This window comes from Pseudophryne corroboree, chromosome 11, assembly GCF_028390025.1.
Source record: "Pseudophryne corroboree isolate aPseCor3 chromosome 11, aPseCor3.hap2, whole genome shotgun sequence".
Lineage (NCBI taxonomy): Eukaryota > Metazoa > Chordata > Amphibia > Anura > Myobatrachidae > Pseudophryne > Pseudophryne corroboree.
Genome location: NC_086454.1, coordinates 6937426 through 7009514, shown reverse-complemented (window position 1 = coordinate 7009514; position 72089 = coordinate 6937426). Strand labels below are relative to the sequence as shown.

Genomic DNA, 72089 nt, shown 5'->3' with positions numbered 1-72089 from the left:
TAGACAGTTTTGCAGTTTGCTGACAGTGTCCACCAGTATACTATATATATACTTATAGCAGTACGGTAGGCCACTGCTGTACCTACCTCTGTGTCGTCACTCGTCATCCATTAAGTATACTATCCATCTACATTCTATACCTGTGGTGCATATTAGTTTTGCGCAGTAAATATAGTAGTAGGCCATTGATACTTTCATATAATTCCACACATGAAAAAATGGAGAACAAAAATGTGGAGGTTAAAGGGAAAGATCAAGATCCACTTCCACCTCGTGCTGAAGCTGCTGCCACTATTCATGGCCGAGACGATAAAATGCCATCAACGTCGTCTGCCAAGGCCGATGCCCAATGTCATAGTAGAGAGCATGTAAAATCCAAAACACAAAAGTTCAGTAAAATGACCCAAAAATCAAAATTAAAAGCGTCTGAGGAGAAGCGTAAACTTGCCAATATGCCATTTACGACACGGAGTGGCAACTGCGGCTGAGGCCCTGGCCTATGTTCATGGCTAGTGGTTCAGCTTCACATGAGGATGGAAGCACTTATCCTCTCGCTAGAAAAAAGAAAAGACTTAAGCTGGCAAAAGCACAGCAAAGAACTGTGCGTTCTTCAAAATCACAAATCCCCAAGGAGAGTCCAATTGTGTCGGTTGCGATGCCTGACCTTCCCAACACTGGACGGGAAGAGCTTGTGCCTTCCACCATTTGTACGCCCCCTGCAAGTGCTGGAAGGAGCACCCGCAGTCCAGTTCCTGATAGTCAAATTGAAGATGTCACTGTTGAAGTACACCAGGATGAGGATATGGGTGTTGCTGGCGCTGGGGAGGAAATTGACAAGGAGGATTCTGATGGTGAGGTGGTTTGTTTAAGTCAGGCACCCGGGGTGACACCTGTTGTCCGTGGGAGGAATATGGCCATTGACATGCCTGGTCAAAATACAAAAAAAATCAGCTCTTCGGTGTGGAATTATTTCAACACAAATGCGGACAACAGGTGTCAAGCCGTGTGTTGCCTTTGTCAAGCTGTAATAAGTAGGGGTAAGGACGTTAACCACCTCGGAACATCCTCCCTTATATGTCACCTGCAGCGCATTCATAATAAGTCAGTGACAAGTTCAAAAACTTTGGATGACAGCAGAAGCAGTCCACTGACCACTAAATCCCTTCCTCTTGTAACCAATCTCCTGCAAACCACACCACCAACTCCCTCAGTGTCAATTTCCTCCTTACCCATGAAAGCTAATAGTCCTGCAGGCCATGTCACTGTCAAGTCTGACGAGTCCTCTCCTGCCTGGGATTCCTCCGATGCATCCTTGAGTGTAATGTTTACTGCTGCTGGCGCTGCTGTTGTTGCTGCTGGGAGTCGATCGTCATCCAAGAGGGGAAGTCGGAAGACCACTTGTACTACTTCCAGTAAGCAACTGACTGTCCAACAGTCCTTTGCGAGGAAGATGAAATATCACAGCAGTCATCCTGCTGCAAAGCAGATAACTCAGGCCTTGACAGCCTGGGCCGTGAGAAACGTGGTTCCGGTATCCATCATTAATTCAGAGGCAACTATAGACTTGATTGAGGTACTGTGTCCCCGGTACCAAATACCATCTAGGTTCCATTTTTCTAGGCAGGCGATACCGAAAATGTACACAGACCTCAGAAAAAGACTCACCAGTGTCCTAAAAAATGCAGTTGTACCCAATGTCCACTTAACCACGGACATGTGGACAAGTGGAGCAGGGCAGACTCAGGACTATATGACTGTGACAGCCCACTGGGTAGATGTATTGCCTCCCGCAGCAAGAACAGCAGCGGCGGCACCAGTAGCAGCATCTCGCAAACGCCAACTCGTTCCTAGGCAGGCTACGCTTTGTATCACCGCTTTCCAGAATAGGCACACAGCTGACAACCTCTTACGGCAACTGAGGAAGATCATCGCAGAATGGCTTACCCCAATTGGACTCTCCTGGGGATTTGTGACGTCGGACAACGCCAGCAATATTGTGCGTGCATTACATCTGGGCAAATTCCAGCACGTCCCATGTTTTGCACATACATTGAATTTGGTGGTGCAGAATTATTAAAAAAACGACAGGGGCGTGCAAGAGATGCTGTCGGTGGCCCGAAGAATTGCGGGCCACTTTCGGCATTCAGGCACCGCGTACAGAAGACTGGAGCACCACCAAACATTCCTGAACCTGCCCTGCCATCATCTGAAGCAAGAGGTGGTAACGAGGTGGAATTCAACCCTCTATATGCTTCAGAGGATGGAGGAGCAGCAAAAGGCCATTCCAGCCTATACATCTGCCCACGATATAGGCAAAGTAGGGGGAATGCACCTGACTCAAGCGCAGTGGAGAATGATTTCAACGTTGTGCAAGGTTCTGCAACCCTTTGAACTTGCCACACGTGAAGTCAGTTCAGACACTGCCAGCCTGAGTCAGGTCATTCCCCTCATCAGGCTTTTGCAGAAGAAGCTGGAGACATTGAAGGAGGAGCTAAAACAGAGCGATTCCGCTAGGCATGTGGGACTTGTGGATGGAGCCCTTAATTCGCTTAACCAGGATTCACGGGTGGTCAATCTGTTGAAATCAGAGCACTACATTTTGGCCACCGTGCTCGATCCTAGATTTAAAACCTACGTTGTATCTCTCTTTCCGACAGACACAAGTCTGCAGAGGTTCAAAGTAGAGATGAGCGCCGGAAATTTTTCGGGTTTTGTGTTTTGGTTTTGGGTTCGGTTCCGCGGCCGTGTTTTGGGTTCGACCGCGTTTTGGCAAAACCTCACCGAATTTTTTTTGTCGGATTCGGGTGTGTTTTGGATTCGGGTGTTTTTTTCCAAAAAACCTAAAAAACAGCTTAAATCATAGAATTTGGCGGTCATTTTGATCCCAAAGTATTATTAACCTCAAAAACCATAATTTCCACTCATTTTCAGTCTATTCTGAATACCTCACACCTCACAATATTATTTTTAGTCCTAAAATTTGCACCGAGGTCGCTGTGTGAGTAAGATAAGCGACCCTAGTGGCCGACACAAACACCGGGCCCATCTAGGAGTGGCACTGCAGTGTCACGCAGGATGGCCCTTCCAAAAAACCCTCCCCAAACAGCACATGACGCAAAGAAAAAAAGAGGCGCAATGAGGTAGCTGTGTGAGTAAGATAAGCGACCCTAGTGGCCGACACAAACACCGGGCCCATCTAGGAGTGTCACTGCAGTGTCACGCAGGATGTCCCTTCCAAAAAACCCTCCCCAAACAGCACATGACGCAAAGAAAAAAAGAGGCGCAATGAGGTAGCTGTGTGAGTAAGATAAGCGACCCTAGTGGCCGACACAAACACCGGGCCCATCTAGGAGTGGCACTGCAGTGTCACGCAGGATGTCCCTTCCAAAAAACCCTCCCCAAACAGCACATGACGCAAAGAAAAAGAAAAGAAAAAAGAGGTGCAAGATGGAATTGTCCTTGGGCCCTCCCACCCACCCTTATGTTGTATAAACAAAACAGGACATGCACACTTTAACCAACCCATCATTTCAGTGACAGGGTCTGCCACACGACTGTGACTGATATGACGGGTTGGTTTGGACCCCCCCCAAAAAAGAAGCAATTAATCTCTCCTTGCACAAACTGGCTCTACAGAGGCAAGATGTCCACCTCATCATCACCCTCCGATATATCACCGTGTACATCCCCCTCCTCACAGATTATCAATTCGTCCCCACTGGAATCCACCATCTCAGCTCCCTGTGTACTTTGTGGAGGCAATTGCTGCTGGTCAATGTCTCCGCGGAGGAATTGATTATAATTCATTTTAATGAACATCATCTTCTCCACATTTTCTGGATGTAACCTCGTACGCCGATTGCTGACAAGGTGAGCGGCGGCACTAAACACTCTTTCGGAGTACACACTTGTGGGAGGGCAACTTAGGTAGAATAAAGCCAGTTTGTGCAAGGGCCTCCAAATTGCCTCTTTTTCCTGCCAGTATAAGTACGGACTGTGTGACGTGCCTACTTGGATGCGGTCACTCATATAATCCTCCACCATTCTATCAATGTTGAGAGAATCATATGCAGTGACAGTAGACGACATGTCCGTAATCGTTGTCAGGTCCTTCAGTCCGGACCAGATGTCAGCATCAGCAGTCGCTCCAGACTGCCCTGCATCACCGCCAGCGGGTGGGCTCGGAATTCTGAGCCTTTTCCTCGCACCCCCAGTTGCGGGAGAATGTGAAGGAGGAGATGTTGACAGGTCGCGTTCCGCTTGACTTGACAATTTTGTCACCAGCAGGTCTTTCAACCCCAGCAGACTTGTGTCTGCCGGAAAGAGAGATCCAAGGTAGGCTTTAAATCTAGGATCGAGCACGGTGGCCAAAATGTAGTGCTCTGATTTCAACAGATTGACCACCCGTGAATCCTTGTTAAGCGAATTAAGGGCTCCATCCACAAGTCCTACATGCCTAGCGGAATCGCTCCGTGTTAGCTCCTCCTTCAATGTCTCCAGCTTCTTCTGCAAAAGCCTGATGAGGGGAATGACCTGACTCAGGCTGGCAGTGTCTGAACTGACTTCACGTGTGGCAAGTTCAAAGGGCATCAGAACCTTGCACAACGTTGAAATCATTCTCCACTGCGCTTGAGACAGGTGCATTCCACCTACTATATCGTGCTCAATTGTATAGGCTTGAATGGCCTTTTGCTGCTCCTCCAACCTCTGAAGCATATAGAGGGTTGAATTCCACCTCGTTACCACTTCTTGCTTCAGATGATGGCAGGGCAGGTTCAGTAGTTTTTGGTGGTGCTCCAGTCTTCTGTACGTGGTGCCTGTACGCCGAAAGTGTCCCGCAATTCTTCTGGCCACCGACAGCATCTCTTGCACGCCCCTGTCGTTTTTTAAAAAATTCTGCACCACCAAATTCAAGGTATGTGCAAAACATGGGACGTGCTGGAATTTGCCCATATTTAATGCACACACAATATTGCTGGCGTTGTCCGATGCCACAAATCCACAGGAGAGTCCAATTGGGGTAAGCCATTCCGCGATGATCTTCCTCAGTTGCCGTAAGAGGTTTTCAGCTGTGTGCGTATTCTGGAAAGCGGTGATACAAAGCGTAGCCTGCCTAGGAAAGAGTTGGCGTTTGCGAGATGCTGCTACTGGTGCCGCCGCTGCTGTTCTTGCGGCGGGAGTCCATACATCTACCCAGTGGGCTGTCACAGTCATATAGTCCTGACCCTGCCCTGCTCCACTTGTCCACATGTCCGTGGTTAAGTGGACATTGGGTACAACTGCATTTTTTAGGACACTGGTGAGTCTTTTTCTGACGTCCGTGTACATTCTCGGTATCGCCTGCCTAGAGAAGTGGAACCTAGATGGTATTTGGTAACAGGGGCACACTGCCTCAATAAATTGTCTAGTTCCCTGTGAACTAACGGCGGATACCGGACGCACGTCTAACACCAACATAGTTGTCAAGGCCTCAGTTATCCGCTTTGCAGCAGGATGACTGCTGTGATATTTCATCTTCCTCGCAAAGGACTGTTGAACAGTCAATTGCTTACTGGAAGTAGTACAAGTGGTCTTCCGACTTCCCCTCTGGGATGACCATCGACTCCCAGCAGCAACAACAGCAGCGCCAGCAGCAGTAGGCGTTACACGCAAGGATGCATCGGAGGAATCCCAGGCAGGAGAGGACTCGTCAGAATTGCCAGTGACATTGCCTGCAGGACTATTGGCATTCCTGGGGAAGGAGGAAATTGACACTGAGGGAGTTGGTGGGGTGGTTTGCGTGAGCTTGGTTACAAGAGGAAGGGATTTACTGGTCAGTGGACTGCTTCCGCTGTCACCCAAAGTTTTTGAACTTGTCACTGACTTATTATGAATGCGCTGCAGGTGACGTATAAGGGAGGATGTTCCGAGGTGGTTAACGTCCTTACCCCTACTTATTACAGCTTGACAAAGGGAACACACGGCTTGACACCTGTTGTCCGCATTTCTGGTGAAATACTTCCACACCGAAGAGCTGATTTTTTTTGGTATTTTCACCAGGCATGTCAACGGCCATATTCCTACCACGGACAACAGGTGTCTCCCCGGGTGCCTGACTTAAACAAACCACCTCACCATCAGAATCCTCCTGGTCAATTTCCTCCCCAGCGCCAGCAACACCCATATCCTCCTCATCCTGGTGTACTTCAACACTGACATCTTCAATCTGACTATCAGGAACTGGACTGCGGGTGCTCCTTCCATCACTTGCAGGGGGCGTGCAAATGGTGGAAGGCGCATGCTCTTCACGTCCAGTGTTGGGAAGGTCAGGCATCGCAACCGACACAATTGGAGTCGGACTCTCCTTGTGGATTTGGGATTTCGAAGAACGCACAGTTCTTTGCGGTGCTACTGCTTTTGCCAGCTTTAGTCTTTTCATTTTTCTAGCGAGAGGCTGAGTGCTTCCATCCTCATGTGAAGCTGAACCACTAGCCATGAACATAGGCCAGGGCCTCGGCCGTTCCTTGCCACTCCGTGTGGTAAATGGCATATTGGCAAGTTTACGCTTCTCCTCCGACAATTTTATTTTAGGTTTTGGAGTCCTTTTTTTACTGATATTTGGTGTTTTGGATTTGACATGCTCTGTACTATGACATTGGGCATCGGCCTTGGCAGACGACGTTGCTGGCATTTCATCGTCTCGGCCATGACTAGTGGCAGCAGCTTCAGCACGAGGTGGAAGTGGATCTTGATCTTTCCCTAATTTTGGAACCTCAACATTTTTGTTCTCCATATTTTAATAGGCACAACTAAAAGGCACCTCAGGTAAACAATGGAGATGGATGGATTGGATACTAGTATACAATTATGGACGGGCTGCCGAGTGCCGACACAGAGGTAGCCACAGCCGTGAACTACCGCACTGTACTGTGTCTGCTGCTAATATATAGACTGGTTGATAAAGAGATAGTATACTCGTAACTAGTATGTATGTATAAAGAAAGAAAAAAAAACCACGGTTAGGTGGTATATACAATTATGGACGGGCTGCCGAGTGCCGACACAGAGGTAGCCACAGCCGTGAACTACCGCACTGTACTGTGTCTGCTGCTAATATAGACTGGTTGATAAAGAGATAGTATACTCGTAACTAGTATGACTATAAAGAAAGAAAAAAAAACCACGGTTAGGTGGTATATACAATTATGGACGGGCTGCCGAGTGCCGACACAGAGGTAGCCACAGCCGTGAACTACCGCACTGTACTGTGTCTGCTGCTAATATATAGACTGGTTGATAAAGAGATAGTATACTCGTAACTAGTATGTATGTATAAAGAAAGAAGAAAAAACCACGGTTAGGTGGTATATACAATTATGGACGGGCTGCCGAGTGCCGACACAGAGGTAGCCACAGCCGTGAACTACCGCACTGTACTGTGTCTGCTGCTAATATAGACTGGTTGATAAAGAGATAGTATACTCGTAACTAGTATGACTATAAAGAAAGAAAAAAAAACCACGGTTAGGTGGTATATACAATTATGGACGGGCTGCCGAGTGCCGACACAGAGGTAGCCACAGCCGTGAACTACCGCACTGTACTGTGTCTGCTGCTAATATATAGACTGGTTGATAAAGAGATAGTATACTCGTAACTAGTATGTATGTATAAAGAAAGAAAAAAAAACCACGGTTAGGTGGTATATACAATTATGGACGGGCTGCCGAGTGCCGACACAGAGGTAGCCACAGCCGTGAACTACCGCACTGTACTGTGTCTGCTGCTAATATAGACTGGTTGATAAAGAGATAGTATACTCGTAACTAGTATGTATGTATAAAGAAAGAAAAAAAAACCACGGTTAGGTGGTATATACAATTATGGACGGGCTGCCGAGTGCCGACACAGAGGTAGCCACAGCCGTGAACTACCGCACTGTACTGTGTCTGCTGCTAATATATAGACTGGTTGATAAAGAGATAGTATACTCGTAACTAGTATGTATGTATAAAGAAAGAAAAAAAAAACACGGTTAGGTGGTATATACAATTATGGACGGGCTGCCGAGTGCCGACACAGAGGTAGCCACAGCCGTGAACTACCGCACTGTACTGTGTCTGCTGCTAATATATAGACTGGTTGATAAAGAGATAGTATACTCGTAACTAGTATGTATGTATAAAGAAAGAAAAAAAAACCACGGTTAGGTGGTATATACAATTATGGACGGGCTGCCGAGTGCCGACACAGAGGTAGCCACAGCCGTGAACTACCGCACTGTACTGTGTCTGCTGCTAATATAGACTGGTTGATAAAGAGATAGTATACTCGTAACTAGTATGTATGTATAAAGAAAGAAAAAAAAACCACGGTTAGGTCACTGGTATATACAATTATGGACGGGCTGCCGAGTGCCGACACAGAGGTAGCCACAGCCGTGAACTACCGCACTGTACTGTGTCTGCTGCTAATATAGACTGGTTGATAAAGAGATAGTATACTCGTAACTAGTATGACTATAAAGAAAGAAAAAAAAACCACGGTTAGGTGGTATATACAATTATGGACGGGCTGCCGAGTGCCGACACAGAGGTAGCCACAGCCGTGAACTACCGCACTGTACTGTGTCTGCTGCTAATATAGACTGGTTGATAAAGAGATAGTATACTACTAATATTATATATACTGGTGGTCAGGTCACTGGTCACTAGTCACACTGGCAGTGGCACTCCTGCAGCAAAAGTGTGCACTGTTTAATTTTAATATAATATTATGTACTCCTGGCTCCTGCTATAACCTATAACTGGCACTGCAGTGCTCCCCAGTCTCCCCCACAATTATAAGCTGTGTGAGCTGAGCACAGTCAGATATATATATACATTGATGCAGCACACTGGGCTGAGCAGTGCACACAGATATGGTATGTGACTGAGTCACTGTGTGTATCGTTTTTTTCAGGCAGAGAACGGATATATTAAATAAAACAAACAACTGCACTGTCTGGTGGTCACTGTGGTCGTCAGTCACTAAACTCTGCACTCTCTTCTACAGTATCACAGCCTCAGGTCAATCTCTCTCTCTCTCTCTCAACCCTAATCTAAATGGAGAGGACGCCAGCCACGTCCTCTCCCTATCAATCTCAATGCACGTGTGAAAATGGCGGCGACGCGCGGCTCCTTATATAGAATCCGAGTCTCGCGAGAATCCGACAGCGTCATGATGACGTTCGGGCGCGCTCGGGTTAACCGAGCAAGGCGGGAGGATCCGAGTCTGCTCGGACCCGTGAAAAAAACATGAAGTTCGTGCGGGTTCGGATTCAGAGAAACCGAACCCGCTCATCTCTAGTTCAAAGACCTGCTGGTGAGAAAATTGTCAAGTCAAGCGGAACGTGACCCGTCAACATCTCCTCCTTCACATTCTCCCGCAACTGGGGGTGCGAGGAAAAGGCTAAGAAATCCTAGTCCACCCGCTGGCGGTGATGCAGGGCAGTCTGAAGCGAGTGCTGACATCTGGTCCGGACTGAAGGACCTGCCAATGATTACTGACATGTCGTCTACTGTCACTGCATATGATTCTCTCACCATGGAAAGAATGGTGGAGGATTATATGAGTGACCGCATCCAAGTAGGCACGTCAGACAGTCCGTATGTATACTGGCAGGAAAAAGAGGCAATTTGGAGGCCCTTGCACAAACTGGCTTTATTCTACCTAAGTTACCCTCCCTCCAGTGTGTACTCCGAAAGAGTGTTTAGTGCAGCCGCTCACCTTGTCAGCAATCGGCGTACGAGGTTACTTCCAGAAAATGTGGAGAAGATGATGTTCATCAAAATGAATTATAATCAATTCCTCCGTGGAGACATTCACCAGCAGCAATTGCCTCCAGAAAGTACACGGGGACCTGAGATGGTGGATTCCAGTGGGGACGAATTAATAATCTGTGAGGAGGGGGATGTACACAGTGAAAGGGGTGAGGAATCGGAGGATGATGATGAGGTGGACATCTTGCCTCTGTAGAGCCAGTTTGTGCAAGGAGAGATTGATTGCTTCTTTTTTGGTGGGGGCCCAAACCAACCAGTCATTTCAGTCACAGTCGTGTGGCAGACCCTGTCGCTGAAATGATGGGTTCGTTAAAGTGTGCATGTCCTGTTTATACAACATATGGGTGGGTGGGAGGGCCCAAGGACAATTCCATCTTGCACCTCTTTTTTCTTTCATTTTTCTTTGCATCATGTGCTGTTTGGGGACAATTTTTTGGAAGGGCCATCCTGCCTGACACTGCAGTGCCACTCCTAGATGGGCCAGGTGTTTGTGTCGGCCACTTGTGTCGCTTAGCTTAGTCACACAGCGACCTTGGTGCGCCTCTTTTTTTCTTTGCATCATGTGCTGTTTGGGGACTATTTTTTGGAAGTGCCATCCTGTCTTGATTGACACTGCAGTGCCACTCCTCGATGGGCCAGGTGTTTGTGTCGGCCACTTGTGTCGCTTAGCTTAGTCACACAGCCACCTTGGTGCGCCTCTTTTTTTCTTTGCATCATGTGCTGTTTGGGGACAATTTTTTGGAAGGGCCATCCTGTCTTGATTGACACTGCAGTGCCACTCCTAGATGGGCCAGGTGCTTGTGTCGGCCACTTGTGTCGCTTAGCTTAGTCACACAGCCACCTTGGTGTGCCTCTTTTTTTCTTTGCATCATGTGCTGTTTGGGGACAATTTTTTGGAAGGGCCATCCTGCCTGACACTGCAGTGCCACTCCTAGATGGGCCAGGTGTTTGTGTCGGCCACTTGTGTCGCTTAGCTTAGTTACACAGCCACCTTGGTGCGCCTCTTTTTTTCTTTGAATCATGTGCTGTTTGGGGACAATTTTTTGGAAGGGCCATCCTGTCTTGATTGACACTGCAGTGCCACTCCTAGATGGGCCAGGTGTTTGTGTCGGCCACTTGTGTCGCTTAGCTTAGTCACACAGCCACCTTGGTGCGCCTCTTTTTTTCTTTGCATCATGTGCTGTTTGGGGACAATTTTTTGAAAGTGCCATCCTGTCTTGATTGACACTGCAGTGCCACTCCTAGATGGGCCAGGTGTTTGTGTCGGCCACTTGTGTCGCTTAGCTTAGTCACACAGCCACCTTGGTGCGCCTCTTTTTTTCTTTGCATCATGTGCTGTTTGGGGACTATTTTTTGGAAGTGCCATCCTGTCTTGATTGACACTGCAGTGCCACTCCTAGATGGGCCAGGTGTTTGTGTCGGCCACTTGTGTCGCTTAGCTTAGTCACACAGCCACCTTGGTGCGCCTCTTTTTTTCTTTGCATCATGTGCTGTTTGGGGACAATTTTTTGGAAGGGCCATCCTGCCTGACACTGCAGTGCCACTCCTAGATGGGCCAGGTGTTTGTGTCGGCCACTTGTGTCGCTTAGCTTAGTCACACAGCGACCTTGGTGCGCCTCTTTTTTTCTTTGCATCATGTGCTGTTTGGGGACTATTTTTTGGAAGTGCCATCCTGTCTTGATTGACACTGCAGTGCCACTCCTCGATGGGCCAGGTGTTTGTGTCGGCCACTTGTGTCGCTTAGCTTAGTCACACAGCCACCTTGGTGCGCCTCTTTTTTTCTTTGCATCATGTGCTGTTTGGGGACAATTTTTTGGAAGGGCCATCCTGTCTTGATTGACACTGCAGTGCCACTCCTAGATGGGCCAGGTGTTTGTGTCGGCCACTTGTGTCGCTTAGCTTAGTCACACAGCCACCTTGGTGTGCCTCTTTTTTTCTTTGCATCATGTGCTGTTTGGGGACAATTTTTTGGAAGGGCCATCCTGCCTGACACTGCAGTGCCACTCCTAGATGGGCCAGGTGTTTGTGTCCGCCACTTGTGTCGCTTAGCTTAGTCACACAGCCACCTTGGTGCGCCTCTTTTTTTCTTTGCATCATGTGCTGTTTGGGGACTATTTTTTGGAAGTGCCATCCTGTCTTGATTGACACTGCAGTGCCACTCCTAGATGGGCCAGGTGTTTGTGTCGGCCACTTGTGTCGCTTAGCTTAGTCACACAGCCACCTTGGTGCGCCTCTTTTTTTCTTTGCATCATGTGCTGTTTGGGGACAATTTTTTGGAAGGGCCATCCTGCCTGACACTGCAGTGCCACTCCTAGATGGGCCAGGTGTTTGTGTCGGCCACTTGTGTCACTTAGCTTAGTCACACAGCGACCTTGGTGCGCCTCTTTTTTTCTTTGCATCGTGTGCTGTTTGGGGACTATTTTTTGGAAGTACCATCCTGTCTTGATTGCCACTGCAGTGCCACTCCTAGATGGGCCAGGTGTTTGTGTCGGCCACTTGTGTTGCTTAGCTTAGTCACACAGCCACCTTGGTGCGCCTCTTTTTTTCTTTGCATCATGTGCTGTTTGGGGACAATTTTTTGGAAGTGCCATCCTGCCTGACACTGCAGTGCCACTCCTAGATGGGCCAGGTGTTTGTGTCGGCCACTTGTGTCGCTTAGCTTAGTCACACAGCCACCTTGGTGCGCCTCTTTTTTTCTTTGCATCATGTGCTTTTTGAGGACTATTTTTTTGAAGGGCCATCCTGCCTGACACTGCAGTGCCACTCCTAGATGGGCCAGGTGTTTGTGTCGGCCACTTGTGTCGCTTAGCTTAGCCATTCAGCGACCTCGGTGCAAATTTTAGGACTAAAAATAATATTGTGAGGTGTGAGGTGTTCAGAATAGACTGGAAATGAGTGGAAATTATGGTTATTGAGGTTAATAATACTATGGGATCAAAATGACCCCCAAATTCTATGATGTAAGCTGTTTTTTAGGGTTTTTTGAAAAAAACACCCGAATCCAAAACACACCCGAATCCGACAAAAAATTTTCGGCGAGGCTTTGCCAAAACGCGTCCGAATCCAAAACATGGCCGCGGAACCGAACCCAAAACCAAAACACAAAACGCGAAAAATTTCCGGTGCACATCACTACTTAGAAGCAGGATCCCTAATCTTGTTGGAAGCATACAGGACAAACAGCGCCTCATTTTTCCTGATACGAGCTGTTCTGGCTACATAAATTTTCAAAGCTCTGACCACATCGAGAGACTTTGAATCACCCAAGGCTTCAGAAGCCACAGGAACCACAATAGGTTGGTTCACGTGAAACGAAGAAAGCACCTTTGGGAGGAATTGTTGACGAGTCCTCAATTCCGCTCTATCCACATGGAAAACCAAATATGGGCTCTTGTGAGACAAAGACGCCAATTCCGACACCCGCCTCGCGGACGCCATGGCCAATAGCATGACCACTTTCCAAGTTAGAAATTTCAACTCAAACTTTTGTAAAGGTTCAAACCAATGTGATGTAAGGAACTGTAACACCACGTTAAGGTCCCATGGTGCCACTGGGGGCACAAATGGAGGCTGGATGTGCAGCACGCCCTTCACAAAAGTCTGTACTTCTGGAAGCGAGGCCAATTCCCTTTGAAAGAAAATTGATAAGGCCGAAATCTGCACTTTAATAGATCCTAACTTTTGGCCCACCTCCACACCAGCTTGCAAACATTGGAGAAAACGACCCAGCTGAAATTCTTCCGTAGGAGCCTTCTTGGATTCGCACCAAGACACATATTTTCTCCAAATACAGTGGTAATGCTTCGCCATTACCTCCTTTCTAGCTTTCAGTAGAGTGGGGATGACCTCTCCGGGAATACCCTTTCGAGCTAAGATTTGGCGTTCAACCGCCATGCCGTCAAACACAACCGCAGTAAGTCCTGGAAGACGCACGGCCCCTGCTGTAATAGATCCTCTCTTAGAGGAAGAGGCCAGGGATCTCCTATGAGTGATTCCTGAAGATCCGGATACCAGGCCCTCCGTGGACAATCTGGAACGAGTATCGCCTGAACCCTTGTTCTTCTTATGATCCTTATCACCTTTGGGATGAGTGGAAGTGGAGGGAACACACAGACCGACTGAAACACCCACGGTGTCACTAGTGCATCCACTGCTATTGCTTGAGGGTCCCTCAACCTGGAACAATACGTCTGAAGCTTCTTGTTGGGACAAGACGCCATCATGTCTATTTGAGAAAGTCCCCAATGACTTGTCACTTCTGCAAAGACCTCTTGATGAAGACCCCACTCTCCTGGATGGAGATCGTGTCTGCTGAGGAAGTCTCAGTCCCAGTTGTCCACGCCTGGAATGAAGATCGCTGACAGAGCGCTTGCATGTTTTTCCTCCCAGCGAAGAATCCTTGTGGCCTCCGCCATCGCCGCTCTGCTTCTTGTTCCACCCTGGCGGTTTATGTGCGCCACCGCTGTTATGTTGTCCGACTGAATCAGGATGGGTAGGCCGCAAAGCAGATGTTCCACTTGTACAAGGCCATTGTAAATGGCCCTTAATTCCAGAATGTTTATGTGCAGACAAGCTTCTTGGCTCAACCATTTTCCCTGGAAATTTTCCCCCTGTGTGACTGCTCCCCAACCTCGGAGACTCGCATCCGTGGTCACCAGGATCCAATCTTGGATCCCGAACCTGCAACCCTCTAGGAGGTGAGAACTTTGGAGCCACCACAGGAGAGAAATCCTGGCCCTGGGAGACAGGCATATATTCCGGTGCATGTGTAGATGGGACCCGGACCACTTGTCCAACAGGTCCCACTGAAAAACTCTGGCATGAAACCTGCCAAACGGGATGGCTTCGTAAGCCGCCACCATCTTCCCCAGCACTCGAGTGCATTGATGAATTGACACTCTTGCCGGTTTCAGAATTCCCTTGACCATGTTCTGGATTTCCAGAGCTTTTTCCAACGGGAGAAAAATTCTCTGTAGTTCCGTGTCCAGAATCATGCCCAAGAACGACAGCCGTGTTGTCGGAATCAACTGTGACTTTGGCAAATTTAGGAGCCAGCCATGTTGTTGCAGAACTGTCAGGGAGAGCGCAACGTTTTTTAGTAACTGCTCCTTTGATCTTGCCTTTATCAGGAGATCGTCCAAGTACGGGATAATTGTGACCCCTTGCTTGCGCAGGAGCACCATCATTTCCGCCATTACTTTGGTAAAAATCCTCGGGGCCGTGGAAAGACCAAACGGCAACGTCTGAAACTGGTAATGACAATCCTGAACAGCGAACCTCAGGTACGCCTGATGAGGAGGATATATGGGGACATGTAGGTAAGTATCCTTTGTGTCGACTGACACCATAAAATCCCCCCCTTCCAGACTGGAGATCACTGCTCGGAGAGATTCCATCTTGAATTTGAATCTTTTTAAATACAGATTGAGTGATTTTAAGTTCAGAATCGGTCTGGCCGAGCCATCCGGCTTCGGGACCACGAACAGGCTTGAATAAAACCCTTCCCCTCGTTGTGACGGGGGTACCGCGACAACGACTTGCTGCTGACACAGCTTGCGTATTGCAGCACACACTACCTCCCTTTCCGGAAGAGAAGCTGGCAAGGCCGATTTGAAAAATCGGTGTGGAGGCACGTCTTGAAACTCCAGTTTGTATCCTTGGGTCACAATTTTCAGCACCCAAGGATCCAGGCCCGAGTGAACCCAGACCTGACTGAAGAGCTAAAGACGCGCCCCCACCGGTGCGGACTCCCGCAGGGGAGCCCCAGCGTCATGCGGTGGACTTAGCAGAAGCCGGGGAGGACTTCTGCTCCTGGGAGCTTGCCACTGCTGGCGATCTTTTTCCCCTTCCCTTGTCTCTAGCAGCAAGGAAGGAGGACCCTCGTCCTTTTTTGAATATATTAGACCAAAAGGACTGCATCTGCTAGTGAGGCGTTTTCTTTTGCTGTGGAGGGACAAAAGGCTGAAAAGAAGACTTACCCACAGTAGCTGTAGAAACCAGGTCCGCTAGGCCCTCACCAAACAAAACTCCACCTGTATAGGGCAGAGCCTCCATAGCCTTTTTAGAATCAGCATCACCATTCCATTGATGAGTCCACAACGCCCTCCTAGCCGAGATTGCCATGGCATTGGCCCTTGATACCAAGAGGCCAATATCTCTCGCAGCCTCCCTTAGATAGACTGCAGTGTCCTTGATATGACCCAGCGTCAAAAGCACGCTATCCCTATCCAGGGTGTCTATGTCAGATGACAAGTTATCTGTCCATTTTTCAGTCGCGCTACTCACCCATTCCGATGCTATGGCCGGCCTGAGCAGCGTACCCGTAGTGACATAATTAGATTTCAAGGTAGTTTCCTGTTTACGATCTGCAAGATCTTTAAGGGCTGCTGTGTCAGGGGACGGTAGCGCCACCTTCTTGGACAATCGCGCTAGAGCTTTGTCCACCGTGGGAGTTGACTCCCACCTTAACCTATCCTCAGAGGGAAACGGATATGCCATAGAAATTCTCCTGGGAATCAGCCACTTTTTGTCAGGAGCTTCCCAAGCCTTTTCAAAAAGAGCGTTAAGTTCATGAGAGGGAGGAAACGTTACCCCAGGTAACAGCGGGGTCCTCAGTGATATGTAACACGTCCTTTATCGCCACAATCATGTACTGAATGCTCTTAGTCAGTTTCTTGATTCAACTTGGCATCATTATAGTCGACACTGGAGTCCGAATCCATGTCGGTTACTGTATCTGCTCTCTGAGTAAATGAACGTTTCTGTGACCCTGAAGTCTGAGTTTGTGACAAAACATCTCCCATGGATTGTCTCCACGCTTGGTTCTGAGACTCAGATTTGTCTAATCTCTTATGCAACAAAGCCACACTTGCATTTAAGACACTCCACATATCTACCCAATCAGCAGTCGGCGGTGCCGACGGAGTCACTCCCACATTCTGTTCTGCCCCCGCACCAGCCTCCTCCTGGGAAGAGCATCCAGCCTCAGACTTCTCGACACACGCGTACCGACAACCACTATCACACTGTGCTATAGGGGACAGACCCAAAGTAAGGCCCTTCAGAGAGACAGAAAGGGAGTTTGCCAGCTCACACCCAGCGCCTCACCCGGTCTGAAGGAAAATACAAAACCCCAGACCTAGCAGCGCTTTTATATGTAAATAAATACAACACCAAATTTGCTGTGCCCCCCCCCCCCCTGCTTTTGCACCCTGTTACTTGAGACAGAAGTGAAGGGCCAGGACCAGCGTCTCTGCAGCTTGCTGTGAAGAGAAAATGGCGCTGATTAGAGCTGGAGGACGAAGCCCCGCCCCCTACATGGCGCGCTTGTGTCCCGCATTTATTTATACTGGCGGGGGTCTGTATACCGTGCCTATGCACTGTATACTGTAGTGCCAGTCCCCAAAAGAGGTTTAATTGCTGCCCAGGGCACCCCCCCTGCGCCCTGCACCCATATAGTGCCGTTAGTGTGTGGGAGCAATGGTGCGCAGCGCGACCGCTGCGCGGTACCTTCGAAGATCAGAAGTCTTCTGTCGCCTCTGAAGTCTTCTTTGCTTCTGCTACTCACCCGGCTTCTCTCTTCAGGCTCTGTGAGGGGGACGGCGGCGCGGCTCTGGGAACGAGCAGCTAGGCGCACCAAGTGATCAGACACTCTGGAGCTAATGCATACTTACCGACATTGTATTTCTCCTCTCCGGGAGAAGCCCAGAGAGGAGACGCTGCAGGTGTCTTCGGGGGGCGGGGCATGCCTGTGACATCACTAAACCCCACCCCCCGCACCGGGAAGGGGGCGACGCTAAAATGGCGTGATTTGCGACATTATAACCCCTTCTCCACCCGACACACCCACGAATGCGGGAGGTTATCTCTCCTTCCTGCTCGCATCACTAGGGTGCGAGCAGGATGCGGGAGACCTGCCCACTCTTCCGGGGGTGCGGGGGGCTACCCCAAAAAACGGGAGCCTCCTGCAGCTTCCGGGAGAGTAGGAAAGTATGAGCTAATGGTGTCCAGCAGCCTAAGAAGCAGAGCCTTTGAACTCACAGAAGTAGGTCTGCTTCAGTCCCCTCAGTCCCACGAAGCAGGGAGCTTGTAGCCAGCAGTGCTCCCTGAAAATAATAAACCTAACAAAAGTCTTTTCCAGAGAAACTCAGTAGAGCTCCCCTAGTGTGTGTCCAGTCTCTCTGGGCACAGAATCTAACTGAGGTCTGGAGGAGGGGCATAGAGGGAGGAGCCAGTTCACACCCATTCAAAGTCTTAAAGTGCCCATGTCTCCTGCGGATCCCGTCTATACCTCATGGTCCTTTTGGAGTCCCCAGCATCCTCTAGGACGAAGGAGATATAGATATAACTAAAAATATATAATACATTACTGAAAATCTACTAATACATTTAGTAAAGATAAAAGTGTGTTAGGAAATAGAACCAAGGGCCTGACTGCTTCCTGCAGTGCACACAATTACATAAGTGGGCAGCACGGATGGTATAGTGGTCAGCATTACTGCCTCACAGCACTGAGGTTTGATTCCCACCGTGGCTCTACCTGTGTGGAGTTTGTATATTCTCCCCGTACTTGCGTGGGTTTCCTCCGGGTACTCCGGTTTCCTCCCACAATCCAAAAATATACTAGTAGGATAATTTGCTCCACTGGGGCAGGGACTGATGTGCATGGGAAAATATTCTCTGTAAAGCGCTGCGCAATATGTGTGCGCTATATAAATAACTGGTAGTAATAATAATAATAAGTGACCCCCATTCACTTCAGCGGGTGAATATGTGACTCTTGAATCGTCAGTTTCCTGCATACCTGGAGATTGTTGTGAGTGCAGCTCTTACTGTACCCGTCACCCAGCTGCAATGCTTCCTACTGCAGTAGTCACGGTGCACACACTGATGTAAGAGTAAGGGGCTTTCATATAGACCATTTCATGCTCCACTTAGCACTCGGGCTTGACATGTTGACTTGAATGAATGCAGTATTTATCAGTCAATGACAGTGCATCGCCTTCAATTTAATTCACATCCACTGAACAAAGTACTATATATTTATATGTGAAGAGACATGAACATCTCCCAGCTCAGCTATGGGCCCCAGCACTGAAATCCAGGTTCCTTCCTCTCCCCGCTGCTGCTCCAATATCTTACATTTTTATTAATAAAATTACAACTTAAAAAGAAACACAGTGGCGTAACGGAGCGACAGTGCGCCCATTGCTGGGCCCGCCCCCTGGGTGCATTATATCATGACATCTCGCAGATGGGGCGGGGCACCAGCCCCAAGAGGTGATGATGCCTGATCGGCTGTACGGAGGATTCCGGCTCCTACTGTATATGACAAAATGTATATTAACTTATACTGTGCCACCACCTAAACGTCCCTCATGGCTGGTAGAGCCTGGAATCACAGCCCTCACAGCAGTGACAGGGTTAAGTGGTCAATTATGTGACACAGACAGCAGGGGTAAATTTACTAAGATGGGAGTTCTATTTAACATGGGATGTTCACATAGCAACCAATCAGATTTCAGAAATTATCTTCTAGAAGGTACTAGATAAATGAGTAGAATCTGATTGGTTGCTATGGGCAACATTCCATCTTAAATAGAACTCCACTCTTAGTAAATGTCCCCCAGCGTAAGGACACCACAGAGGACAGTTGCGGACAGGATAGATCCGGCAGCTTGGCCAGAGGTTATAAATCAGAGGTCTGAGTGACCATTGGGAGTGGAAGTAATGGTCTTGAAGTGGGAGCCGCAATGCTCTCTCAGAGAGGACCGGTGTGCAGACAACGGGACCGAGCACAGGAGGCTGTGGCAGGTGGAGCCCCGTGTCGATGTCACTGAGGAGAGAGACAGCCCTAAGCTCACCTTCCCGGTGACTGACAGCGCACTGGACGGACGCAGCATCCCTGAGGAGGAGAGGCGGGGCAGAGGTGACAGGCAGCAGCTGTGCCCTCACAGCAGCAGTCTCCTCAGCCGCGAGTCTCTGTGACACAGCTGCTGTGCAGGTACCGGCAGCCATGGCCGGGAATCAGAATGGACTTCTTCCTCCCACAAAGCAGGACCCACAGCAGATCAGTGGATTGTGAGTGTACTACCATACACCTAATACAGCATTGCAGCAGCACAGTTTCATGTTGGAAACGCAAACTGCTGCCCTGCAGCCACTCATATATGCAGCGGCGGATTCAGGGGTGAAGGCGTCCCTAGGCACAACAGTAACAGCCTCCCCTGCCTAATATTATTATTTTATTGATTGGTTATAAGCTCTCATTTAATGATTGCCAAATAGAATAATAAGAAAAGCTCTAAATTTAAATTGTGTATACATATACTACTAAGTAGGACAGCTTACAGGGGCAACATGTGGATGTCCTACCCATTTACACTCCCATCAAGATGGCATACGGTATAGTACAGTGTAGATATTCTGCAGTTACTGGTACTGATTGGGCTGACAGCACAAACACAAGCATCCAAGTGCCCCCCGAACAGGTGCTGCCCCTAGGCACGTGCCTCACATGCCTAATGGGAAATTCCCCACTGTATATATGTATAAGAGCAAGAACACTATATTAAGTTAAGTCTTACAGCACAGTTTGGACTAGTTCTGTAAAGCAGCATCAGGGTACTGCCTAAAAGCATCATCCTCTGTTATACACTACAATTACAGAGTATGTCAGCGACACAGTAATGCAGTGCAGGATAATACAGGCTTCATAAAGCATAAAAGACTTAGGGGGACATTTACTAAGCAGTGATAAGAGCAGAGAAGTGAGACAGTGGAGAAGTTGCCCATGGCAACCAATTAGCACTGAAGTAACATTTATAATTTGCATACTATAAAATGACAGAGCTGCTGATTGGTTGATGGGGCAACTTCTCCACTGGCTCACTTCTCCGCTCTTATCACTGCTTAGTAAATGTCTCCCATAGGGGTCTATTTACTAAGCCTTGGATGGAGATAAAGTGGGTGGAGATAAAGTATGAGCCAATCAGCTCCTAACTGCCCTGTCACAGGCTGTGTTTGAAAAATGACAATTAGGAGTACTTTATCTCCATCCACTTTATCTCCTTCTCCATCCAAAGCTTAGTAAATAGTCCCCTTAGGTCTTGGAGGTCTATTTACTAAAATAAATCAGGCGTGTATCCCGTGGTAGATCCCATATCTGTGACTGCATTTATGTGTGCGCTGGTCGTTATTGTACAACTGAGGAAACGTTATTATATCTGTGACTGCATTTATGTGTGCGCTGGTCGTTATTGTACAACTGAGGAAACGTTATTATATCTGTGACTGCATTTATGTGTGTGCTGGTCGTTATTGTACAACTGAGGAAACGTTATTATATCTGTGACTGCATTTATGTGTGCGCTGGTCGTTATTGTACAACTGAGGGAACGTTATCATATCTGTGACTGCATTTATGTGTGTGCTGGTCGTTATTGTACAACTGAGGGAACGACTCAGTGGTGCAAGTGGGCGGGTACGGGTGGGTACGGCGTACCCGTAAGAATTTAGCCGTGGGTACGCCGTACCCACACCGACGGGCCGCCGCTCCTCTTCCTTCCCTCCCTCCCCCACGCCGCACCGCCGCACACGCCGCACACGCAGGGCAGGAGAGGCAGGAGAGTACAGCCTGCGCCTCTCGTTCCCCTCACCGATCCGTGAGCCAATCAGAGCTCGCACCCGCGAGCTCTGATTGGCTCACGGATCGGCGCTGAATTAAACTCAGACACCCGCCGGAGACTGAGGGGAACGAGAGGCGCAGGCTGCACTCTCCTTCCCTCACATGACAGACAGGACACAGGAGGACAGCAACAGCAACGGCAACGGCAGCGGTGAGTAGGGGAGGGGGGCATGTTATACCTGGCACTGGAGGGGCATGTATACCTGGCACTGGGGGCATATCTGGCACAGGGGGGCATATATACCTGGCACTGGGGGGGCATGTTATACCTGGCACTGGGGGACATCTGGCACTGGGGGCATATCTGGCACAGGGGGGGGTATATATACCTGGCACTGGGGGATATCTGGCACTGGGGGGGCATGTTATACCTGGCACTGGGGGATATCTGGCACTGGGGGGGCATGTTATACCTGGCACTGGGGGATATCTGGCACTGGGGGGGGCATGTATACCTGGCACTGGGGGATTTCTGGCACTGGGGAGGCATGTATACCTGGCACTGGGGGATATCTGGCACTGGGGGCATATCTGTCACTGTAGGGGCATTTCTGTATCTGGCACGGGGGGCAGGGCCGGATTAACAATGGGGCGGATGGAGCTGCAGCTCCAGGCCCCCTCTTCAAAATAGGCCCACAGGATCCCCTGCAGATGGAAACAGGAAAACAATGTTTTCCTGTTCAGTAGCCGTCTGATGTCCCGCCCCCTTGAGATAAGGCACAAGCGCCAGCCAGAGTTCAAGACAGCAGCAGCCAGCAGCGGACTTGCCTGCCTGGAAGTCGGGTGACTTTCTCTGGCGAGGCCGGCTCCTGCTGCTTGCTGAATGTTAGGATTTTTTCTCTCAAAGGGGCGTGGTCACGGACCCGTTATTAGGCCACGCCCCCTACTGTGCCTGGTCTGTCTTTATGCACCCCTGCTTTCCTCTTCTGTGCCCCGCTTGCTCAGTAACGGGTTGGGTGGGGGGCGAGCAGTGTGTGTGTGTGTGTGCATACGTATGGTGCCTGGAGGGGGTAGGCTGGCTTTGTGTGTATGGGGAGGGAGGGGGGGGGGGTGCTGGGGGGAACAGGCTGTGTGTGTGTATGGACTGGAGGGGGAGCAAGCTGTGTATGTGTGTATGAAGGGACTGGGGAGGGGGACAGGCTGTGTATGTGTAGGGACTGGGGGGGGTGAACAGAGTGTGTGTAGATACTGGGGGGGAACAGACTGTGTGTGTGTGTGTGTGTAGGGACTGGGGGAACAGGCTGTGTGTGTGTGTGTGTGTGTGTGTGTGTGTGTGTGTGTGTGTGTGTGTGTGTGTGTGTGTGTGTGTGTGTGTGTGTGTGTGTGTGTAGGGACTGGGGGGACTGTGTGTGTATAGGGACTGGGGGGAACAGGCTGTGTACGTGTGTGTAGGGATGACAGGCTGTGTATGTGTGTGTGTAGGGATGGGGGGGGGGACAGGCTGTGTATGTATGTGTGTGTGTGTGTGTGTGTGTGTGTGTGTGTGTGTGTGTGTGTGTGTGTAGGGATGGGGGGGGGAACAGGCTGTGTATGTGTGTGTGTGTAGGGATGGGGGGGGAAACAGGCTGTGTATGTGTGTGTGTGTAGGGATGGGGGGGGGAAACAGGCTGTGTATGTGTGTGTGTAGGGATGAGGGGGAAACAGGCTGTGTATGTGTGTGTGTAGGGATGGGGGGGGAAACAGGCTGTGTGTGTAGGGATGGGGGGGAAACAGGCTGTGTATGTGTGTGTGTGTAGGGACTGGGGGGCAGGGTGTGTGTGTATGTGTGTGTGTGTGTGTGTGTGTGTGTGTGTGTGTGTGTGTGTGTGTAGGGATGGGGGGGGGAACAGGCTGTGTGTGTGTGTGTGTGTGTGTGTGTGTGTGTGTGTGTGTGTGTGTGTGTGTGTGTAGGGATGGGGGGGGGAACAGGCTGTGTATGTGTGTGTGTGTAGGGATGGGGGGGGAAACAGGCTGTGTATGTGTGTGTGTGTAGGGATGGGGGGGGAAAACAGGCTGTGTATGTGTGTGTGTGTAGGGATGGGGGGGAAACAGGCTGTGTATGTGTGTGTGTGTGTAGGGATGGGGGGGGGACACAGGCTGTGTGTAGGGGACTGGGGGGGGGGGCAGGGTGTGTGTGTGTAGGGACTGGGGGGGGGGACAGGCTGTGTGTGTGTGTGTGTGTGTGTGTGTGTGTGTGTGTGTGTGTGTGTGTGTGTGTAGGGCATAGGTGCCGATTCCGTGGATGCTCGGGCCCGGTAGCACCCACGGAAAATGATGAGCATCCAGTGTCGGCGCTCAGGGCAGCAGGCCCAGGGCACCGTACAGCACGGACAGCACAGCGGCAGCAGCACACTACAGCCCTGGGAGCTGCCTGTATTCCCGGATGTGGCTCCCAATCCCCACTGCCCTGGAGCAAAGGTGCCGGAGAATAGGCACGGACCAGTTAACATCCTAGGTGCGGATTGGCCAAAGCTCCTCACTGGGAAGATTTTGGCATTTGGCCCCGTCCCCCTGTTTGATCACTCTCGTTAGATGGACATTTACTACCTGCCGTCGGCTCTGCACCTCCTGCTATGGGATGGGAAACTGGAAGAAAATCCTGTAAATCTTCTGGGGGTATGTCTCAGCCGTTTACTAGGTACTGTGTAAGCAGTTGTGGGGTGCCATGTTGACTATGTTTATACAAATATGGGGTTTTGTTATTAATGTGTACAGTCTTTTGCTGCAAGGCATATGTGAGACCCATAGTTGTTCTTGTTTAATTTTTAATTTCAATTTACCCTCCCTCTAAGCGTCCCTCCCTCTTAGCGTCCCTGCCCTCACCCACCCTCCAACTCCCCCTCAGCGTCCCTGCACTCACCCTCCCTCTAACTCATCCTCAGCGTCCCTGCCCTCACCCTCCTTGTAACTCTCTCTCAGCGTTCCTGCCTTCACCCTCCCTGTAAGTCCCCCTTCAGAGCCCCTGCCTCGGCCTCCCTCTAGCTCCCCCTCATCGTCACTGTCCTCACACTCAGCCGAAGAGGGGGGGGGGGGTTGATTTTGCCGGGTGTTGGATGCCACGCTTCAAGGTGCTGGCGCCGCTATTTGTCATAGTGTGATAGACGCAGCAGCAGCCGACAGAAACAGAGCAAGGAGAGCGCCTCTCCCATCCGGCGCCTCCCTGCTTTTGCAGACCCTGCTGAGCGGCTTGCACCAGGCCTGACAGCGTGTATATATAGATAGATATAGATAGATATAGAGTGAGAGAGAGAGAAGAAAGAATGGAAGTGTAATACCACCAGAAAAATGTATAACCTGCATCACATGCTGTAGTAAAGGCTAGAGCATGTGTCTTCAACCTGCGGCCCTCTGGGTGCTGTGAAACTACACATCCCAGCATTCCCTGCCACAGTTTTGCTATTAAGGCATGCTAAAACTGAGGCAAGGCATGCTGGGATGTATAGTTCCACAGCAGCTGGAGGGCCGCAGGTTGAAGACCCATGGGCTAGGGTGTGGATCATAGGGTCGACCACACTTAGGTTGACCACTATTAGTAGACAGCGACTAGGTCGACACCCGAAATAGGTAGACGCGGTCATTAGGTCGACATGGAAAAAGGTCGACATGAGTTTTAATTAAAAAATTGCTATCGTTTTCTTCGTGAAGTGACCGGGAACCCCAGTTAGTGCACCGTGTCCCTTCGCATGGCTGACAAGGTGCCTCGCTCCGCTACCGCACGGGTTACTATTCCCAGTCGTAGTCCACGTGGATCGTAACATATGAAAAAGTTTAAAAAATAATTAAAAAAAAAACCCTCTTGTCGACCTTTATCCATGTCGACCTAGTGACCATGTCGACCGAATGCACGTCGACCTAATTACTGTCAACCTAAGTGTGGCTGACGTACAGACCGGATACCGAAGGCTATGAATTATATATTCACCTAAAGTGTCAATGCTTTGATGCCGTTCTGGAACAATTTCAAGACCACCAACAATCACACAAGCCGCTCTCAAAGCAGAGAGTACCGGCATTTACTTGTCGGCTTGAGATCGGCTGCACTAATTATCGGCAGTCTTGAAAATGGTCCGGAAGGGGACTGAAACATTGATGCCCACATTGTGAACATGTCAATATTCTGCAGAAGCTGACATAGTCCATGCTGACATTTCAAAAATGTTGACATCATAACTTCTGACATTGGAATTGTTGACATGCTGACTGCATCCCATAAATACAATACCACACTTTAGTGCACAAATCATTATACACAACACAGCTGCAGTGATGCGTCGCAACCAAAATGTTGCCTTTAAAATTAAAACGTGCCATACTCTGTAATCAGCAAATGTGATTCCGCGCCTCTGCTTACCTGCTACAGCACGCAGACACTAGGGGCATTTACTAAAGGTTCTAGCAATGAAAAGTGGTGATGTTGCCCATAGCAACCAATCAGATTCTGACTATCATTTATCTGGGATGCATTAGAGAAACGATAGTCAGAATTTGAATGGTTACTATGGGCAACATCACCAATTTTCATTTTTAGAACCTTTAGTAAATGAACCACTAGGACCCAGGATGGCTTTGACTCAGGCAAAGAACAATGGTGGTCATTCCGAGTTGTTTGCTAGCTGTTTTTGGTCGCAGCGCAGCGTTTAGTCAAAAAAGCGGCACTTCTGCTCATGTGTAAGGGCCGCAATGCGCATGTGCGACGTACTTTCACAACAGCCGATGTAGTTTCACACAAGGTCTAGCGACGCTTTTCAGTCGCACTGCTGACCGCAGAGTGATTGACAGGAAGTGGGTGTTTCTGGGTGGTAACTGACTGTTTTCGGGGAGTGTGTGGAAAAACACAGGCGTGTCAGATACAAACGTAGGCGTGCCTGGGGTAACGCAGGCGTGTCTGGGCATACGCAGGGTGTGTTTGTGACGTCAAAACAGGAACTAAATAGTCTGAAGTGATCGCAAGCGCTGAGTAGGTCTGGAGCTGCTCAGAAACTGCACAATCTTTTTTTGTTGCCGCTCTGCGATCCTTTCGTTCACACTTCTGCTAAGCTAATATACACTCACAGAGGGTGGCGGCTTAGCATTTGCACGGCTGCTAAAAACTGCTAGCGAGCAAACAACTCGAAATGAGGGCCAATGTGTGGCAGGCCCTGCATGAGTCACAAACCCACTGTTGCTGGTCACAACCCCTGCGGCGGTACACAATAGGCCCTTCATAAATTTCAGCTCCAGGCCCATGTGGTCCTTAATCTGGCACTGACGGGGGGCAATGTATATCTGACACAGTGGGGGCATTTGTGTATCTAGCACTGTGGGGCAATGTGTATCTGACACTGTGAGGCAATGTATGGCACTCTGGGGGCATTTCTGTATCTGGCACTGTGGGGCAATGTGTATCTGGCACTGTGGGGCAATGTGTATCTGTTACTGTGGGGTTATATGTATCTGGCACTGTGAGGCAATGTATATCTAGCACTGTGGGGCAACGTGTATCTGACACTATTGGGGTCATACGTGTATCTGCCCCTCCCCCATATGTGTATCACGCCCCCATTTTCATTGGCCACGCCCCATGTGACATTTGGCCACACCCATTTTTTGGCGCGCGCGCCTTCGGCGCGCGCACACAGTACCCGTAAGACATTTTTTCTACTTGCACCACTGGGGAACGTTATCATATATGTGACTGCATTTATGTGTGCGCTGGTCGTTATTGTACAACTGAGGGAACGTTATCATATCTGTGACTGCATTTATGTGTGTGCTGGTCGTTATTGTACAACTGAGGGAACGTTATCATATATGTGACTGCATTTATGTGTGCGCTGGTCGTTATTGTACAACTGAGGGAACGTTATCATATCTGTGACTGCATTTATGTGTGTGCTGGTCGTTATTGTACAACTGAGGAAACGTTATTATATCTGTGACTGCATTTATGTGTGCGCTGGTCGTTATTGTACAACTGAGGAAACGTTATTATATCTGTGACTGCATTTATATGTGCGCTGGTCGTTATTGTACAACTGAGGAAACGTTATTATATCTGTGACTGCATTTATATGTGCGCTGGTCGTTATTGTACAACTGAGGAAACGTTATTATATCTGTGACTGCATTTATATGTGCGCTGGTCGTTATTGTACAACTGAGGAAACGTTATTATATCTGTGACTGCATTTATATGTGCGCTGGTCGTTATTGTACAACTGAGGGAACGTTATCATATCTGTGACTGCATTTATGTGTGTGCTGGTCGTTATTGTACAACTGAGGAAACGTTATTATATCTGTGACTGCATTTATATGTGCGCTGGTCGTTATTGTACAACTGAGGGAACGTTATCATATCTGTGACTGCATTTATATGTGCGCTGGTCGTTATTGTACAACTGAGGGAACGTTATCATATCTGTGACTGCATTTATATGTGCGCTGGTCGTTATTGTACAACTGAGGGAACGTTATCATCTGGATATTTTGTTTATCTTAATTTAACATTCAAGCCATAAGTGTAACGTATTGCGCTGTAGGTTAATGTCATTGGTGGAAGTGTTTTGTGAGGTATTACACACTTACCTGAGATCCAGCAAAAGAGAAGTGACAATAAAGGTGAAATTCCAGCTGGAATATTTCCGTTAGATAGTTGGATAGTCTGAATTGAAGTTGACCATTTATTACTCCACTGGGGAATAGAAGAATATGTGACGGGTGGGAAAGCCATCGAAATCTGGTAAGAAGTACTCACTACCAACCAACAAATTACCTGAGTATTACTCAGCTCCGAACTGATCTGTGAGGCAGCCCATAGGCACAGCTCCATCTTTAGATGTCATTAGATACCGGGGCGTTGGAAACTGCGCATCCTGGAGCTTGGTAAGTCCAACAGCATAGCAGCCCCGAGAAAGCTATGGCGGCCACTTTGCAGTGTGAAATGGAGGGGCAGCGGCAGCTTGTACCCACCGACAACAAGCAAATTTCCACTAATAAACATGTTATTGGAACTCTAGCCTCAAATTATCTCTCCCTGGGGCTTAGTACATCTGCCCCTATATGAGAAATGGGCGTTTCTGGGTGGTGACATAGCGAATGAGCGGGACTGTTCTGTGTCAGGGGAGCGTCGTGTAAGCTGGCTTCCATACTCATCCATACAGTGTGGACGGAGGGGAGATGTTTGTCTCATATGGATGAGAATGTGGCACCATGCCCCCCACCCATCACAGAGGGTTTGCCCCTTTCAGGACTCTCGTGACAAAACGTGGGGTCACATTTATTATTACACAGTTCACTAAAGCTTTGTATACTAGACTGTATATTAGAATGAGCACCAGATAAGACTGTGCATATTACACTAGGCTCTATTTATTACACTGTGTATCAGATAAAGGTCTGTGTATTACACAGGACATCAGATATTGCACTGCATATTACACAGGGCATGAGATATTGCACTGCATATTACACAGGACATCAGATATTGCACTGCATATTACACAGGACATCAGATATTGCACTGCATATTACACAGGACATCAGATATTGCACTGCATATTACACAGGGCATCAGATATTGCACTGCATATTACACAGGGCATCAGATATTGCACTGCATATTACACAGGACATCAGATATTGCACTGCATATTACACAGGACATCAGATAAAGGTCTGTGTATTACATACGGGGCGTCACATACAGCATATTACACCGGCAATCAGATAAAGGTCTGTGTATTACACAGGGCGTCAGATATTGCACTGCATATTACAAAGGGCATCAGATATTGCACTGCATATTACACAGGATCATCAGATATTGCACTGCATATTACACAGGGCATCAGATATTGCACTGCATATTACACAGGGCATCAGATATTGCACTGCATATTACTAGAGATGAGCGGGTTCGGTTCCTCGGAAACCGAAGCCCCCCGAACTTCACCCATTTTACACGGGTCCGAGGCATACTTGGATTCTCCCGTATGGCTCGGTTAACCCGAGCGCGCCCGAACGTCATCATCCCGCTGTCGGATTCTCACGAGATTCGGATTCTATATAAGGAGCCGCGCATCGCCGCCATTTTTCACTCGTGCATTGGAAATGATAGTGAGAGGACGTGGCTGGCGTCCTCTCACTTTGTTTCAGGGGGCTGCATATCTTTATTCTGGGGACCAGCAGTATTATATAGGAGGAGTACAGTGCAGAGTTTTGCTGACCAGTGACCACCAGTATTATACGTTCTCTGCCTGAAAAACGCTCCATATCTGTGCTCAGTGTGCTGCATATATCTGTGCTCACACTGCTTTATTGTGGGGACTGGGGACCACCAGTATATTATATAGGAGGAGTACAGTGCAGAGTTTGCTGACCAGTGACCACCAGTATTATACGTTGTCTGCTTGAAAAACGCTCCATATCTGTGCTCAGTGTGCTGCATATATCTGTGCTCACACTGCTTTATTGTGGGGACTGGGGACCACCAGTATATTATATAGGAGGAGTACAGTGCAGAGTTTTGCTGACCAGTGGCCACCAGTATTATACGTTCTCTGCCTGAAAAACGCTCCATATCTGTGCTCAGTGTGCTGCATATATCTGTGCTCACACTGCTTTATTGTGGGGACTGGGGACCAGCAGTATTATATAGGAGGAGTACAGTGCAGATTTTGCTGACCAGTGACCACCAGTATACGTTGTCTGCCTGAAAAACGCTCCATATCTGTGCTCAGTGTGCTGCATATATCTGTGCTCACACTGCTTTATTGTGGGTACTGGGGACCAGCAGTATATTATATAGGAGGAGTACAGTGCAGAGTTTTGCTGACCAGTGACCACCAGTATTATACGTTGTCTGCCTGAAAAACGCTCCATATCTGTGCTCAGTGTGCTGCATATATCTGTGCTCACACTGCTTTATTGTGGGGACTGGGGACCACCAGTATATTATATAGGAGGAGTACAGTGCAGAGTTTTGCTGACCAGTGACCACCAGTATTATACATTGTCTGCCTGAAAAACGCTCCATATCTGTGCTCAGTGTGCTGCATATATCTGTGCTCACACTGCTTTATTTTGGGTACTGGGGACCACCAGTATATTATATAGGAGGAGTACAGTGCAGAGTTTTGCTGACCAGTGACCACCAGTATTATACGTTCTCTGCCTGAAAAACGCTCCATATCTGTGCTGCATTGTAGTATATAGTAGGAGTACAGTGCATAATTTTGCTGACCACCAGTATATAATATTAGAGATGTGCACTTGAAATTTTTCGGGTTTTGTGTTTTGGTTTTGGGTTCGGTTCCGCGGCCGTGTTTTGGGTTCGACCGCGTTTTGGCAAAACCTCACCGAATTTTTTTTGTCGGATTCGGGTGTGTTTTGGATTCGGGTGTTTTTAAAAAAAAAACACACTAAAAAACAGCTTAAATCATAGAATTTGGGGGTCATTTTGATCCCAAAGTATTATTAACCTCAAAAACCATAATTTCCACTCATTTTCAGTCTATTCTGAATACCTCACACATCACAATATTATTTTTAGCCCTAAAATTTGCACCTAGGTCGCTGGATGACTAAGCTAAGCGACCCTAGTGGCCGACACAAACACCGTGCCCATCTAGGAGTGGCACTGCAGTGTCACGCAGGATGGCCCTTCCAAAAAACACTCCCCAAACAGCACATGACGCAAAGAAAAAAAGAGGCGCAATGAGGTAGCTGTGTGAGTAAGATAAGCGACCCTAGTGGCCGACACAAACACCGGGCCCATCTAGGAGTGGCACTGCAGTGTCACGCAGGATGGCCCTTCCAAAAAACCCTCCCCAAACAGCACATGACGCAAAGAAAAAAAGAGGCGCAATGAGGTAGCTGTGTGAGTAAGATAAGCGACCCTAGTGGCCGACACAAACACCGGGCCCATCTAGGAGTGGCACTGCAGTGTCACGCAGGATGGCCCTTCCAAAAAACACTCCCCAAACAGCACATGACGCAAAGAAAAAAAGAGGCGCAATGAGGTAGCTGTGTGAGTAAGATAAGCGACCCTAGTGGCCGACACAAACACCGTGCCCATCTAGGAGTGGCACTGCAGTGTCACGCAGGATGGCCCTTCCAAAAAACCCTCCCCAAACAGCACATGACGCAAAGAAAAAAAGAGGCGCAATGAGGTAGCTGTGTGAGTAAGATAAGCGACCCTAGTGGCCGACACAAACACCGTGCCCATCTAGGAGTGTCACTGCAGTGTCACGCAGGATGGCCCTTCCAAAAAACCCTCCCCAAACAGCACATGACGCAAAGAAAAAAAGAGGCGCAATGAGGTAGCTGTGTGAGTAAGATAAGCGACCCTAGTGGCCGACACAAACACCGTGCCCATCTAGGAGTGGCACTGCAGTGTCACGCAGGATGGCCCTTCCAAAAAACCCTCCCCAAACAGCACTTGACGCAAAGAAAAAAAGAGGCGCAATGAGGTAGCTGTGTGAGTAAGATAAGCGACCCTAGTGGCCGACACAAACACCGTGCCCATCTAGGAGTGGCACTGCAGTGTCACGCAGGATGGCCCTTCCAAAAAACCCTCCCCAAACAGCACATGACGCAAAGAAAAAAAGAGGCGCAATGAGGTAGCTGTGTGAGTAAGATAAGCGATCCTAGTGGCCGACACAAACACCGTGCCCATCTAGGAGTGGCACTGCAGTGTCACGCAGGATGGCCCTTCCAAAAAACCCTCCCCAAACAGCACATGACGCAAAGAAAAAAAGAGGCGCAATGAGGTAGCTGTGTGAGTAAGATAAGCGACCCTAGTAGCCGACACAAACACCGTGCCCATCTAGGAGTGGCACTGCAGTGTCACGCAGGATGGCCCTTCCAAAAAACACTCCCCAAACAGCACATGACGCAAAGAAAAAAAGAGGCGCAATGAGGTAGCTGTGTGAGTAAGATAAGCGACCCTAGTGGCCGACACAAACACCGGGCCCATCTAGGAGTGGCACTGCAGTGTCACGCAGGATGGCCCTTCCAAAAAACATTCCACAAACAGCACATGACGCAAAGAAAAATTAAAGAAAAAAGAGGTGCAAGATGGAATTGTCCTTGGGCCCTCCCACCCACCCTTATGTTGTATAAACAGGACATGCACACTTTAACCAACCCATCATTTCAGTGACAGGGTCTGCCACACGACAGTGACTGAAATGACGGGTTGGTTTGGACCCCCACCAAAAAAGAAGCAATTAATCTCTCCTTGCACAAACTGGCTCTACAGAGGCAAGATGTCCACCTCATCATCATCCTCCGATATATCACCGTGTACATCCCCCTCCTCACAGATTATCAATTCGTCCCCACTGGAATCCACCATCTCAGCTCCCTGTGTACTTTGTGGAGGCAATTGCTCCACATTTTCTGGATGTAACCTCGTACGCCGATTGCTGACAAGGTGAGCGGCGGCACTAAACACTCTTTCGGAGTACACACTTGTGGGAGGGCAACTTAGGTAGAATAAAGCCAGTTTGTGCAAGGGCCTCCAAATTGCCTCTTTTTCCTGCCAGTATAAGTACGGACTGTGTGACGTGCCTACTTGGATGCGGTCACTCATATAATCCTCCACCATTCTTTCAATGGTGAGAGAATTATATGCAGTGACAGTAGACGACATGTCCGTAATCGTTGTCAGGTCCTTCAGTCCGGACCAGATGTCAGCATCAGCAGTCGCTCCAGACTGCCCTGCATCACCGCCAGCGGGTGGGCTCGGAATTCTGAGCCTTTTCCTCGCACCCCCAGTTGCGGGAGAATGTGAAGGAGGAGATGTTGACAGGTCGCGTTCCGCTTGACTTGACAATTTTGTCACCAGCAGGTCTTTCAACCCCAGCAGACTTGTGTCTGCCGGAAAGAGAGATCCAAGGTAGGCTTTAAATCTAGGATCGAGCACGGTGGCCAAAATGTAGTGCTCTGATTTCAACAGATTGACCACCCGTGAATCCTTGTTAAGCGAATTAAGGGCTCCATCCACAAGTCCCACATGCCTAGCGGAATCGCTCCGTGTTAGCTCCTCCTTCAATGTCTCCAGCTTCTTCTGCAAAAGCCTGATGAGGGGAATGACCTGACTCAGGCTGGCAGTGTCTGAACTGACTTCACGTGTGGCAAGTTCAAAGGGCATCAGAACCTTGCACAACGTTGAAATCATTCTCCACTGCGCTTGAGACAGGTGCATTCCACCTCCTATATCGTGCTCAATTGTATAGGCTTGAATGGCCTTTTGCTGCTCCTCCAACCTCTGAAGCATATAGAGGGTTGAATTCCACCTCGTTACCACTTCTTGCTTCAGATGATGGCAGGGCAGGTTCAGTAGTTTTTGGTGGTGCTCCAGTCTTCTGTACGTGGTGCCTGTACGCCGAAAGTGTCCCGCAATTCTTCTGGCCACCGACAGCATCTCTTGCACGCCCCTGTCGTTATTTTAAAAATTCTGCACCACCAAATTCAAGGTATGTGCAAAACATGGGACGTGCTGGAATTTGCCCATATTTAATGCACACACAATATTGCTGGCGTTGTCCGATGCCACAAATCCACAGGAGAGTCCAATTGGGGTAAGCCATTCCGCGATGATCTTCCTCAGTTGCCGTAAGAGGTTTTCAGCTGTGTGCGTATTCTGGAAAGCGGTGATACAAAGCGTAGCCTGCCTAGGAAAGAGTTGGCGTTTGCGAGATGCTGCTACTGGTGCCGCCGCTGCTGTTCTTGCGGCGGGAGTCCATACATCTACCCAGTGGGCTGTCACAGTCATATAGTCCTGACCCTGCCCTGCTCCACTTGTCCACATGTCCGTGGTTAAGTGGACATTGGGTACAACTGCATTTTTTAGGACACTGGTGAGTCTTTTTCTGACGTCCGTGTACATTCTCGGTATCGCCTGCCTAGAGAAGTGGAATCTAGATGGTATTTGGTAACGGGGGCACACTGCCTCAATAAATTGTCTAGTTCCCTGTGAACTAACGGCGGATACCGGACGCACGTCTAACACCAACATAGTTGTCAAGGCCTCAGTTATCCGCTTTGCAGCAGGATGACTGCTGTGATATTTCATCTTCCTCGCAAAGGACTGTTGGACAGTCAATTGCTTACTGGAAGTAGTACAAGTGGTCTTCCGACTTCCCCTCTGGGATGACCATCGACTCCCAGCAGCAACAACAGCAGCGCCAGCAGCAGTAGGCGTTACACGCAAGGATGCATCGGAGGAATCCCAGGCAGGAGAGGACTCGTCAGAATTGCCAGTGACATGGCCTGCAGGACTATTGGCATTCCTGGGGAAGGAGGAAATTGACACTGAGGGAGTTGGTGGGGTGGTTTGCGTGAGCTTGGTTACAAGAGTAAGGGATTTACTGGTCAGTGGACTGCTTCCGCTGTCGCCCAAAGTTTTTGAACTTGTCACTGACTTATTATGAATGCGCTGCAGGTGACGTATAAGGGAGGATGTTCCGAGGTGGTTAACGTCCTTACCCCTACTTATTACAGCTTGACAAAGGCAACACACGGCTTGACACCTGTTGTCCGCTTTTCTGTTGAAATACCTCCACACTGAAGAGCTGATTTTTTTGGTATTTTCACCAGGCATGTCAACGGCCATATTCCTCCCACGGACAACAGGTGTCTCCCTGGGTGCCTGACTTAAACAAACCACCTCACCATCAGAATCCTCCTGGTCAATTTCCTCCCCAGCGCCAGCAACACCCATATCCTCCTCATCCTGGTGTACTTCAACACTGACATCTTCAATCTGACTATCAGGAACTGGACTGCGGGTGCTCCTTCCAGCACTTGCAGGGGGCGTGCAAATGGTGGAAGGCGCATGCTCTTCACGTCCAGTGTTGGGAAGGTCAGGCATCGCAACCGACACAATTGGACTCTCCTTGTGGATTTGGGATTTCGAAGAATGCACAGTTCTTTGCGGTGCTTTTGCCAGCTTGAGTCTTTTCAGTTTTCTAGCGAGAGGCTGAGTGCTTCCATCCTCATGTGAAGCTGAACCACTAGCCATGAACATAGGCCAGGGCCTCAGCCGTTCCTTGCCACTCCGTGTGGTAAATGGCATATTGGCAAGTTTACGCTTCTCCTCCGACAATTTTATTTTAGGTTTTGGAGTCCTTTTTTTACTGATATTTGGTGTTTTGGATTTGACATGCTCTGTACTATGACATTGGGCATCGGCCTTGGCAGACGACGTTGCTGGCATTTCATCGTCTCGGCCATGACTAGTGGCAGCAGCTTCAGCACGAGGTGGAAGTGGATCTTGATCTTTCCCTAATTTTGGAACCTCAACATTTTTGTTCTCCATATTTTAATAGGCACAACTAAAAGGCACCTCAGGTAAACAATGGAGATGGATGGATACTAGTATACTTATGGATGGACTGCCGAGTGCCGACACAGAGGTAGCTACAGCCGTGGACTACCGTACTGTGTCTGCTGCTAATATAGACTGGATGATAATGAGATGAAATCAATATATATATATGTATGTATATATAATATCACTAGTACTGCAGCCGGACAGGTAGATAATATATTTATTAGGTAATGATGACTGATGACGGACCTGCTGGACACTGTCAGCTCAGCAGCACCGCAGACTGCTACAGTAAGCTACTATACTATAGTAGTATGTACAAAGAAGAAAGAAAAAAAAAACCACGGGTAGGTGGTATACAATTATGGATGGACTGCCGAGTGCCGACACAGAGGTAGCTACAGCCGTGAACTAACGTACTGTGTCTGCTGCTAATATAGACTGGATGATTGATAATGAGATGAAATCAATATATATATATGTATGTATATATAATATCACTAGTACTGCAGCCGGACAGGTAGATAATATATTTATTAGGTAATGATGACTGATGACGGACCTGCTGGACACCGTCAGCTCAGCAGCACCGCAGACTGCTACAGTAAGCTACTATACTATACTAGTAGTATGTACAAAGAAGAAAGAAAAAAAAAAAACCACGGGTAGGTGGTATACAATTATGGATGGACTGCCGAGTGCCGACACAGAGGTAGCTACAGCCGTGGACTAACGTACTGTGTCTGCTGCTAATATAGACTGGATGATTGATAATGAGATGAAATCAATATATATATATATATGTATGTATATATAATATCACTAGTACTGCAGCCGGACAGGTAGATAATATATTTATTAGGTAATGATGACTGATGACGGACCTGCTGGACACTGTCAGCTCAGCAGCACCGCAGACTGCTACAGTAAGCTACTATACTATACTAGTAGTATGTACAAAGAAGAAAGAAAAAAAAAACCACGGGTAGGTGGTATACAATTATGGATGGACTGCCGAGTGCCGACACAGAGGTAGCTACAGCCGTGGACTAACGTACTGTGTCTGCTGCTAATATAGACTGGATGATTGATAATGAGATGAAATCAATATATATATATGTATGTATATATAATATCACTAGTACTGCAGCCGGACAGGTAGATAATATATTTATTAGGTAATGATGACTGATGACGGACCTGCTGGACACTGTCAGCTCAGCAGCACCGCAGACTGCTACAGTAAGCTACTATACTATACTAGTAGTATGTACAAAGAAGAAAGAAAAAAAAAACACGGGTAGGTGGTATACAATTATGGATGGACTGCCGAGTGCCGACACAGAGGTAGCTACAGCCGTGGACTAACGTACTGTGTCTGCTGCTAATATAGACTGGATGATTGATAATGAGATGAAATCAATATATATATATGTATGTATATATAATATCACTAGTACTGCAGCCGGACAGGTAGATAATATATTTATTAGGTAATGATGACTGATGACGGACCTGCTGGACACTGTCAGCTCAGCAGCACCGCAGACTGCTACAGTAAGCTAGTATACTATAGTAGTATGTACAAAGAAGAAAGAAAAAAAAAAACCACGGGTAGGTGGTATACAATTATGGATGGACTGCCGAGTGCCGACACAGAGGTAGCTACAGCCGTGGACTAACGTACTGTGTCTGCTGCTAATATAGACTGGATGATTGATAATGAGATGAAATCAATATATATATATATATATGTATGTATATATAATATCACTAGTACTGCAGCCGGACAGGTAGATAATATATTTATTAGGTAATGATGACTGATGACGGACCTGCTGGACACTGTCAGCTCAGCAGCACCGCAGACTGCTACAGTAAGCTACTATACTATAGTAGTATGTACAAAGAAGAAAGAAAAAAAAAAAACCACGGGTAGGTGGTATACAATTATGGATGGACTGCCGAGTGCCGACACAGAGGTAGCTACAGCCGTGGACTAACGTACTGTGTCTGCTGCTAATATAGACTGGATGATTGATAATGAGATGAAATCAATATATATATATATGTATGTATATATAATATCACTAGTACTGCAGCCGGACAGGTAGATAATATATTTATTAGGTAATGATGACTGATGACGGACCTGCTGGACACTGTCAGCTCAGCAGCACCGCAGACTGCTACAGTAAGCTACTATACTCTATAGTAGTATGTACAAAGAAGAAAGAAAAAAAAAAAACCACGGGTAGGTGGTATACAATTATGGATGGACTGCCGAGTGCCGACACAGAGGTAGCTACAGCCGTGGACTAACGTACTGTGTCTGCTGCTAATATAGAGTCTAGACTGGATGATAAATTATTGATAATGAGATGAAATCAATATAATATCACTAGTACTGCAGCCGGACAGGTACTATATATATTTATTATGTAATGACTGATGACGGACCTGCTGGACACTGTCAGGTCAGCACAGCACCGCAGACTGCTACAGTAAGCTACTATAGTAGTATGTATAAAGAAGAATGAAAAAAAAAAAAAAAACACGGGTAGGTGGTATACAATATTATATATATATATATATATATATTATATACAATTATATATATATATATATATATATATATATATATATATATATATATTAAACTGGTGGTGATTGATTATTAAACTGGTGGTCACTTCAGGTCACGTTGCAACTTGCAACTAGTACTCCGAGGCCTAAGCAGACAATCACAAAATATATTATTATACTGGTGGTCAGTGTGGTCACAACAATGGCAGTGTGGCACTGACTCTGGCAGCAAAAGTGTGCACTGTACGTTATATGTACTCCTGAGTCCTGCTCTCAGACTCTAACTGCTCCCCACTGTCAGTGTCTCCCCCACAAGTCAGATAATACACTTACAGTCACACTATCTATTATCTAATCTAGTATAAAATATCACTTCAGCAGCAAGTAGTATAGTAGTATACAGTATAGTAGTACTCCTCCTAATAATGCTCCCCAAAATACTGTGTCTCTCTCTTCTCTAAACGGAGAGGACGCCAGCCACGTCCTCTCCCTATGACTCTCAATGCACGTGTGAAAATGGCGGCGACGCGCGGCTCCTTATATAGAATCCGAGTCTCGCGAGAATCCGACAGCGTGATGATGACGTTCGGGCGCGCTCGGGTTAGCCGAGCAAGGCGGGAAGATCCGAGCCTGCTCGGACCCGTGTAAAAAACCTGAAGTTCGGGCGGGTTCGGATTCAGAGGAACCGAACCCGCTCATCTCTATATAATATATAGGAGTACGGTACAGAAGGCCACTGCTCTACCTACCTCTGTGTCGTCAAGTATACTATCCATCCATACCTGTGGTGCATTTTGGTTGTGCGCAGTATATATAGTAGTAGGCCATTGCTATTGATACTGGCATATAATTCCACACATTAAAAAATGGAGAACAAAAATGTGGAGGGTAAAATAGGGAAAGATCAAGATCCACTTCCACCTCGTGCTGAAGCTGCTGCCACTAGTCATGGCCGAGACGATGAAATGCCATCAACGTCGTCTGCCAAGGCCGATGCCCAATGTCATAGTAGAGAGCATGTAAAATCCAAAACACAAAAGTTCAGTAAAATGACCCAAAAATCAAAATTAAAAGCGTCTGAGGAGAAGCGTAAACTTGCCAATATGCCATTTACGACACGGAGTGGCAAGGAACGGCTGAGGCTCTGGCCTATGTTCATGGCTAGTGGTTCAGCTTCACATGAGGATGGAAGCACTTATCCTCTCGCTAGAAAACTGCAGTGCCACTCCTAGATGGGCCAGGTGTTTGTGTCGGCCACTTGGGTCGCTTAGCTTAGTCACACAGCTACCTCATTGCGCCTCTTTTTTTCTTTGCATCATGTGCTGTTTGGGGACTATTTTTTTGAAGTGCCATCCTGCCTGACACTGCAGTGCCACTCCTAGATGGGCCAGGTGTTTGTGTCGGCCACTTGTGTCGCTTAGCTTAGCCATCCAGCGACCTCTGTGCACCTCTTTTTTTCTTTGCATCATGTGCTGTTTGGGGACTATTTTTTTATAGTGCCATCCTGTCTGACACTGCAGTGCCACTCCTAGATGGGCCAGGTGTTTGTGTCGGCCACTTGGGTCGCTTAGCTTAGTCACACAGCTACCTCATTGCGCCTCTTTTTTTCATTGCATCATGTGCTGTTTGGGGACTATTTTTTTTTAAGTGCCATCCTGCCTGACACTGCAGTGCCACTCCTAGATGGGCCCGGTGTTTGTGTCGGCCACTTGGGTCGCTTAGCTTAGTCACACAGCTACCTCATTGCGCCTCTTTTTTTCTTTGCAGCATCTGCTGTTTGGGGACTATTTTTTTGAAGTGCCATCCTGCCTGACACTGCAGTGCCACTCCTAGATGGGCCAGGTGTTTGTGTCGGCCACTTGTGTCGCTTAGCTTAGCCATCCAGCGACCTTAGTGCACCTCTTTTTTTCTTTGCATCATGTGCTGTTTGGGGACTATTTTTTTGAAGTGCCATCCTGCCTGACACTGCAGTGCCACTCCTAGATGGGCCAAGTGTTTGTGTCGGCCACTTGTGTCGCTTAGCTTAGCCATCCAGCGACCTCTGTGCACCTCTTTTTTTCTTTGCATCATGTGCTGTTTGGGGACTATTTTTTTGAAGTGCCATCCTGTCTGACACTGCAGTGCCACTCCTAGATGGGCCTGGTGTTTGTGTCGGCCACTTGGGTCGCTTAGCTTAGTCACACAGCTACCTCATTTCGCCTGTTTTTTTCTTTGCATCATGTGCTGTTTGGGGACTATTTTTTTTAAGTGCCATCCTGCCTGACACTGCAGTGCCACTCCTAGATGGGCCAGGTGTTTGTGTCGGCCACTTGGGTTGCTTAGCTTAGTCACACAGCTACCTCATTGCGCCTCTTTTTTTCTTTGCATCATGTGCTGTTTGGGGACAATTTTTTTTAAGTGCCATCCTGCCTGACACTGCAGTGCCACTCCTAGATGGGCCAGGTGTTTGTGTCGGCCACTTGTGTCGCTTAGCTTAGCCATTCAGCCACCTTGGTGCACCTCTTTTTTTCTTTGCATCATGTGCTGTTTGGGGACTATTTTTTTGAAGTGCCATCCTGTCTGACACTGCAGTGCCACTCCTAGATGCGCCAGGTGTTTGTGTCGGCCACTTGGGTCGCTTAGCTTAGTCATCCAGCGACCTCGGTGCAAATTTTAGGACTAAAAATAATATTGTGAGGTGTGAGGTGTTCAGAATAGACTGAAAATGAGTGGAAATTATGGTTATTGAGGTTAATAATACTATGGGATCAAAATGACCCCCAAATTCTATGATTTAAGCTGTTTTTGAGAGTTTTTTGTAAAAAAAAACACCCGAATCCAAAACACACCCAAATCCGACAAAAAATTTTCAGGGAGGTTTTGCTAAAACGCATCCGAATCCAAAACACGGCCGCGGAACCGAATCCAAAACCAAAACACGACAAAACCCGAAAAATTTCCGGTGCACATCACTATTACACAGGGCGTCAGATATTGCACTGCATATTACACAGGGCATCAGATATTGCACTGCATATTACACAGGACATCAGATATTGCACTGCATATTACACAGGACATCAGATATTGCACTGCATATTACACAGGGCATCAGATATTGCACTGCATATTACACAGGACATCAGATATTGCACTGCATATTACACGGCAATCAGATAAAGGGCTGTGTATTACACAGGGCATCAGATATTGCACTGCATATTACACAGGGCATCATATATTGCACTGCATATTACACAGGGCATCAGGTATTGCACTGCATATTACACAGGGCATCAGGTATTGCACTGCATATTACACAGGGCATCAGATAGTGCACTGCATATTACACAGGACATCAGATATTGCACTGCATATTACACGGCAATCAGATAAAGGGCTGTGTATTACCCAGGGCGTCAGATATTGCACTGCATATTACACAGGGCATCATATATTGCACTGCATATTACACAGGGCATCAGGTATTGCACTGTATATTACACAGGGCATCAGATATTGCACTGCATATTACACAGGGCATCAGATATTGCACTGCATATTACACAGGACATCAGATAGTGCACTGCATATTACACAGGACATCAGATATTGCACTGCATATTACACCGGCAATCAGATAAAGGTCTGTGTATTACACAGGGCGTCAGATATTGCACTGCATATAACACAGGGCATCATATATTGCACTGCATATTACACAGGGCATCAGGTATTGCACTGCATATTACACAGGGCATCAGATATTGCACTGCATATTACACAGGGCATCAGATATTGCACTGCATATTACACAGGACATCAGATATTGCACTGCATATTACACAGGACATCAGATATTGCACTACATATTACGCCGGCAATCAGATAAAGGTCTGTGTATTACACAGGGCATCAGATATTGCACTACATATTACACCGGCAATTAGATAAAGGTCTGTGTATTACACAGGACATCAGATATTGCACTACATATTGCACAGGACATCAGATATTGCACTGCATATTACACAGGGCATCAGATATTGCACTGCATATTACACAGGACATCAGATATTGCACTGCATATTACACAGGGCATCAGATATTGCACTGCATATTACACAGGACATCAGATATTGCACTGCATATTACACCGGCAATCAAATAAAGGTCTGTGTATTACACAGGGCGTCAGATATTGCACTGCATATTACACAGGACATCAGATATTGCACTGCATATTACACAGGGCATCAGGTATTGCACTGCATATTACACAGGGCATCAGATATTGCACTGCATATTACACAGGGCATCAGATATTGCACTGCATATAACACAGGGCATCATATATTGCACTGCATATTACACAGGGCATCAGATATTGCACTGCATATTACATAGGACATCAGATAGTGCACTGCATATTACACAGGACATCAGATATTGCACTGCATATTACACCGGCAATCAGATAAAGGTCTGTGTATTACACAGGGCGTCAGATATTGCACTGCATATAACACAGGGCATCATATATTGCACTGCATATTACACAGGGCATCAGGTATTGCACTGCATATTACACAGGGCATCAGATATTGCACTGCATATTACACAGGGCATCAGATATTGCACTGCATATTACACAGGACATCAGATATTGCACTGCATATTACACAGGACATCAGATATTGCACTGCATATTACACCGGCAATCAGATAAAGGTCTGTGTATTACACAGGGCATCAGATATTGCACTACATATTACGCCGGCAATCAGATAAAGGTCTGTGTATTACACAGGGCATCAGATATTGCACTACATATTACACCGGCAATTAGATAAAGGTCTGTGTATTACACAGGACATCAGATATTGCACTACATATTGCACAGGACATCAGATATTGCACTGCATATTACACAGGGCATCAGATATTGCACTGCATATTACACAGGACATCAGATATTGCACTGCATATTACACAGGGCATCAGATATTGCACTGCATATTACACAGGACATCAGATATTGCACTGCATATTACACAGGGCATCAGATATTGCACTGCATATTACACAGGGCATCAGATATTGCACTGCATATTACACAGGACATCAGATATTGCACTGCATATTACACCGGCAATCAGATAAAGGTCTGTGTTTTACACAGGGCGTCAGATATTGCACTGCATATTACACAGGACATCAGATATTGCACTGCATATTACACCAGCAATCAGCTAAAGGTCTGTGTATTACACATGGCGTCAGATATTGCACTGCATATTACACAGGACATCAGATATTGCACTGCATATTACATAGGACATCAGATAAAGGTCTGTGTATTACACAGGGCGTCAGATATTGCACTGCATATTACACCGGCAATCAGATAAAGGTCAGTGTATTACACAGGGCGTCACATACTGCATATTACACCGGCAATCAGATAGGGATGTGGTTAAGATGGCGGCTGTCAGGATCCCAGCGACTGGAATGCCAGCGTCAGAATCCCGACAGCCAGCATCCCGGCCGTAACTATAGCCAACGGGTTAGTGTTAGGACCGGGGGAAGGTTGGTAGGTTTTGGTACCACCAGGTGGGGAGGTTATGTTTAGGCACTAAGGGTTGAGGGCTAGGGTTAGGCTGCAGGGTGGGGGTAGGGTAGGTTAGGCAATAATCGGGGGGAGGTTAGGGTTAGGCTGCAGGGTGGGGTGGGGTAGGTTTAGGCACTAAGGGGGAGGTTAGGGTTAGGCTGCAGGGTGGGGGGGTGGGGTAGGTTTAGGCACTAAGGGGGAGGTTAGGGTTAGGCTGCAGGGTGGGGGTGGGGTAGGTTCAGGCCCTAAGGGGGAGGTTAGGGTTAGGCTGCAGGGTGGGGTAGGTTTAGGCACTAATCGGGGGGAGGTTAGGGTTAGGCTGCAGGGTGGGGGTGGGGTAGGTTTAAGCACTAATCGGGGGGAGGTTAGGGATAGGCCGCAGGGTGGGGTGGGGTAGGTTTAGGCACTAAGGGGGAGGTTAGGGATAGGCTGCAGGGCGGGGGTGGGGTAGGTTTAGGCACTAAGGGGAAGGTTAGGGTTAAGCTGCAGGTTGGGGGTGGGGTAGGTTTAGGCACTAATCGGGGGGAGGTTAGGGTTAAGCTGCAGGGTGGGGGTGGGGTAGGTTTAGGCACTAAGGGGGAGGTTAGGGTTAAGCTGCAGGGTGGGGGTGGGGTAGGTTTAGGCACTAAGGGGGAGGTTAGGGTTAAGCTGCAGGGTGGGGGTGGGGTAGGTTTAGGCACTAAGGGGGAGGTTAGGGTTAGGCTGCAGGGTGGGGGTGGGGTAGGTTTAGGCACTAAGGGGGAGGTTAGGGTTAGGCTGCAGGGTGGGGGTGGGGTAGGTTTAGGCACTAAGGGGGAGGTTAGGGTTAGGCTGCCATACCCTCCAACTGTACCTTTTTGTCCGGTACAGTACCGTTTTTTTAAGGTCTGTACCGGCCAAAAAGGGCTTTGTACCGATTTTTGACTTACTGCATCTTCATTGAAAGTATAGGAAAGGGGGCGTGACCACGCCCCCTTTACCAGCGGCCACGCCCCCTTCCCTTATTTGTACCGGCTTTTAAGTGTAAAATGTTGGAGGGTATGGGCTGCTGGAAGGGGGGGTTAGGGGACAGGGAGGAACAATCTTACCTCCATCCTGTGGGGATTTCCACTATCAGGATGCGGGCGTCGGTACTCTGACTACCGGCATCCCGTACGCTGGCAAATCATACTAAGCCCCAAAGATATAACTCTGCATATGAAAAGGAGATAATGATTTGTAGGAGGAGAGCTGCACTCTTCTAGCTGTGTAAGAGTAAATAAGGTTTGGCGGAGGGTCCTGCTTATCCCCATAATTCCTGGATAGCAGCTTACGGACCGATGCTGCCATATTTTGGCTTAGCCAGTGTAACAAGGATAATAATATATGAGCTCTTCCGTAACTGTACGACAGGGAGGCAGCAGACACCTGAGGATAAGCACCACATCAGTATCCCATGGATGTGCATGCAGTGCAAGCGGCAGAAGCCGGAGCATCTAGGGTCTACTTCATGGACAATGGGGGTCATTCCGAGTTGTTCGCTAGCAGATTTCGTTTGCTGCGCTGCGATCAGGCAAAAAAGTGGCACTTCTGCGCATGCGTATGCAGCGCAATGCGCACACGCGTCGTACTATTACAACGAACGATGTCGTTTCTGTCAAAGTCGAAAAATATTGTAATGCACACATCATGTACTAACCACACACACATGCCCGCTGCGCGTGCACTTGTTCCGCCATGCGTGCACATATCCGCAATTTGCGTATGGTCGCTCCCGCGGTCCTGCGCGTGGTACGGGTATTTACGGCGGAGTTTGTGAGCGCATAGAGGGTTATCAGAACATTACATATTTAACCCAAATAGTTCACATTGTACACATAGCCCCCCTGCACCACATCAGCAAGTATCAACAGTTTAAATGATTCCAGGACTAAGGGATTCACCTTTCCGGTGTTGGTTAGAGAAAGATCGCATGTTCCTGCGTATAGTTATGTGCAAAAGTAGAATATAGATATAAACTGTATTTACTGTATATTATGCATGCGGCGGGAATCCAGTGGAGACCACCCACAAGAGCAGTTAGGAAAGACATCGCCCAACTTTTCAAATCAACCTATGACATCTCCTGTAATGTAAAGATGCATCTCTGTGTCCAATAGACAAAGGGATTACAGTGACCATTGTATTGTATATGGAAGTTGTGTATAAAAAGCCTGTTGCTGCCTGGCTGGTCAGAAGACTCTGAACGCTATCTACCTGATGAGCGGAGGACTGGTCCAGGTTACGCAAGCGAACATTCTCACATATGTACATTGACTGTAGCCATTATTCTGTTGTAGATTTATATTGTTAGCCTTGTAGTGTATAACTTGTACTGTAATCCCCTTTCAATTAATCCACTGTGGCGTTAGAACCCAGCGGTTAACTACAAACGGTGTTGTGTCCTCATGTCCCTGCTAAGGTTTAAAGTGTATTACATTACCTAACTGTATAAGGTTTAAAAGTGTATTGATAAGGTGTATACGCGCTGCGGGTACTTTGTACCGTCAGCGCTGCATAAGGTTTAAGGTGTAACATCATTGCAGTGCTTTGCTGCATAAGGTTTAAAGTGTAATCATATCATTGCATTGTATTACTAATAAGGTTTAAAGTATATCAATTGAGTGTGTACGCGCTGTGTGTACTTTGTACCCCCAGCGCGGCGTTTGTACGCAAAGTACGTACACGGTGCGGGACTCTGTACGCAAATAGCGTACGAAGTACGTAGCGTGAGTATTAAGTCTAGCGGCCGCAGTGGCTCCATGGTAAAGGTATAGCTTTGTGTTTTAAGGTAATATCGACATTATCATTTCACACAAGGTCTAGCAATGCTTTTCAGTCAGAGCCGGCCCTAACCAATATGATGCCCTAGGCAAGATTTTGGCTGGTGACCCCTAGCACCACCACTGGTTCTGCCTCTGACCTTGCACCTCTTTCCCAGCACCATCACCCCTCACCCATAGCAGTCCTTATACCCCCTATATTTTAAATAGGAACAGTTCGCACATTTGACGCACAGCCCAAAAAGGGGCATCTTCTTGCTGGCAAGGGGCATGGCCACACAATAGTAACCCCAATTCCAATTACGCCACACAGCACTGCAACTTTATTCACATTTTATCTTGCGATAGAGTCCATAATTCATATTACATCCCACAGTAGTATCACTTTACCTTATAAACGTTACTCCTCACAGTAGAGCCCCTTATTCACATTACATCACACTGAATTGCTCCTTATTCACATTACACCACACCTTATTGCTCTTTATTCACATTAGACGACACAGTAGTGCCCTTTCTATATGCAACACCACATAGTAGAGCACCTTATACACATAATGCCTCACATTAGTAATGCATTTATACATAATTCCACACAGTAATGCCCCTTACACATATGAGACACATTAATGTCCTTATAAACATAATGCGCCTTACACATTATGACAACCTTTATTAATGCCCTTTTACACATAATGTCCCTTACACATATGCCGCACATTATTAATGCCCTTATACACATAATGACACACATAGTGCCCCCTCACATTTGCTGCACATTATTAGTGCCCCAATACACATAATGACACACATACAGTAGTACCCTGTTACACATATGCCGCACATTATTAATGCCCTCATACACATAATGACACACATAGTGCCCCTTTACACATATGTTGCACATTATTAATGCATTTTTACATGACACACATAATGCTCCTTACACATATTCTGAACACTACTGCACAACCAACCCACTCACATGCACACAGCACTCACACTGCCACTAACACTGTGACCTCTGCCTCTGCTTGGATACAGATGTGTCCTCACAAATCTTGCATCAATGCTAACATCTGGCACCTTTTCCTAATGAAAATGCATCTTATTTGCATTGCTGTTGGCTAGGATGCACAAGCAGCTTCTGCTGATTAAACTGATATGCAGCATGCCTATATACTGTGTGAGACTGTGGCTGTATCTGCATATGAAATGCTACACACAGAATATAGACATGCCGCATATCATTTTAATCAGCAGAAGCTGCTGATGCCCCTAGGCATATCAAATGCCCTAGGCAATTGCCTAGTTTGCCTATGCCTATGGCGGCTCTGTTTTCAGTCGCACTGCTGACCGCAGAGTGATTGACAGGAAGTGGGCATTTCTGGGTGTCAACTGACCGTTTTCATGGAGTGTTCGAAAAAACGCAGGCGTGCCAGGAAAAACACAGGCGTGGCTGGGCGAACGCAGGGCGTGTTCGTGACATCAAAACAGGAACTGAACAGTCTGAAGTGATCGCAAGCGCTGAGTAGGTCTGGAGCTACTCTGAAACTGCACAAAAAAATTTTGTAGCCGCTCTGCGATCCTTTCGTTCGCACTTCTGCTAAGCTAAAATACACTCCCAGTGGGAGGTGGCTTAGCGTTTGCACGGCTGCTAAAAACTGCTAGCGAGCGATCAACTCGGAATGAGGGCCTATGAACGTTCTTATAGATGGATTTGCAGCAGAAGGGTGCACAGGACTATCCTAGCCGAGACGCATGACTGACCCAATGAAATGCTAGATGGTGACGTTCAGACCTCTGGCTCGGCCTGGTTATGGCGTTCTCCCAAATAGATATATATTCAGATATACAGGTCACACCATAGGGAGAGTACAGCAGAGCAGGTTAGCTTTGCGGGTCATTAGATAGTGTATGAGGTGCTGAGGGAGAGGTCACTGGTCCAGATCAGAGAAACACTTTGTCCACAGTTTACAGGGTCTTTTCTCACATACAAAAACTGCCAGCGTTCATCGCAGTCATTACAAGAGCGAGAAGCCCCCTCAGCATAGGAGAGTGCGGTGCTTCTGTACAACAGCGCCATCTATAGACCTGAGGACGGCAGTGCTGCTTCCCTCGCCTTGGCTGCACTGAGAGGACATGTCTCTCATACTGCCCAGGAGTTTGATCCTAAGAAGAACTCGATGTAGTGATATCAGCAGGAGGCTTTGCAGCAATCACTGTACCATAGGAAGACGGCAATATCCAGAACATCAGCGGACAGAATGTTCCAGGCTAATCTCTCATGCCTGATGCTTGTGGCGGCTGCAGAAAGTGTATGCATCATTCCTCAAACGCCGACCGGACTTATAGAGGCAAATGTGAAAGGACTCAATAATATACACATATATATACATGCATATACATATATTACAGATCTGTCCTCATGCACTTAGATTTCTTGCACCATAGGGCACGAGACATGGGGCAGTCTAGACGCTCCACCGTGGATTTCCGGTCTTTCGTAACTTTTCCTGGGTCTCATTCACAAAGTAGCCGCGCACGGACAGCTTGTAGTGTCCAAGGAACTTTTGTCGCTGAGGAATTGGTATAAAGTCACAGATATAGCACAACGATGTGTGTCACATGGCGCGGCTTGTATTGCTGCTCACTCTTTTACCTTTTTACCCATATAAGAGTAGTGATGAGCGGGTTCGGTTCCTCGGAAACCGAACCCCCCCGAACTTCACCCTTTTTAGACGGGTCCGAGCCATACTCGGATTCTCCCGTATGGCTCGGTTAATCCGAGCGCGCCCGAACGTCATCATCCCGCTGTCGGATTCTCGCGAGATTCGGATTCTATATAAGCAGCCGCGCGTCGCCACCATTTTCACTCGTGCATTGGAAATGTTAGGGAGAGGACGTGGCTGGCGTCCTCTCCGTTTATTAATAATATTTGTGCTGCTTATTGCTTAATTGTGGGGACTGGGGAGCAGCTGTATTATATAGGAGTACAGTGCAGAGTTTTGCTGACAGTGACCACCAGTATACGTTGTCTGCCTGAAAAACACTCCATATCTGTGCTCAGTGTGCTGCATATATCTGTGCTCACACTGCTTTATTGTGGGGACTGGGGACCACCAGTATATTATATAGGAGGAGTACAGTGCAGAGTTTTTCTGACCAGTGACCACCAGTATATATAGCAGTACGGTACGGAAGGCCACTGCTCTACCTACCTCTGTGTCATCAAGTATACTATCCATCTAGATTGTATACCTGTGGTGCATTTTAGTTTTGCAGTTTGCTGACAGTGACCACCAGTATATATAGCAGTACGGTACGGAAGGCCACTGCTCTACCTACCTCTGTGTCGTCAAGTATACTATCCATCTAGATTGTATACCTGTGGTGCATTTTAGTTTTGCAGTTTGCTGACAGTGACCACCAGTATATATAGCAGTACGGTACGGAAGGCCACTGCTCTACCTACCTCTGTGTCGTCAAGTATACTATCCATCCATACCTGTGGTGCATTTCAGTTGTGCGCAGTAAATATAGTAGTAGGCCATTGCTATTGATACTGGCATATAATTCCACACATTAAAAAATGGAGAACAAAAATGTGGAGGGTAAAATAGGGAAAGATCAAGATCCACTTCCACCTCGTGCTGAAGCTGCTGCCACTAGTCATGGCCGAGACGATGAAATGCCATTAACGTCGTCTGCCAAGGCCGATGCCCAATGTCATAGTAGAGAGCATGTAAAATCCAAAAAAATAAAAGTTCAGTAAAATGACCCAAAAATCAAAATTAAAAGTGTCTGAGGAGAAGCGTAAACTTGCCAATATGCCATTTACGACACGGAGTGGCAAGGAACGGCTGAGGCCCTGGCCTATGTTCATGGCTAGTGGTTCAGCTTCACATGAGGATGGAAGCACTCATCCTCTCGCTAGAAAACTGCAGTGCCACTCCTAGATGGGCCAGGTGTTTGTGTCGGCCACTTGTGTCGCTTAGCTTAGTCACACAGCGACCTTGGTGCGCCTCTTTTTTTCTTTGCATCATGTGCTGTTTGGGGACTATTTTTTTGAAGTGCCATCCTGTTTGACACTGCAGTGCCACTCCTAGATGGGCCAGGTGTTTGTGTCGGCCACTTGTGTCGCTTAGCTTAGTCACACAGCGACCTTGGTGCGCCTCTTTTTTTCTTTGCATCATGTGCTGTTTGGGGACTATTTTTTTGAAGTGCCATCCTGTCTGACACTGCAGTGCCACTCCTAGATGGGCCAGGTGTTTGTGTCGGCCACTTGTGTCGCTTAGCTTAGCCATCCAGCGACCTCGGTGCAAATTTTAGGACTAAAAATAATATTGTGAGGTGTTCAGAATAGACTGGAAATGAGTGGAAATTATGGTTATTGAGGTTAATAATACTATGGGATCAAAATGACCCCCAAATTCTACGATTTAAGCTGTTTTTGAGGGTTTTTTGTAAAAAACACCCGAATCCAAAACACACCCGAATCCGACAAAAAAATTTCAGGGAGGTTTTGCCAAAACGCGTCCGAATCCAAAACACGGCCGCGGAACCGAATCAAAAACAAAAAACAAAACCCGAAAAATTTCCGGTGCACATCACTATATAAGAGTCGCACATAGTAGCTGAGTGCAATGCCAGCGCCAGAATCCGTGGAACGCACCAGGCAGCACCATCTGGCATGCTAGAGACTTTGTGACTGAGCCGTTCAATGTTCCAGCCTCACACTTTTCTCAAAATATGTGTCTAAGTAGCATTAGTAAAGTGACAGAAGTTGGAGAATAGGTGTACGAGGTGACATCTGTAGATTTTCTTATTATATAGGGCCTGACTCTGCGTCACACGCAATGCCACCAATCACAGGGCTTAGCAATTATCTGCTACTGTGTTTGCATGAAAAACCCCAAAAAATCTTCATTACCGGCTGTGTGCACACAGCGCTATCAGATATGTATTGGGATCATTGGTGGATCTATAATAGGAGCAGGTTATTCACCGCACTCCCTGCACCCATTTTATTATACAGTACTTACCCCTCCGGAGACCCGTGGTGGCCATCACTGCAGACTGAAATCACTGGGAAAATGCCATGGTGGCCATTTTACTGGTGATTTGCGCATGTGCAGTAGAGATGTCCCTGGGAATAAGGCATGGGTGCCATGTTGCTGTAGACCTGCGTATGTAGAGTACACAGAGTGTACAGCATTGTGGCTGCTACCATGGGGGGCTGCACACAGGGGCCTACCCTCTCTTAATCCCCCCTGTTTGGGATTGCTCCTGGAGTTCCTGACAGGTGACTGGGAGGTGACTAGGAGAGAGTCCGCCAAATGGGGTCTTATAGGAGTGTAGCGGATGTGTTACTGAAGTGGTTGTGACAATTAATCTATCTCCACATTACTATAGTTAACACTAGAAGATCAATGGTTTCTAACCATCATGGGGAACAATCAATTTCTAAACCATCGGTGGTTTCATGATGCACAAAGGAATGGAGACTGCGGACGTACATGCGCCGTGCCTAAAAGTGATGGGATTTCGACTTGGGAGCGCCCCCACTGACGGTAAATCTACCATCAGTAGATGGCTACAAACCATCAGGGACCATCTCTAGTCTGGTCACCACCGCAGATGAGGGATCTCAATCTTGCCCATATATGTCCCTCTAGATTCCCAGGAGCAGAGACCATCTTCCCGCACCTGCTTCCCTTTCTTGTGCGGAATGTGGGTCTGAGTGTTTAGGACTTCTTTATCCGATCCCCTGTATATGAGGAGCCCATAACTGCTACAGTATTGCCATTGGTGTTACGCCACTGTCCGTGATGTGCCGGCACTTCTACTGATTCCTTCTCACTACTTCAAAGGCCAAGAATCCATGCAGTCAAATGTATTACAGGACATTGGAAATGGAAACTCCTAAACTGGCATATGCCAAACAATTTGTTTTTTCCAGAAATATAGACCCAAATTTATCCAGCCTTGGAGAGTGATAAATAGCACGGTGATAGAGTGCCAACCAATCAGCTCCCAACTGTCATATTTCAAACACAGCCTGTTACATGACAGTTAGGAGCTGATGGTTAGTACTTTATCACAGTGCAATTGATCACTCTCCAAGGGGAAGTAGGGTTTCCAGGCAACTGGAACCCCTCCTTCATTTGCAATATAGACATCAGAATTTGATGGATGGTTGATAACTATCAATGTTCCCAGCTCAATGGAAAACATTTTTTTTTCCCATTTAGTGCCAAGACTGCGATAGATGTCTGCCATTGCGTGGCTCTTTCTGATGCTCATCTGTTGGTGCATTACTTCAATTCTTAAATGTAGATAAAGACTCCACAGCAGCTTTACGCATGTGCAAATTCAACTACACATGTGCACCAGATAACCCTTGATGGTTTTCTCCGCATAACAATAGCGGTGAGCAGAAGAACATCAAACCATGGTATGTAGTCCAAAACATGGAGCGGATGGACGTCAGCCGCAGAAGGTCGCATCTTCTTCCACTGCTGTCAGCTAAGAACAGGAGACTGAGACTGCAGTGTGCACAGACTCACCGGGCAGCACGGAGACCGCAGTCTCTGATCTCAGTACAATGGAGCACCTATGGGATGTGGTGGAACAGGACATATGTAGTGAGAATCTGCGGCACCGCGTGATGCCGTCATGTCTCCATGGGCTAGAGTCTCTGAGGAATGTTTCCAGCACCTTATTTTATACTTGCAATGGCAATTTGAGGCTGTTCTGAGGTCATGAGTGGATAATACCCAGCGCTAGAGAGGTGTACCTGATACAGTAGTCACTAAGGGCCCCTGTGTCAGCCGCAATGCAAATATTCCATATTGACTAAATAATCGTTGTTTTTCAACTGCACATCCAAGTAGCTAACAACTCGCACAGTGCATGCGTTCCACGGGGTGTATGCTGTACGTCACGTCTCAGAGATGTATTGGGCGTTTAGAAGGTGTGTCCGAATCTACCGCCAAGCAGAATCGTTGAGGCGCACTGTATATGCTCTGTGTATGGTTCTATGCAGCTTTCAGCAAATACAGGAGGCTCTGAGGACTGTAACATCCATCATATCCGCATCACTTGTGGCTGACCGGGTGTAGCGGGGCGTTTGTACGTAGGGTAAGTATTCTGCGATAGATGACTTCAGATGGATTTCTTGAAGTTAATGCCAACACATCAGACCTACAGTACACGTCACTGCAAATTGATGAATTTTTTACAAGCCTACAATATCTGTAGATGAAATGGCGCCATTCTCATATACGGTGTGTGCAAATATTGCACACACTGCTGAGCGACACTGGAGGAAATCACGCTCTAAGGCAGACTTCCTCCATTTCAAACTTATGCTCTCATCCTTCAGTGCTGCCCTTTCTCTTGCTAAACAGTCATACTTCAAGAACCTCATCTCCTCCCAGTCTTCCAACCCCCGGCGCCTCTTTACCACTCTCAACTCACTCCTCTGCCCACCTCCACCTCGTCTCCCTTCCTCACTCTCTGCTTTTGACTTTGCCACTTACTTCACATCCAAAATTGACTCCATACGTCAGGACATCACATCACACCAGACCATCAGTAACCAGCCTTCTCCCATCCCTTACCACACCTCCCCATCCCTCCCACCAACTCTGACATCTTTCTCCCATGCATCTGGAGAGGAAGTCATGGCCCTCATTCGTTCCTGTCCCCTCACCACCTCCCCACTTGACCCTATCCCCTCCCGCCTCCTCCGCTACCTCTCTTCTTCTGCTTGTTCCCATCTTTCCCACCTTCTCAATCTCTCCCTATCATCAGGCACTGTCCCCTCTGCCTTCAAGCATGCACTCATCTCTCCTATTCTTAAAAAACCTACCCTTGATCCAAACACTCTCTCCAACTACCGACCCATCTCTCTTCTCCCTTTTGCCTCCAAACTCCTTGAGCGTATTGTCTACAACCGCCTTACTTCCTTTCTTTCCTCACACTCACTGCTTGACCCATTCCAATCTGGCTTCCGTCCTCTCCACTTCACTGAAACTGCCCTTACAAAAGTATGCAATAACCTCCATGCTGCTAAATCTAAGGGACACTACTCTCTACTTATTCTACTTGATCTCTCTGCTGCTTTTGACACTGTGGACCATCCTCTTCTACTGCAAATCCTTCACTCCATTGGTCTGCGTGACACTGCCCTCTCTTGGTTGTCGTCCTACCTTTCTAACCGTTCATTCTCTGTGTCCTCTCATGACTCCACCTCCCCCTCACTTCCACTAACTGTAGGGGTACCCCAAGGTTCTGTCCTTGGTCCTCTTCTCTTCTCTCTCTATACGTCCTCACTAGGTAAGCTCATTAGTTCTTTTGGTTTCCAATATCATCTTTATGCTGATGACACTCAAATCTATCTTTCCTCTCCAGACCTCTCCCCTACTCTCCTCACTCGTATCTCCAACTGTCTCTCTGCTATCTCTTCCTGGATGTCCCAGCGCTTTCTTAAACTTAACATGTCTAAGACTGAGCTGATCATCTTCCCTCCCTCCCGCATAACCTCACCTCCTACAATCTCATTATCTATTGATGGCACTACTATCTCCTCTACCCCCCAAGTGCGCTGTCTTGGCGTAATCCTTGACTTCTCCCTCTCCTTCAAACCTCACATTCAGCACCTCTCACAAACCTGCCGTTTTCATCTAAAAAATATTTCCAGGATCAGACCCTTTCTGACCCAGGATGCTACTAAGACTCTTATCCACTCACTGGTCATCTCCAGACTGGACTACTGTAATCTCCTCCTGACTGGCATTCCTGACAAATACCTCTCTCCACTCCAATCTATCCTCAATGCTGCTGCCCGGCTCATTTTCCTCACCAAACGCACTACGTCCACCTCTCCTCTCTTACTAGACCTTCACTGGCTCCCCTTCCCTTTCAGAATCCATTTCAAGCTTCTCACACTTGCTTACAAAGCCCTCACCCACTCCTCTCCCATCTACATCTCTGATCTTATCTCGCTTTACACTCCCACCCGTCCTCTTCGCTCTGCTAATGCTCGCCGACTCTCCTGCCTACGGATTACTTCCTCCCACTCCTACCTCCAAGATTTTTCACGCGCTACACCACTTCTCTGGAATTCCCTACCTCTCCCCCTCAGACTCTCCACCTCTCTACAAAACTTCAAACGGGCTCTCAAGACCCACTTCTACACCAAACCCAGCCAAATCTCATCCTAAACCTCTGTTCCACGCTCTCTATGTACCCCATCTGTCTCACCCCTGTCTGTCTACCACTCCCCGTTAGAATGTAAGCTCTCACGAGCAGGGCCCTCTTCCCTCATATGCTTACCCTTTTCTTACTTTAATAATCTTCAACTGCTCCAAATCCAGCAGTCTTCTGCCACCTGATACTTATTCCAGTGTCATCTGCTGATGTAGCTATGTTTATTTACCCTGTACTTGTCCTATATTGTCGTCAACTGTAAGTTGCTGTTTTCTTGTTTGATTATTTGTTTATGTACTCTGTAATTGGGCGCTGCGGAACCCTTGTGGCGCCATATAAATAAAGGATAATAATAATAATAATATTGTAACACTTAAGGCCCATACACACTGGGCGATTTTGAGCTGAAAGCAGCTCACGTTTGGTGTGTTGAGCTGCTTTCACTTTAAAGTGCCCAGTGTGTATGCCCCGGCGATGAGCGACGATCGCTGAAGTACACCCCCGCTTCATCGCCGGCGGCCGCAGTTCATCTGCTGGTATTACCAGTAGATGAACGGCGGGGTGGACAGCTTTCCATAGTGTTCTGCTATGGAAAGCCGTTCAACCCCGCTGACATCGCTGGGCAGGGGGAAAAAACGCCCAGTGTGTATGCACCTTTAAACGTTAACAGATCTGTCACAAGGTAAATACATATTTCAACTTTTGCATCAAGAAAATTTACATTTTGTTCAAATGAATTACCACAATTTGGCCGATTCATCAAAACGTCAGGAATCGTACAGTAGCTGCCTCTAATAAGACACTTTAAAAAAAATATACAGTATGTATATAAGTATTTATTTTCTTAAATTCATGCCCATGTTTAAATATAATTAAATGATTCTGAAGTTCATGTCCATCTATGGAACACATATACTTGGCTAGCGATCACGGTGAGCAGATAGATGTGGCAGTTGGGCTCCAGATAAAGAAAGAGCAACCATTCAGCTGCTAGGTAAAATTTTATAGAATGCACTATATAAATGATACCTCAGCACTGATTGGTTGCCAATGGGCAACTTCTCCACTCTTTTCACTACTTCATGAATAGACCCCCAAATGTCTACAACTATAAAGAATGGATACTCTTGCATCGATGAGCTCCAACAAGTAGTGGCTCCTTACCTGTCTGGCCGAGGCGGCTGCATTGTGTCTGGCTGATTTCCTCCCTAGATGGCGTTCCTGCTCTCCCGGATATTGATGGCTGACATCACACGACGGTGGGGAGTAAAACCGGCGGTAGCGGTAAACATAGCCTAAATCCAGGGGTGGGGCTTAAGTCTTGGCTGGCATCTAGGGACTGCCTCAGCTGCAGTCCTTAGAAGCCAGATAGGACAGCTCTAATCGCAGGGGAGTGGCTGGCTACCCAGGATAAGCACTCTCTGCTATCGCAGCCCGGACTGTCAGTCCCAGGGGGGACAAAACACCTAGTCTGGGATTAGCAGAAAGTGCTTCCGAGTGGAAGTTACTGGCCACTGCCGCTGCTAGACCTCTCACAGTGTTCTCTGGATATCAATGTCAATGCATGGCTTTATTTGTTATATACAGGCATACCGTCAACACCCCTTTGTTTCCCTATTACCTGACATAGGTGGTCATTCCGAGTTGATCGCAGCCAGCTGCTGCGATCAACTAGTCCACGCCTATGGGGGAGTGTATTTTAGCATAGCAGGGCTGCGATCGCTTGTGCAGCCCTACTAAAATAAAAAAATGAAAGCAAAAGAAGACTAGGCCTGGACATACTTACCCTGTGCGATGGATCTCTGCGATGCTGGGGCCGGCTTTGATGTCAGACATCCGCCCTCCGTTCTCCTGAACACGCCTGCGTTTTCCTTACCACTCCCCGAAAACGGCAGCCAACGGCCCGGATCCGCCCTGAAACGCCTTTCTTCTTGCCAATATTCTTTGCGGTCGGCTCTGCGACCGCTTCCTTCGTAGGACGCAACACAACCCGGCGGCCCCCGGTCGCCGGGCAATGTCGCACACGCGCATTGCGGCCACCGCGCATGTGCATTCCGGACCTGTTTGCACCGCAGCGACACTGCTTGCGAACAGGTTGGAATGACCCCCATAAAACCCACAGCAAAGACTCCCGTTTAGAGAGAGCTGTATTTCCCACCCACACATGCAACATGGAGGTGGGCTGGTGCCTGAACCTCCGCCTGTCATTACATGAGGCGTGAATGAATGTGTAAACAAGCTACCATGGCATTAATGTGACCGGATGAAGTCAGTGGGAGCCACACTTTGACTGCAGCGGATAATGTCAGCCGGGAACGGGCGCCCTCCGAGCCATTAGCTCGCTCCTCTGAATGACAGTTTTGGCAGCTGCCTGAATTAGCATCCATAAATGCCGCCTTCCCCCCCTCGCCCTCTCTCAGCTTCATCTCTGACTGCCGAGCCCGTAACACTGCCGGCCTTTCACATTTGCTGCAGCACAAACAAACAGCTCCTATTATCACAGTTCATATCAGTGCGACGCACGCTAGCGGGCCCAGATCTCGCACAGAATGGTATTTACAGCAACCTTCCGGAGCGTTTGGCGTTCCTTGGGTGGCACAAGATTGCCGGGAGCCTGCACAGCTGGAGGCGTTGATAAAACATCACAGCACACGGCTGACAGTGGGAGATACTTGACAGCTATTTATAATGCAGAGTAATGTGCTAAATTCAGACTAAATTCCATCATTATTGTAAATATATATCCGCCTTTAATCCACTCTGCTTATAGGTTATTGAACTTTACAGAAATAATATGCTCATGTGAGTTACCGAGCACCAGCGGTTGCTGACTTTCCCGTCTTATTTTATTAAAGTGGAACAGTGGCTTTATAAATAATACTAATAAACAGCTTTAAAGTGGAACTTTTATTAAACACTGTAAATAACAATTCAGCTTATAAAGGATGCGCGGCACTCTCGTGAAAGCTATTATGAGAGTAGATGGAGGAAAGTAAATACACCAAGGGGGTAATTCATAGTTGATCGCAGCAGCAAATTTGTTAGCAGATGGGCAAAACCATGGGGGTCATTCCGAGTTGATCGCTCGCTAGCTGTTTTTAGCAGCCGTGCAAAAGGTATGCCGCCTCCCATTGGGAGTGTATGTTTGCCTAGCAGAAGTGCGAACGAAAGGATCGCAGAGCGGGGGCAAATTTTTTATGTGCAGTTTTAGAGTAACTCAATACCTACTCCTAGCTTGTGATCACTTCAGACTGTTCAGTTCCTGTTTTGACGTCACAAAGACGCCCTGCGTTCGGCCAGCCACGCCTGCATTTTTCCTGACAGGCCTGCTTTTTTCGGAACACTCCCTGAAAATGGTCAGTTGACACCCAGAAACGCCCCCTTCATGTCAATCACTCTGTGGCCAGCAGTGCAACTGAAATGCTTCGCTAGACCTTGTGTGAAACTACATCGTTCGTTGTAATAGTACTCCACGCGTGCGCCGCATACGCATGAGCAGAAGTGCCATTTTTTAGCCTAATTGCTACACAGCGACTGAAAGCAGCTAGCGATCAACTCGGAATGATCCCCCTTGTGCACTGCAGGAGGGGCAGATGTAACATGTGCAGAGAGAGTTAGATTTGGGTGGGTTATTTTGTTTCTGCGCAGGGTAAATACTGGCTGCTTTATTTTTACTCTGCAATTTAGATTTCAGTTTGAACACACCCCACCCAAATCTAACTCTCTCTGCACATGTTACATCTGCCCCACCTGCAGTGCACATGGATTTGCCCAACTGCTAAGAAAATTGCTGCTACGATCAACTCTGAATTAGGCCCCAAGATGGAACTCATGACCTTGTGAAATGTTTTGATAAATATATTCCCTGAGTTCATCTAATATGTATAGGGGCCTACAAAAAGAACAAATTTACCTCTGGCTCATATGTGCGCCCAAATATCAATACATTTTTAACAATTAATACAAAAGTATTGATAATTTTTCTTTGGGGTTCCACTTGTCTTTAGGATGATGTGAAACATAAAAGAAAACACAGAACATGGAGATCCTCGTATAATACTGTTAGGTATGATTGCACATTCAATTATATCATCTCATTGGTAGTAATTGATATATTTATGTTGGGGTTAGTGAGGATCCCAGCGCTGTGCCCGAGGACGCAGCCTGAGATCACCATCGCGACCATCAGTTGCATACAAATATGAATGAGGTCCGTGAAACATAACACTACATTTAGAAAGATATCAAAAGGCTTTAATGACCTCATTCGTTTCGATGTAATGTTGCACAGGAGCTCCATAAGCAGAAGCTGTGTGAACCTGTTATGCTGCTTTCTGTTTTTGTAAGAAAGTAAGGCGCTCTCCACTGTGCATACATGCTGGGCACCAGGACCCAGGGAGGTCTGACCTCCAATATGATGTACTGCTGCACCATGTGACTGCAGCCATCTTGTAGATCCTTCATTAGTACTTTGTAAGGCTGTGTGAGAAGTAATGGCCCATACACACGGTGAGATTAGGGCTATGCCCGATTCTCACTATGCGACAGGGGCTAGGTCGGCACATAGTCAGTATCGCAAGCACACTCATTATGTGCTGGCGATACTGACTGTGCAATTTTGGCTAAGTGTCAATTTTAACTGTCTCTTCTATAGAGATAGTCAAAATTGACTTGCCTGCACAGTCTATCTATTCTTGCGATTCCGCATCGGCATCGAATCGGGATCGCAAGGTGACTTCAAAGTCAAAATCGTAAGAAAAAAATCTCACCGTGTGTACACACTCTAACATGATGGAGACACAAGTCTACCGCTTACTGTAGCACCAGAGAAACCTGCAATATAAAGTTAGTCCAGCATCCTGCACCACTACCTGCAAGTAGCATACACTTACATAGGCAAATGCAGGGGGGGGGGGGGGGGTTCCGGTTGCCTGGAAAGTGGAAACCCCACCTCCTCTTGGCAAGTGGCTCAAGTTATGACAACAATTGCAATGGTATATAATATAATTACTAGAGCTGCCGCCACATCACGCAGTGTAAGCTGCTGCACATGCCCAGTGGTAGAAATTCTTCTGTTTCTGAGTCCTCAATAAGTGCACTGAACCAGAGAGTAGCTCCCAGGAAGAAGAGACAGGAGCCTTACCATGAGGTGGGAGAACGTGTGCTTAGAAAGTGCAGTACTGGTTCAATTATGTTTGTGTATTTATTATGGTATGTTTATTAATATTGTATTCCGTATTCCACAGAGTGGGAGATTGTGGATTGCATTTGGAAACCCCCCTCTAGAAATCCTGTGTTTGCCACTGACTTACCGGCTGGTGTGCAGTACAGAACCCCACCTCACTCACACTCCACCAGCACAAGCGTGTAGCAGTGAGTATGCCTGTACCTATTATACGTCAATAAACCATTACCACTGGTTAGGTGTCTGGGCGGCTTATAGTTTGCTGCATCCCCTGGTGTGTGCCTACAGTATATAACTCCACAAGCAGCAACACTCGCACACACCTCATTCCCACAATTCTGATCTTACTCTTGTTGGACTACATTGCAGATTCTCTATGGCTAATGTCAAGAAGAATGTTCCCTTAGGTTTTAGCAGTTTAATAAAATGCTACACAAGGATATGGGGGTGACTATATATTTTTATTAGCTATATTAGTGGAACTACATGTGCCAGACTGCCAGTTTCTACTTGTACTTCCAGTACCACAAGCCCCAGCCAGCTTTTTGCAGCCATTGGCATTATCAGCACGTCCAAGCGTGCATTGGCTGCCAGATCTTTCTGAGACCTCCACAAATATATGTCGTGATTTGCACACTTGAAATTATTAAAAGCAGTGTCCAAGAGGCACCAGAAAGACCCCCAGTGCTATTTAACAGGACTCATTAGAATCTATGGACCTAGGCCCTCATTCCGAGTTGTTCGCTCGGTAAAATTCTTCGCATCGCAGCGATTTTCCGCTTAATGCGCATGCGCAATGTTCGCACTGCGACTGCGCCAAGTAAATTTGCTATGCACTTAGGAATTTTACTCACAGCTTTTTCATCGGTCTGGCGATCGTAATGTGATTGACAGGAAATGGGTGTTACTGGACGGAAACAGGCCGTTTTATGGGCGTGTGGGAAAAAACGCTACCGTTTCCGGAAAAAACGCAGGAGTGGCCGGAGAAACGGAGGAGTGTCTGGGCGAACGCTGGGAGTGTTTGTGACGTCAAACCAGGAACGACAAGCACTGAACTGATCGCAGATGCCGAGTAAGTCTGAAGCTACTCAGAAACTGCTACGAGGTGTGTAATCGCAATATTGCGAATACATCGTTCGCATTTTTAAGATGCTAAGATTCACTCCCAGTAGGCGGCGGCTTAGCGTGAGCAACTCTGCTAAAATCGCCTTGCGAGCGATCAACTCGGAATGACCTCCCTAATTCACACCTGATCACTGTTGTGCGAAATTGCAAAGCGGCTGATTATCAAACGACTGCACATGTGTACGGATTATAGTGCGCACACGCGAGGCCATACTGCGAATAAAATCCTGCATCTTTTTTTATCACTAGGCGTATGCAGGTTGATTGACATGAATAGGACGCTTGGAGGTGGTAACTGGCCGTTTTCTGGGAGAGTCAGGATAAATGCAGGCGTTCCCAAGCGTTGTCAGGGCGGGTGTGTGACGTCAGTCCGGCCCGATCAGCCTGAGTCTATTGCACTGTAGGAGTAAGTCCTGGGCTGCGCACACACTGGAAAAATCATTCCATGGTGAGTGAGTTGCGAACGGATTTGCAGCTGACCGGCGTTTGCAAAGCTTTTCGCACGGCGTACGCAGACTTGTACGGGGCGGGTAATCACTCTGTCTGGGCGGCGACTATCCGATCGCAAACCTCTGCAAATTCACAGAGGAGCGATCAGGTCTGAATCGGGCCCTATATTTTTTGTTGTCCATATTCCCCAATGGATCTTCTCTTTATGCTGTGTGACCTGGGACTCATGTGTCTCCCTAATATAACAGAGTAGCCTCTGGCTTTCATAGCATGTTGCTGGTGTTTGGCTGGGAGTGCTCACAGCTTTTCCCCAGCTTAGTAATAAGCAGCCAGGCCACAGCACATAGTAAGTGCTAGTTATTTATTTGCGGGAGTGGCATGCTGTCGGGGGGGGGGGGGTGGCATGCTGTCGGGGGGGGGGGATGTGGCATGCTGTCGGGTGGTGGGGGTGGCATGCTGTCGGGGGGTGGTGGGGTGGCATGCTGTCGGGTGGTGGGGGTGGCATGCTGTCGGGGGGTGGTGGGGGTGGCATGCTGTCGGGGGGTGGCATGCTGTCGGGGGTGGTGGGGGTGGCATGCTGTCGGGTGGTGGGGGTGGCATGCTGTCGGGGGGTGGCATGCTGTCGGGTGGTGGGGGTGGCATGCTGTCGGGTGGTGGGGGTGGCATGCTGTCGGGGGTGGCATGCTGTCGGATGGTGGGGGTGGCATGCTGTCGGGGGGGTGGCATGCTGTCGGGTGGTGGGGGTGGCATGCTGTCGGGTGGTGGGGGTGGCATGCTGTCGGGGGGTGGCATGCTGTCGGGTGGTGGGGGTGGCATGCTGTCGGGTGGTGGGGGTGGCATGCTGTCAGGGGGGTGGTGGGGGTTGCATGCTGTCGGTTGGTGGGGGTGGCATGCTGTCGGGGGGGTGGCATGCTGTCGGGTGGTGGGGGTGGCATGCTGTCGGGGGGTGGCATGCTATCGGGGGGTGGTGGGGGTGGCATGCTGTCGGGTGGTGGGGGTGGCATGCTGTCGGGGGGTGGTGGGGGTGGCATGATGTCGGGGGTGGGGGGGTGCGGGGGTGGGGTGGGGTGGCATGCTGTCGGGTGGTGGGGGTGGCATGCTGTTGGGGGTGGCATGCTGTCGGGGGTGGTGGGGGTGGCATGCAATCGGGGGGTGTTGGGGGTGGCATGCTGTCGGGTGGTGGGGGTGGCATGCTGTCAGGGGGTGGTGGGGGTGGCATGCTGTCGGGGGGTGGTGGGGGTGGCATGCTATCGGGGGGTGGTGGGGGTGGCATGCTGTCGGGGGGAGGCATGCTGTCGGGGGGTGGCATGCTGTCGGGGGGAGGGTGGCATGCTGTCGGGTGGTGGGGGTGGCATGCTGTCGGGGTTGGTGGGGGTGGCATGCTGTCAGGGGGTGGGGGGTGGCATGCTGTCGGGTGGTGGGGGTGGCATACTGTCGGGGGGTGGTGGGGGTAGCATGCTATCGGGGGTGGTGGGGGTGGCATGCTGTCGGGTGGTGGGGGTGGCATGCTGTCAGGGGGTGGTGGGGGTGGCATGCTGTTAGGTGGTGGGGGTGGCATGCTGTCGGGGGGTGGTGGGGGTGGCATGCTGTCGGGGGTGGTGGGGGTGGCATGCTATCGGGGGGTGGTGGGGGTGGCATGCTGTCGGGGGGAGGCATGCTGTCGGGGGGTGGCATGCTGTCGGGGGGGAGGGTGGCATGCTATCGGGTGGTGGGGGTGGCATGCTGTCGGGGGGGTGGTGGGGGTGGCATGCTGTCAGGGGGTGGCATGCTGTTGGGGGTGGTGGGGGTGGCATGTTGTTGGGGGGTGGCATGCTGTCGGGGGGGTGGCATGCTGTCGGGGGGGGGAGGGTGGCATGCTGTCGGGTGGTGGGGGCGGCATGCTGTCGGGAGGGTGGCATGCTGTCGGGGGTGGTGGGGGTGGCATGCTGTTGGGGGGGTGGCATGCTGTCGGGGGGGTGGCATGCTGTCGGGTGGTGGGGGTGGCATGCTGTCGGGAGGGTGGCATGCTGTCGGGGGTGGTGGGGGTGGCATGCTGTCGGGAGGGTGGCATGCTGTCGGGGGGTGGCATGCTGTCGGGGGGGGAGGGTGGCATGCTGTCGGGTGGTGGGGGTGGCATGCTGTCGGGGGGGGTGGCATGCTGTCGGGGGTGGTGGGGGTGGCATGCTGTTGGGGGGGAGGGTGGCATGCTGTCGGGGGTGGTGGGGGTGGCATGCTGTCGGGGGGGGTGGCATGCTGCCTGTTGTATCTTTTATGTACAGTGCCGTTTTCTGCTGGTACCCAATGGCACCATTTGCCAGTAACAGGAGGTTTTTCCACCGTTGTCGCTGGTATAGTCTAAATCTCCAGCCTGAAACCTGTATCACCGACTCCTCCATTCCAGGGAGACACTTACTGTACCCGACCTCATGACCTTTAACAGGAGGTGAGTGTAGGGGATTAGCGGAATCTTTTCTCTGTTTGATTTTAGGATTAATGGTGTCCATAGTACTTCATGCAAATCTGTTACATATGTAGAAAGATACAGTCACATTGGGGGTCATTCCGAGTTGATCGCTAGCTGCAATTGTTCGCAGTGCAGCGATCCGGCTAAAAAACGTCTGTTCTGCGTATGCGGTGCAATGCGCACACGCGTCGTACGAGCACAACGAACTATGTAGTTTTGCACAGGGTCTAGCGAAGCATTTCAGACGCACTGCTGACCACAGAGTGATTGACAGGGAGTGGGCGTTTCTGGGTGTCAACTGACCGTTTTCAGGGAGTGTTCGGAAAAACGCAGGCGTGCCAGGAAAAATGCAGACGTGGCTGGGCGAACGCAGGGCGTGTTTGTGATGTCAAAATAGGAACTGAACAGTCTAAAGTGATTGCAAGCGCTGAGTAGGTATTGAGCTACTCTGACACTGCACAAAAAACTTTGTAGCCGCTCTGCGATCCTTTCATTCGCACTTCTGCTAAGCTAAAATACACTCCCAGTGGGCGGCGACATAGCGTTTGCACGGCTGCTAAAAACTGCTAGCGAGCAAACAACTCGGAATGACCACCATTGTCTTATCGCAGTGCTGAATTATAACTCAGAAATGCACTAACTCCGCTGTGTGTACCAGGGGTTCATTTAACATATGTTACACCTACTGCATGATGACACATATATAATGCTGTTCCTGTATTTTATATCGCAGCGTTAATGACTCAGGAAATCCTGCATTATTTTATCGCATAAATTAATCCGCCTGTTTATTCTCATCTATGATAAGATGAGATGAGACATAATGATCATCAATCCTTTAAAAATTCAGGCTTCCGAAAAGCCGCTTCTAAGCCTCACTCAGTTGCCGAGGTACACAGAGGTTAGACGAGGCATCTTACAAATGACAGACAGAGGAATATGTTAACCCTGGTGTGAATTGCAGAGTTTGTGTTGGATGCTGTTATACATATTTAACACAGCTGGATCCATGTGACACATTCCATCACTTTCTAGTTTCAGCAAGAAAACTATTTCTACAGCTTAGCTAAGGTCATAGGTGGGAAGGAAGCGATTTACATAGAAGACTTAGTAGGTCTCCATTGAGGGAGAAAGGTAGAGGCAGAAAGCCATAGGTCAGAGGCTCTGACCGCGCCAGTTAGTTCCAAATGCATCCCAGGAATGTAAATGGCTTTTGCTGTCTGTTTGACATGGGTAAATGGACATTTTGCTGTCATCAAATACCTCCTTCAGCCCTCACATCATTCAGACATGGGCCCTCATTCCGAGTCGTTCGCTCGGTATTTTTCATCGCATCGCAGTGAAATTCCGCTTAGTGCGCATGCGCAATATTCGCACTGCGACTGCGCCAAGTATCTTTGCTATGAAGATAGTATTTTTACTCACGGCTTTTTCATCGCTCCGGCGATCGTAATGCGATTGACAGGAAATAGGTGTAACTGGGCGGAAAACAGGCCGTTTTATGGGCGTGTGGCTGAAAACGCTACCGTTTCCGGAAAAAACGCAGGAGTGGCCGGAGAAACGGGGGAGTGGTTGGGCGAACGCTGGGTGTGTTTGTGACGTCAAACCAGGAACGACAAGCACTGAACTGATCGCACAGGCAGAGTAAGTCTGGAGCTACTCTAAAACTGCTAAGTAGTTTGTGAGCGCAATATTGCGAATACATCGGTCGCAATTTTAAGATGCTAAGATACACTCCCAGTAGGCGGCGGCTTAGCGTGTGTAACTCTGCTAAATTCGCCTTGCGACCGATCAACTCGGAATGAGGGCCATGGTCTGATCCCTCTATTGCAAGCTCACATACATAAAATAAAATATCTCTGTACAGTATATTGCATGAGAAAACGTAAAAAATACTGTACCGGGGCGTGGCCTGGAGGCTGATCTGTGAGGCAGCAAGTTCTGAGAGCTCCTCGAAAACGAGGGAAATATTGCCCTAAAATCGCATCCCTTATCACAAGAGACCCCTCAAAACACGTCCCCCTGACTGAGGGTACATTCCTGTGTGGTGGGGTAGCGCTGCGGAATCGGGGAGCTGGTATACTGGCTCCCTCGGGTTGCGGCCTACCCTCCACGTCTAAGCCGGGGCCTCAATTTTGGACTCTCTCCTGCGGTGGGACGCCCGGAGCTCCGGTCTCGGGTCCTCTCCTGGTCCCCCCCCCCCTCCGGAGATCGGACCCCCCCCCCGCCTGTCTACACTGCTGGGACGCTGCACACTGCGGGGGTGAGGAGGTTAGGCCGAGGCGCGGACGCCGCCACCCCGGAGCCTCAGGGACGGCGGCCATCTTCTGTCTCTGTACCCGCGGTGGAGTTACGGTCACGGGATCCGGCGACACACGCCGCACGTAGAGGTGAGCCGCTTCTCTCCCCTTACACTCTCCCCCACCAACGCTATCCAACACCCGCTCTTACCATCTTCAGAGGGCGACCACGACCGCGGCTGGCTACCTCCGGCTGTCCGTCGGGAGGTACACGGCTCCACGGCTCCATTGCGGACCTCACCTTGGGGCTGGATACCGGACCCGGCCCTGCCGCCACCTGACCCTCCCCAGAGTCATCGTTGCTGGGGCACACGTTGTTTCCCCCATCGCGGCCTGTTCTCAGTCCCGGCGCCGGAGGCCCGCATATACTGACGACCCTGCTTACGAGCCCTGCACGCGGTGTCAACAGGACAGCCCGACACGGCTTACGCTCCGGTGTGACCGGCTCAGTGACACCCGACCTGCGATCCCCGACTGGTTGCTGAGGTCCGCTCCCCCCTCCTCCCTGCCCCGCAGCCCTGGGACCGCTGGGTACACGCTGGGGACCTGAGCTGTGGTCATCTTGGCCCCCACACATGCTGGCTCACCATCTCTCTCCCCTGCATTTGTAGTGTGCCTCTATACCTCAGTCCTCTATGATACTGCTGGCCAGGGGAATGTTCTGCTGAATACCTGTGGGTGCGACCCTGGGGGTCTCCCTATGTTTATTCTCTATGCTCAATTCGTGATGGATCACTAACTACTTACGTTATGGCTCAGCTCTGACCTATGACCCTCTCTATCTTCGGGACTGTCACACACCATGCCTAAATCTAAATCCAAGTCTAAGAAAGCCTCAGCTTCGGCGGAAATATCGTCCTTCATTTCTAAAATGAAGTCTAGTGCTGCCAACTTACCAGCCGCCCCCCCCCCCCCACTGACTTGGTTTCGGAATCTGAGGAAGACTCGCCTGCTCCAGACCCCTCCATGAAAGATTGCTTCTCCTCAATTTTAACGGAAATGAAATCGCTGAAACAGGCCTTCCACTCGGAGATCCACAAAGCCATCTCCGGTCTCAAGGCGGAGATATCTGATCTTGGGGCCCGCACTAATGATGTTGAACAGAAAATCGATGAAGTCATCACTTTCCAGCAGGAACTAGAACATTCGGTTCACGTCATGCAGGAGGATATCTACCTACTCCAAGACCAACAGGAGGACGCTGATAACCGCGCACGACGTAATAACTTGCGCATTAAATATATTCCAGAGTCGGTGGAATCAGCACAACTGGAGGATTTCCTCCTCCGGTTTTTTCAGCACCTCCTGCCGGACATTCCATGCGAACAGTTCCTCCTGGATAGGGCCCATCGCTCCCTACGTCAGAAGCCCTCAACTTCGTCCCCACCACGAGACGTAGTTTTACGCTGTCATTATTTCAAAACTAAAGACAGAATTCTAACGACTGCCCGGAACAAGGACGTGTGTCTGTTCGAATCACACAAGCTCATGGTGTTTCAGGACTTATCCCCTACTACTCTTAAGAGGCGCTTCGACCTGAGGGAATACACCCAAATCCTCAGGGATAATCATATCCGTTACAGATGGGGTTTCCCCTTTGCCCTAATTGTACAGCTTGATGGGAAGAGACTGCTGGCACGATCCAAGGAGGAGGCTCACAGGCTTCTGTTGAGATTGAACTTGCCCCCTCCGGAGTCCAATAAATCTTCCTCCCCGCGGGATGCACCAGATCTCCGACACTCACCGAACTCTCCCCTCCCACAACGAGCACCTCAACGTCTTTGGTCGACAGTCCCGGAGAAAACCTCTGCAAGTCTTGACCCTCCGTGAAAGTTCCTTCACAGTTGCTCTGATGGGTTACTATATGTTAATTGTTACTATTATGCAAACTGGTTTAGAGGTTTAAAAGTTCCTCCCCGAGCTGAGCTAATATAATATAATTGAGCATATGCTCTCTCTGTTTCTTAGTTTCTAACTGTGGTTCATTACGGTTAGTTGTTGCTACGACCCCTTCGGTCCCCCCCCCTATGTTTAGTTGGTGGGTCCCTTGGTGATCGGAGCCGCGCCCTCCACCGAGCCACTATAGTCAGGTTTGAGCATAGGGGAGTTCTTATCTCCCTTAAATTCCCCATACGGGTGCTCAAACATACGGACCCGTACGCAGTGTACAATGGGTCGCTGGCTCGGTCAAAACTGCATGTTCATTTTACAGTGTTCTAGATGTTTCTTTTTGCCTCTTTTGTCTCTTTTTCTTCTTTCTCCACTTCCTACTTTTCCTCTCCCCCATGTTCCCCTTGTTTCCCAGGGAGACCATCCATGGGTCGTTAGGCCTACTCATGCTATGCTTATACTGGTAACATCATGTCTGTCAATGTAATATCCTATAATGTGAAGGGCCTCAATAGTCCCCAAAAGAGGACCAAGTTATTTCTTTTTCTGAAACAGGTGAGGGGAGATCTGGTATTCCTCCAGGAGACGCATTTTAGAGGTACTTCCCACCCTGAACTGCGCTCTAGACGCCACCCTGTCGCTATCCACGCCTGCGATCGCACCCAAAAGAAAAGAGGGGTCGCAATACTGATCCCCGCTCATTTATACTTGGAATCAGACCGAATCATTAAGGACAAACGCGGTAGGTTTCTTATTATAGTAGGCAAACTTAATAATGTTCCCATCACTATGGTCAATATCTATGCTCCCAATGTTAATCAGGCCTCGTTCTTTGCTTCCTTAGATTCTAAAATCGCCCAATGTAGGAAAGGTGACATCTTAATTGCAGGAGACTTTAACACCATACTACACCATAATCTTGATCGCTCCCACCCCCTCCCACTGTCCCAGTCCCACATAAGCGCCCGCAACTCTAGAGCCTTGCAGTCGCTACTTAAAAACCATCTACTATTTGACTCCTGGAGGGTTGTCGACCCCTTAGTTAAAGATTACACGTTTTTCTCCCCAGTCCACAATCTATACACTAGAATTGATATGATTATGGTTGGAAGAGATCTGACCTCTAGAATCCAGAACTGCTGTATTTATCCAATTACGTGGTCCGACCACGCCCCGATATCTTTGACTCTGACTGGGCTGGCTCGCACTCCTTCCCCCCCCTCTTGGTCCCTTAACGATGCCCTTCTCCAACAGCCTGAAGTGCTACAGCAAACTACTCAGGCATTGACTGATTACTTCTTTGAGAACCAAACTCCCGGTATATCTGATATGACCCTGTGGGAGGCACATAAAGCGGTCCTCCGGGGCCACTTCATCCAGACCGCGGCCAGGCTCAATAAACAGCGTTCCCAAAAGATTCTAGAGTTAACAATCAGCTCCATCATATGGAGGAAGTTCATAAGTCCTCTCTTAACCCTGCTGATTTAAAAAAGGTACTTAAAATCAGGGGCGAACTTAATATGCTGTTATCGCACAAGACTGAACAGTGCCTTAGACGTCTTAACCAGATATATTATGAAAAAGGGGATAAAGCAGATAAACTACTAGCCAGAAAGTTGAGGGCTCAGATTTCTTCCAAAAATATTCTATCCATTCGCACCAAACAAGGAGCTTTAACTCATGATCCTGACCGCATTCTGGGTGAATTCGAGGAATTTTATAAATTACTGTATAACTCGGAAGTAACTCTCTCCTCATCACTGAGATTTGATGGGGGGATTGACTCTCTCCTAGATAAATGTAACCTACCATCATTGAGTAGCTCGACAGTGTCCCAGTTAGGTTCAGAGATCACTATCGAGGAAATAGAGAATGCACTTAAAACTCAGAAACCAGGTAAGGCCCTGGACCTGATGGGATGTCAATTATGTACTACAAGAAATTCAAGGGGACCTTATTACCCCACCTTTGTAGGCTCTTCAATGGTTTCCTAAGTGGTAACCCTCTATCACCCCGTGCATTGGAGGCACGAATAGTTTTAATCCATAAGCCTGGGAAAGACCCCAACTCCTGTGCTAGCTACCGCCCCATTTCTTTATTAAATAACGATATTAAACTATTTGCCAAAATTCTAGCCCTAATGTTAAACCCAGTTCTCCCGCGCTTAATACACGCTGACCAGGTGGGCTTCATCCCAGGCCGACAAGCTAGAGACAATACACGCAGAACTATTAATCTGGTCCATCTTATTAACAAAACTAGATTGCCCTCCATCCTTCTTTCGCTTGACGCAGAGAAGGCTTTTGATAAAATACTATGGCCCTTCATGTTCGCCACCCTATGCAGGTTCGGTCTGGGGGGAAGCCTACTTCAGGGTATTCAGGCACTCTACTCCAACCCCTCTGCTAGAGTTCGGGTTAACGGCAAAGACTCTCACCTCTTTCACATCAGCAACGGTACACGCCAGGGGTGCCCCCTGTCACCACTAATTTTTGCTATGACAATCGAACCTCTGGCGTGTATGGTTAGTGCCAACCCCGACATCAAAGGAATTTCTGTTGGTGAAGAGGAATTCAAATTGTCATTATTCGCAGATGACGTTCTCTTAACTCTCTCCTCTCCCAATATATCTATCCCTAATCTATTTAAAACCCTATCATTATACTCTCACTACTCGGGATATCGTATTAATTACTCTAAATCGGAAGCCCTCCCTCTGCATCTTGATGAGAATACCAGATC

The 72089-nt window shown here is 48.3% G+C and overlaps 1 long non-coding RNA gene across 1 annotated transcript; it reads left to right on the top strand.

Moving 5' to 3' along the window:
- The first annotated feature begins 23691 nt into the window (after positions 1 to 23691).
- On the top strand, positions 23692 to 61451 carry LOC134969852 (uncharacterized). Its single transcript, XR_010189526.1, has 3 exons — positions 23692 to 24081; positions 59962 to 60020; positions 61201 to 61451. It is a non-coding gene; the product is annotated as an uncharacterized LOC134969852 (long non-coding RNA).
- The last annotated feature ends 10638 nt before the right edge of the window (positions 61452 to 72089 follow it).